We start from the raw sequence: 72089 nt of genomic DNA on the forward strand, positions 1-72089 counted from the left end.
AAAGCTTTTAAAATGTTAACTTTGCTAATCGTAAATGTTATTTTTAAAACAATAAATGCTAACCCTATTGAAATTTAAACTTATTTGATTCTTTTTAATAGTATAGGGACTAAATTGATCTATTTAATAAAAATAGACTAATTTAATCTGATCACAATAATAAAGGGACCTTTTAAGTACATTCCCTTTTTTTCTATTTTCGGAAAATTTAATGCTACAAAAAAGAAATTCAAAAATCGAAAAAATTATAAAAAAGAAAAACAAAGACAAACGAGCAAGATCAGTAACAATAGAGAAATTAATGAAGAAAAATGATCCTAAAACTAAAACAGTAAAAATTTCCTCACTACAGCCACACAGTTTGTATGAAAAATCCGTGAGAAAACCGACAATTCAACATAATTCCAAGCATCCCATGTGGGATTCTTCCATTTTTTTTTCCCACATTAGCTACCTCTCTGTCGTCGTTGTTCTGGTTCTTAGGATCTTTTTTAGTGTAAGAGCCAATTTCCAGTTGAAAAATCAAAACCCAGGTTTCAAATTCCTCTTGGGATTTCTTTTTTGTATTTCGAAACTATGTGGGAATCCGAGACTGAGTCTGTTAGAGGGAGAGAATTCGGGAATGGATTCTTTAGCTCCACCAAACATGGCTTCAACACTGATGGATTTCAGCTTAAGGGCCAGTCCTGGTATATATTGAAAGTATCTTGTTTGTTTCCTGAGAATAAAAAAGAGAAAAAGTTAGAGAAAAGTTAGCTTTTCTGAAATATTTTGATTTTTTTTATGCAGGTACGTTGCCACTGATATTCCAAGTGACCTTCTAATTCAAGTCGGAGATATTAATTTCCACTTGCATAAGGTAGCTTATTGCTCTGTTTACAATATGTTCGATCAAATTACTCCTAAAAGCTTCTTTTTTTTTTCTATTGGTTTAGAATCATGTAACTCACTGTATTTCATTATTTTCTCAAACATGGTGGGAAAGTAGTATCCTCTGCTTTCCCGAAGTGGGAAAATGAACAGGCTTATCTACGATTCAAAAGACCCAGACCTCAAAAGAATTGTTTTCGAAGATCTTCCAGGAGGGTCCGAGGCTTTTGAGCTAGCAGCCAAATTCTGCTATGGACTTGCAGTGGATTTAACAGCAGGGAATATATCTGGTCTCAGATGTGCTGCCGAGTATCTTGAAATGACTGAGGATTTGGAAGAAGGCAATCTCGTATTCAAAACCGAAGCGTTTCTTAGCTATGTAGTGTTATCTTCATGGAGAGACTCCATTGTTGTGCTGAAAAGCTGCGAGAAGCTCTCACCATGGGCTGAGAACCTTCAAATCGCAAGAAGGTGCAGCGAGTCGATAGCTTGGAAGGCTTGTGCCAATCCGAAAGGCATCAAGTGGGCATACACTGGGAAACCAAGTAATGTTTCAAGCCCCAAATGGAATGATTTGAAGGATTCAAGCCCCAGTAGGAACCAGCATGTTCCTCCTGATTGGTGGTTCGAAGATGTTTCGATCCTCAGGATCGATCATTTCGTGCGAGTGATTACTGCAATCAAAGTGAAAGGGATGAGATTTGAGTTGATTGGGGCAGCAATTATGCACTATGCTGCCAAATGGCTTCCATGTTTGATTCAAGATGTTGAGCTCCAAGCAGATGAAATGAGCATAAGCAGCCATAGTAATAGCTGGAAAGGTGGATTCCATATGATCATTCCCGGAACTAAAGATGACAATCTCTCGATTCAAGCCAAGGATCAACGGACCATTGTTGAAAGCCTCATCAGCATCGTACCACCACAAAAAGACAGTGTGTCGTGCGGCTTCCTTCTCCGGCTTTTGCGGGCGGCAAACATGTTGAAAGTGGCACCGGCTTTGGTGACCGAGTTGGAAAAGCGAGTCGGGATGCAATTAGAACAGGCAACATTGGCTGATCTTCTCATTCCTAATTACAACAAAAGTGAGACATCGTACGATGTGGACCTCGTTCAGAGGCTGTTGGAGCATTTCCTTGTCCAGGAACAGACGGACAGTTCGAGTCCGAGTCGACGGTCTTTTTCGGACAAACAGATGTACGAAGGAACACATAGGGGAAATAATCTGAACCCAAAAAGCCGAGTGGCAAGGCTAGTTGATAGTTATCTCACAGAGGTTTCTAGAGATAGAAACCTGTTGATGACAAAATTTCAGGTACTGGCTGAAGCTTTGCCCGAGTCTGCAAGGACCTGTGATGATGGGCTTTATCGAGCAATTGATTCCTATCTTAAGGTAATCTATTTGACATATAGATGTGAGAATATAATCTCAAGAAAAATCTTTAAAAAAAAAGTCTAACTATACGCTTATCAAATAGATACTCATATCATATACTCACACTAGAGTTGGAGTAAAAAAATCGACCCATCCCACCTTGATGCCATCCTATTTCTAGGTGCGTTAATGTGCAATACCAATTAACATGCAGGCCCATCCGACACTTTCGGAGCACGAAAGGAAGCGACTCTGCCGTGTAATGGACTGCCAAAAGCTCTCCGTTGATGCCTGCATCCACGCAGCTCAAAATGAAAGGCTCCCGCTGCGGGTGGTGGTCCAGGTACTCTTCTCGGAGCAAGTGAAAATCAGCAACACGTTGGCCAACGCCATCACGCTCAAAGACCCTGCAGAAACTCGGTACCAGCCATTGATAACCAACCGCAAGACCTTGCTTGAAGGAACGCCGCAATCGTTCCAAGAAGGCTGGGTCACAGCAAAGAAAGACATCAACACGCTCAAGTTTGAGCTGGATGGCGTGAAGTCAAAGCACGTCGAGCTCCAAAAGGAGATGGAGAACTTGCAACGACAATTCGAAAAGATGTCAAAGCCGAAACCGACGTCTGCGTGGAGCAGTGGGTGGAAGAAACTTGGTAAACTTACTAAGATGACAACCGTGGAAAACCATGACATTGGACCTCAGATCTCAACTACAATTGAACATGTTAGAAAACCGCCTAGAAGATGGAGAAATTCAATTTCATGAAATAAAATTTTGAAAATTAAGATGAAAATAAATAAATCAACGGTTGCCATGGAAATAATGAAACGGTGCCTTCACTATTTTTTCTATTCTAAAACGCAATATTGTAAGAGTTGAATCCATGAAAATATTGATTTTTAGTTTAATAAATTGAATTGATAATTATATTTGTTAATTTTCAATTTTAAAAGGTGAACTTGTCATCCAAATTTATTTATTGCCGCCGTTGTTTGATTTGCCAATTTTCTTTTGGGAAGAGCGATAATTTTGCATGTTTTCACCCAAACCTCAAACCATCGTTAATTTGTTCATTATTATCTGTATAGTGTCTCAGATTATATTTTAGTTACTTATGTTTGAAATTTTATATTTTAGTCACTTACATTATCATGTTGTCACTGAGTCGTTAATTACCGTTAACGGTATAACGGTAAACTAACGTGACACATTAAATCATCATTTCAAACAAAAATTTTAGGTTAAATTATCCAATTGGTCCCCATAATTTTTTTGTTTTGAGCAATTTGATTTTTTTCTTTTATGTTCTTTCAACTTTCTTTCTTTTTTCTCTTTTTTTTTTTCCGTTCTTTTTTGTTTCTCCCTCTGTTTTCCTATCTTCTCCACTTCTTTTAACATATCAGAAAGTCGAATTGGCAGAGAAGAAAAAAGCATGGTATGGGTTTATGGGTTTTAGTTAGTTATAAGCAATGATGACTTTTGACTTCTTGCTTCTTTCTTCACTGCCAATTCGACTTCCTAATACGTTAAAAGAAATGAAGAAGGTAAGAAAACAGAGGGAGAAACAGAAGAGAATAGAAAATAAAGAAAACAAAAAGAAAAGGAAAGTTTAAATAACATAAAAGAAAAAAAATTAAATTGCTCAAAACGAAAAAGATATGGGATATGTTGTATAAATTAACCTAAATTTTTTGTTTGAAATGTTGATTTAACGTGTCACGTCAGCTTCCCATTACACCGTTAACTGCAATTAAAGGCTCAGTGACTAAAATGTTATAACACAATAACGTAAGTAACTAAAATGTAACATTTCAAATATAAGTGATTAAAATGTAACTTAAGGTAAACAAAAGTGACCATTGGCGCAGTTTACCCATGTCAAATTATGGTTTTAATTTCAATTTGTATTGAAAGAAGTTTTTAATTTTTAATTTGTTTTTAGTTTTTTATCTTTAATTTATATCTTCTTCTTCATCTTCCTTCCTTCCTTCTTCCATGCCTTTGATTGCTGTACGCCATGAACAGTTCATCCACCAAGCCAATCATCACCTTCTTCTCCATGTCATCCCCTCCACCAAAGCATGTGTAGTTTGTTAACAGTAACTAGTTGAGATTGTTAGTATTTTGAATGCAGTTATTGCAGCCAACAAGGTGTATAAATATACAACCTGTTGTACCTGATAAACCACTCTTTGAAATATACAGTTTTCTAAAGGGCTGAGTAGAGAAACCGAAACCTCACCGTTTAGTTCAGTTGAGACTTTGTTTTATTCAGTTCGGTTTTGAATTGATGTTACCATTCAAATCTCATCATTCAATTTAGGTTCAAAATTTTCAGTTTTATCCAAATCAAACCAAATAAAAAAATATTTAAAGAAATAATCTTAATAAAATAATAAAAGGACCGTTTCAATATTTATATAAATTAATTAATTTAACCAAATTATTATTATGTTATTAAGAAACCAAATTATATAATAACTATAATTATAAACATAATTCTAATTTTTAAAAATAGTTTATAGAATTTCATAATATTTTATTTATAAAAAATTATTATTCACAAGTTTTATACGTTGGACAATTATAAATTTAATCATTTATATTATTATAATGGCACAGTTATAACTAATTAAAGCTAGCAAATAATAATTAAATTAATTAAGAGATGACGTGGTATATCATTATGTATATAAATGATTTATGTATTAATTTTTCTTTTTAACAACTTTGAATATTTATCAATTTAATAATTAAATTTAAAATGTTTCTTTAAAATAGTTTGTGAAAATATTAATTTAACCATTTAATTCACTTTATCAAAAATAATGAAAACTTTTTTAACAAATCTACTATTTTGGTTTTAAACTCAAAAGGCGAATGGAATGATTGGATAGAATTTTTGTAAAAAACTGAAGGGAATACCCCTTATGGTTTTCTCTAAGATTTGTTTTCGTTTTTCTGAATTCATGACTTAATTCTTTGGTTTTGGTTGACCTCGTTTAAAGGTAGGATAAGATTCTAAATGTAATTAAAGTAGAATATGTTGGAAATATTGTACTGTTGACAGTAAATAAATAAAGTAATCATTGTTCCGTGGAAGAATAACTGTCTTAGAAGTGATTTCGCCCTGATCGGTATAATCAGAAATGGACGTCGCTTAAAAGGATTGCTCTTCTTGTAAAAATCAAGAAATAAATTGAAAGAAACTCGGGTACTAGGTTCAATTTTAAGGAAGATTAGAAGGGTCACAAACGGTCTCGGTTAAAACTCAATCCCTTAGATAGAATATCGCACTGATGTAATTTAGTAAAACACCATAATTTTTAGAGAGCAAGAACGAGAGAGAAAAGAGAGAACTGAGTTTTCTTATTTTTCTGTGTTGTGAAAAATGAGTAGAATAGCCTGCTATTTATATTATTTTCAAAATGGGTAAAATGGTAAAATATCAATGTCAATTTCTAGAAATAGTAGAGGATTTTCCTCAACGGAAAATATTCTGCAACAATCATAGGACTTTCCTCAACCGAAAAATATTCTACAACAGAAAATATTTTGAAAAAATATTTCTGATTTTGCATTACCAACATTCCCCCACTAATGCAGAAAAATTAAAAAATTTTGTAAACATGAGAAAAGGTAAAACGTGAAAAGAATAATAATGATATTAACCGCTTAAACACTAGTATCTTGTGGATTTGAACTAGTACGTAGTGAAATGAGTGATTCTTCTTTTTAACAAGTGAACAAATCTTGAACTTGTTAAGATAAGAGTTAACCCATGACATACAACTAATCTCAGGTCCAATTGAGTTTCGCGATAGATCAACAATTTAGCCAATATACCTCGGGATGCTAGTAAGTGCTCTAGAAAAATGGTCCAACGTCTTTCATAGAAGGTGGTTAATCCTTCACACTTATGTAGGTGATTTCATCAAGTCTATCTTAATATAGACCACTCGAACCAAAACTATGAAATCATTAAGAACATTTAATAAGGTCAACCTCTCAGTTTTATAATTCAGTGAATTCATCAAGTCTGTCTCAATAGAACCACCCAAACTTTAAGATATGAATTCATTAAGAGTAAGAAATTCAACCACACACGTTGGTGAATCCATCAAGTTCGTCTCACGAGGACCAGTCAAACTTTGGGCTATGAACTCATTAAGAGCAAGGAGCTCGTCCTTATGCATGTACATTGTGCGCCATAGGGATAAGTAAAGATGTACACTATGAGTCTTTCCATGGTTCCGTTTGACCACATTGAACTTAGAAGACTAAGTTGGGTATCCACCATGAATTCCTCAACCAGTGGGCTTAAGACCCATCCCTCTCAACAAATTAAGAACTATTTTCCTACATAACCTTTTGGTTAATGGATCAGCTAGGTTCTTTTCAGATTTTACGTACTCTATGATGAGTACTCCATTCTTTATTAAGAGTCTCACATATTCATGTCTTATTCATATATGTCTTTTCTTATCATTGTAAGCCTGGTTTTGAGTAACAAAAATGATGGTTTTTGAATCATATAATAAGGACACAGGAGGTGTAGGTTACCCTCATAAAGGAATCTCGGCACGCATATTCCTAAGCCACTCGGCCTTTTGTCCGACTCAATCAAGAGTTATAAACTCTGATTCCATCATGGAGTGAGTAATACACATTTGTTTAGCAGACTTCCAAGAGATAGTTGCTCCATCTAAAATAAAGACATACCCACTTGCAGAGCTAACTTTACCAGTCACCCAGTTTGCATAGCAATATCTCTCTAGGACTACAGGGTATCCAAAAAATTCTAACTTCCAAGTTATTATACTTTAATTTCACTCAAAATTATTTGGGGAAAGTTTAACTTTGATAGCATAGTAACTTACGAACCATGACACTTTCTCCCACTTACTATGCTGATGTCCTTATCAACATGAAGCCACACTTTTAGCAACCTTGTTGCATCAAGTTGACATTTCAGTCTCAAGTCCATCTTCAGTCTTCAAGGCCGAAGGTTATGATCCATTCAATGCACATTAGACATAGACTTGAACTTGGTCTCATCTCAATCGTTGGTGTAGTCTTGTCTATGCCCATTCCTCTACCGAACACTTGGAATCAATGCCACAACATATAGTCTTTAGGTTACAACCTTGAGGAACCCTTAATGGTATGAACCTTTGATGACTAAATATTACCATGTCTTTGATACTTAAAAATGCATCCCTCTAAATGTGGCACCAAGCGCGCTCTTGAGGCCTCAACACTAAAGTTTTCAACATGGGAAATTCAGACACATTGGCCATCCCTAACTTAGCCCCTCTCAATCACCCCATTGGGCGTGGCCATCTTGGCCAACTACAACACATGCAACACTACTGAACTAGGTCGATCTCAATATCAATTTTGGATTTTAATGCTCATTCACGCAAACTCTATCACGCTGTTTCTTTCTCTGCACAATCTCATAAGTTGCCTGAACAAGACATCGCCCACTAGTTCTCTTATTCAAGCTCTCAAACTCAATAATCCTCTAGTCTACTTTGGTTAAAAATTCTATGACGCTTGGACTAACTTCACAAATCTCATGTATTAATAGGTCATAATGGATAAAGACATCATAAACCTTATTCCAAACACAAGGATCCAACGATCCGCTCATGGTCCTCCGATCAACTCAAACTTAAGCTCGCTAGGCCTTCCAAGCCCATCTTGACTGCAATGGCCTACTAGCCAACATAAATGGAGCTTGCAACTGCTCCAATGCTACTTAGGCACACTCTTGCACTACTCAGGTACCTTCAAATTGATTGCTTCAATATCACACTAACATATTTATAAATCCAGTTTTCCCTTCATTGTCTATTTCTTTTTCTCTATTTTAAGATTTGAACCCTAAGACCCTTTAGGATATCACGATACCTATAATTTATAGTTAAGTCTCATAGGCTCAACTCTCAACTTGGAACGGGCAAGCCAGAGTTAAACCACCCGAGATCTGAATCAACAAAGCCAAACCCGCGTTCCAGCACCTTGAAGCCCCCCACTCAGTTTACAAGCTCAGTTTCTAAATTGCCTGTGGGTGCCTTCATTGGTTCCAGCAGTGAGAAATGAAAACTAGTCTCACATTTAAATAGTAGCAAAGAAATCACTTCTAAATTGTTTGAAATATACTACTGCAAACAAAACCGTTAGCATTGACAGGAAAACAGACTAAGTGTTGTGGAAGAACCACTGCCTTAGAAGCGATTTTGCCTTGATTGGTGTAATCAGAAATGGAAGTCGTCCCCCAAGGTTAACACAATACTTCCAAAATCATACACCTGAATAAGGAAGATGAATCTCAAAAGGATTACTCTTCTCGTAAAAGTCAAGAAAAAAATTGGAAGAAACTCGAGTAATCACACTAGGTTCAATTCCTAGGAAAGATTGGAGGGGTTACAGATGGTCCCATTTAAAACCCAATCTGCTAGACAGAATATCGCACTAATGTAATTTAGTGAAACACCTAGAATTTTTAGAAAGCAAGAACGGGAGAGAAAAAAGAGAATTGAGTTTACTTGTTTTTCTGTGTTGTGAAAAATGAGTAGAATAACTGGCTATTTATATTGTTTTCAGAATAGGCAAAATGGTAAAATAACAATATCAGTTTCCAAACATAATATAAAATTTCCCTCAACATAAAATATTCTACAACCGTTTAAGAGAATTTTCTCAAATGAAAAATATTCTATTACAGAAAATATTTTAAAAAATATCTCATTTGCATTCCCGTATATATTTAGCAGATGCCGAAAATAATGAGTAAAAAAATGGAGGTTACAGTAATCATTACTTCATCAAAAGAACGTAAATATATATTCCGTATAAGTAATAATGTATCAAAATCAAAGTAAGAACAAATAATGGGATTTGGAAAACTCCCATACATAAAACAACAACAACAACAACTGATTCTCAAAATCGACAGACAAAGATGGCTCAAAGCCTATAAGATCTTCAGAGAGAAAGTAAACAAGCTATATGCTACGTAAAAGAACACATTTAAAACAAATCCAGTATGTAGCAGCAGATTCTATCTGTCAATATTATACAGTAAAAGAGGATTTAAGGAGAAGGTGGTGGAGAAAAGAAAGGAATAGAGGGAATTGTAGTTGGGATTGTAGGGACTGAAGGCATGCTTGGCAGAGGAGGCAGTGTGGCCCTTGGAACACTTGGCAATGTTGTAGGAAGTGGAGGAAGCGCCCCAGGCCTTGGGAAAGATGGTATGGATGGCTGTGGGAGATTAGGGATAGATGGGAATAGTGGGAGTGTGGTTGTAGGCAATGTTGGCATTGGAGGTAGTTGCTGAAGGTGACGAGCTGCAACCCCAACATCAATGCTTGCAAACGACAAAGCCATGAAGAATCCCAAAGCAAAGCAATTGAAATAACCCATTTTGTCCAGAGATTTTGAAACAAATTATAAGCAGATGAAACAAAGATTTTTTTAATCTTGATAGTTACGGGTGAGGAAGACAAAGCATGGTGTTGGGGTATATATAGGCCTTGGAGCAGTTGGTAATATTTGATGATATATGGTCGGAAAGGAGGAAACTTGGTCAATATTAAAGGTTTTGGTAGGTCATCTTCTCTTGCATATTGGGGTTTAAAACAGGTGAAATGCAGGTGTGGTTGGCATAGAAGCTACCTCATGTAACAATGAAGTCAGCCCACTTAATTAAACAAAAATACTACACCAATCCTCGAGGTTAGCAAAGTTTCTGCTAAGTGGCCTGTTATCTAAGAACACTACTGGAATTGTTTTACTTAACATGTTAGGTACCATACTAGTATTTTCAAAGTTGATTATATCAGTAAACTTGAGTTGTTGGGCGTTAAGCAACAAGTCGAATTACTATTTAAGGGGTGGATTACCTGCTTAAAATTTAAGCTTTATCCAAGAATCTAGATAAAAATATTATAAGTGAAAATAATTTCATTAAAAGAAAAATAGATCCATTTAAAATATGTATCAATTCAAACTTTCAATATCGAAATCTGAGTTAAACTTATTTTCAAGTTTTTAATATGATATTTTTCTTTTCTTTTATATATTATATGATTTATATCAAATTAACCTAAATATATTAGACTATAACATAAATATTAAAAGTTATGTTAAATTGTTTTTGTGTATAAATTTAATAAATATATAGGTGATAGTAAAATATATAATTATGAAATAGTAAATAATTATATTTTAAAATTTAAAAAACATGGACAAATTTAAAAGGTTTGGAACAATCATTTATACATATAAATAAGCTTAGACAAATTTTAATATTTATATTTCGAGCAAAGTTGAATTTGGATAACTATGATCTCTTTTCGATTTCATGACAACTATGGTGAGATCACATCTCAGAGGAATGTGCCTTTTTTATTATTTTTTAATACTATCTAATATCCTTTTTTAGAAAATATGAGTTTTACAAATATAGTTAAAGAGTTTAGCTCAAGTCACATACAATCTTAGGCTCAATTTTGGAACAACCGATGATTAAGGAGGAAAGGTTATTGGAACATAGGAGAATGCTTGTGGCTTAAATACAACAATGCTTTATTATATAAAGCAAAGTTAACAATACAATGGGGAAAATCCACGTATAAGTCAATTAATATTTTATCTTTTGTTTGAAATAAAAAAATATATATTTTAGGAATTTTATTACGAAGTGTATCTCTTCGAGGAACAATTCTTATTTAGAATAATTGTTGTTAAGAACAACTATTGTTCAAAGAATAACTATGTCCAGAATAGCTATGTTCAAAACAAGGCTTTAGTTAGAACAATTTTCATCCAATGTAGTTGTTATTTGAAAACAACTTTTGTTGAGAATAGCTAAAGTTCGGAATAACTCTTGTTTAGAATAATGATGCTTTAAGAATAACAATGATTAGAACAACCATTATTTGGAATAACTTGTATTTTAAACAATTTTGTTTTTCTAGAAGAGTTATTATTCAAAACAAGCTTTACCAAAAAAAAACATCACCATGGAACAACTCTTATTCAGAATAGTCTCTACATTGAGAACAACCATGTTGAGAACAACTTAGGTTTGGAACAAGTCAAAATAATCAATTATTCAAGAACAACTCATCCAAGAACAACTGTCGTCTTGCATTTCAAGAGATGTTCAACGAAAAATTTTTCACATGGTACCACTTCACTGAAGTAGAAGAAGTGGAAATAACCTTGAAATATGGCACGGTTCTTGGGTTCTTCACTCTTAGGATGTTCTTGAAAACTTGGCTTGGTGGATTAAATATGGAGGTAGTTAAGAGTTCTCCTATTAACCTTTTCCTATAATACTGAGTGTTTTTCCCTCTTTTCAAAAACATAGTGGATTCTTCTTCACTATTTACGATCACCAACAAAATCTTTCACTATTCGTTCTTAATCATTAATGAAATTGTTACTGAGAATTAATTACATTATTCATATTAATTATCAGTTTTATAACTCCTATTCTTGAAACACTATAAACATGAGTATTTCACAACAACTGAAAGGACTTTTGGTACTTTTGGCATTTTTAGCATTTTGAACTCTTAAAGGATTCTCTTAGAAATTCTCTTAACTTACTTCTTTGTTAAGCTTGATCGGCAGTCATATTTTCCTTTTTCTACTTTATCGGTCACCACCTACCACTACGATCAGTGCTACCAGATCTACTCCAATCTTCCTCTCCGCCTTCTTCTAGTATTTCTCCTTCACTTGTTTGCAACTCTTCCTCTCTCTATCAAAAGAATCCTCTACACCTATTTATACCCAAATCCTCTTACACCCATTGGACGACATTCCTAAGCCTTCTTGGCTATCTAAACCGACCAAACCCTATTGATCGAAAAGAGGCGGTTTAGCACAAGCGGGGTTGCTCCAGCACCTATAGGTATAGTAAATAGTGCCCCAGGTATGCAATCACCTATATGAGGTGGTTTAAGCCCCATACACTCAATTCACGCATCCAGGTAGGTACCCATCTACCTGGCACATTTGGAAGGCCCATTAGGGGTGACAAGATGTTGTTGGCACCTCGTCTAGTGGCCCTGCAATAGGCTTGCCTAACTGTTACCTTGTCTCGAGCATATTCACACCTAGCTAGTTTGGACGACTGTGCATGTTGTTTAATTGGCCCCTTGGCTTCCAAGAGTAATCCCTTGACTCCGATAACTTGCTTATGCCTTGAGAATGTCCAAAACCTTATTTATCGAAAGGCCCCCAAGCTGCGTGTTCAGTGTTTCCCTTACATGCTTCCTTGTTGAATTGCTCCATTGTTGCTCGATCCAAGCACCTCAATCTCTCAAGCCATGACAAGCTCCTTTAGCTTTAGTGAGTAGGAACTCACTCCAATGTAAAGATGTTTTTACAAATATAGCCCCATTTATTTTTCTTTCTCAATCTTTCCTTTATTTTATTGGATTTAAAGGTAGATAATGATCAGGTAATTTGTTTCCTTAATGTTTTTTATCAAAATAAAACATAGTTTAACTATATTTGTATACAAAGTGAATACCCGAAAATCATCATCTGGATATGATAGCAAATTATATATGTAATAACTATAGAAAGTGAATACATTATAAATTTTGTTATTGTTTTATATAACAATTTAATAAATATATAAATTTTATCATCATAAATATAATTTTAATTCTTATTTAGTATAAAATTATTTTAAATATTTTATTTTTAATGTACCTATGGTTTTAATATTTTAATTATTTTTAGCAAAAACATGATTTAATTTTTAATATAAAATTGTTTTAAGTAATTATTTATTACATTTTATATTAATGTTTTTAAGAGTTATTACCATTGTCACTTCACAGTTACAACAGCATTTGAATCTAAATAAATATATCACCATTGATTGTAATTTCACCGCCATAATAATTAATGTCATCGCCATTGTTGTTTTTAATCTTATCGAAGCTCATCTCATCAATCATTCAAGGCATCAGCTCGAACCTATCCTATGAACACCTAATCCAAATAGATTTGTCAATTAGTTGAGTTTGGTTAGTTTTGGAGTAAGTCAATTAATTAGATGAAGTTTATTCGATTCTAAAACTTTTAGGCCAATTTAGGTTTGGATTGTTTCGGTTTCAAGTCATTTTGGCTTTAGAACATTAGGGTGAAGTAATTAGATAATCTAATGTTCAAGTCATTTCGAATTACTTGTATTGATCATTTAGAGTTTAAATCATTTCAAATTCAAATTTTTTTAAGTTTTGGTTTTTCTAATCCCAAATATTTTTTAGTTCAAATTATTATTTTTTTATGATTAAATTCACATCTTTTGGAATTTGAATTCACATTAGTCAATTAGATTTGTCAATATTAAAATTAATAAGCTTTCCTCCAAGTTAAACCTGTTGTATGGCATTAAGTTACCTACACGCAAGAACCTGGAAGTTAGAACTATCAATTTGAAGTGTTTAACTGTAGTGATCACTGTAATGCCCAATTTTGACCCGGGCCGACTAAAAAAAAATAAAACCAATATAAAAGCAAAAAATATTAAAAGACCATTTACAAATAAAACAATCCAATTACAATGGGCCAAATTCGGGTTTTAAGCCCGATCACTAAAGAAACCCTAGGCATTCAAATTTCTAGCACGAAGGCCATAGCGACTTCCAATGACGTTCTCCCCACGCCTTTATGCGCTGCGCCGTGCCACGTCATCGTACGGCCATTCCTGCAACAAGCGAAAGACAAACAACGCAGCACCAAACAAAAAAAGGACAGATACCAGTTGTAAAAAATTCAGATTTTGATTATTTCTTTTGGATTTTTCGGCAGTATAAAGACCAATTTAAAAAAATCTGTAAAGGAGGAGACCCACGAATATTGTATGAAAGTTTTTTTAAAAAGAAAGGCAATAGAAAGAAACAGATTCAAGAAAGGTGATTGGAAATTTATTTTATTTTGATTTCATCTTTCTTTTTTGCTTCTTCAATGTTAGTTTTAGATTTCTTGTTTGCAAAAGAGAAAATAAAGGGAAATAAAGGAGAAGGTTACCTGGTAACACCTTCAGATCCGCGCGAGGAGGAGCTAAAAAGCCCCTAGGGGTGCAGCTCCGACCACTGTTGAGTGTAATCGCGGCGGAGATGTGGCGTATTGACGGCGGTGAAGGCTAGGGTCAAAACCCTAACAGAGAAAACAAGAAGCAAATTTTTTTTAAAACTAGGCTGCTAATGTTTTTTTTAGAAAATTTTGTTTAAATAATAATATAATATAGCGCCGTTTTGAGCTAGGGTTCCTAGCGCCCAAACGACGCCGTTTAGCGACCATACCCGATGACCCGATCCAACCGCGGCTAGATCCGCGCGTTTTGGTAGGGGGAGGGATAATTGCACTCTCGGTCCTCTCTCTTTTGTTCTGGGTTCAAATCGGTTCTTTTCTTTTTTTTAATTTCACCCTTTAATTTGCTTTTCATTTTATTTTAGTCCATGCCGCAACGTAGCGTTTTGGAGGGTTGGGAATATTTTCGAATTAACCCTCCATGTTATTCGCGTATTGTACATTGGCCCTTATTTTGTTTATTTATGTTTTTCCCGATTAATTTCGTTTTAGTTGTAATTTAATCCTTTTTTGTGTTATTTTTTTAATTAGTTTAATATCTCCATTATTATTATTATTATTATTATTATTATTATTATTATAATTAGTTTTTTTAGTTAATCTTATTATATAGATCCTTTTATTTTATTATATGATATTATTTTATGTTTTTACGTATTATTACTTATTTTCACAAATATTTTACTATATACATTTTATATTATCTTAGTATAACTTATATATATATATATATATATATATTAAAATTCATAAATGTATATATATATATATATATGTTTAGCTCCAAAATTTTCATAATAATATCTTGTGTTTTTCCATACATATATATATTGAATTATTTTATGCACAAATATTCTATTCCTTTCAAATTTGCTATTCTATTTTACTTATTTTTACTTTATTATATATTATGACTATATATACTATTATTTACATTAAGATTTTTACTTATATAAATCAAAGTGTATATATATTAATTTTAACATTTATTCATTTTTTCCTTACAATTCTTCCGTTAAAATTCATTTAAACATTTTATTTGTTTTTAGTTCTATTATCAAATCGTTCCAAATCTTCATATTAATTACTTTTTTGGTATAATCTTGTGTATATTTTAAATCCTAAATTTATTTATTCTCACTTTTATTTTTTACATTTTATCTTCCTTTTAAATTAATAATTTTGAATGTTGATGTTGATATTGGCATAATGCATGATTGAAACTATTGTTATTGTATTTATTGATTTATTGTTCATCACTCATTGATGTATATTACTATTCAAATTTTGAATGATTCATTGTTCATTTAATCACTGCGTTTTTTTTACCGTGTTTCAATAAAAGCATTAGATTCATCTTATTTCGCAATTTGTCAAAATACCCGCTATTCATGATTCTCGAGAGAATTGTGCCCTAACTTACTGGGCTTCAATTTTTCTGATGAATTTAGATAGCCGAGTATCTCTTTTATAATAAAACCTTATGATTTCTAAATAAAGCTTTTCGGGATTTCAAAATGTTGGATTCTAACTTACTGGATATGACATTTTGTTATCTCGAGTTAAGGATTTTAAAATAAAGGCAATATTCGATGTTTAGGAATGTCGAGAAATTGAACCCTAACTTACTGGATTATGATTTCTCGATTGACCCAAATAGCCAAATATCCTTCTCAAAATGCATGAATTTTTAAAATTTAATAAAAGGACAAACCTAATTTCTAAGATTGAACTGTTGCACTCTAACTTACTGAGTTTGACAATTTATCTCTTTGAAATAAGTGAGTCTTATCATCCAATTTATTTTATTAAAATTTTCTTTTCAAAGGATCGTATTTTAAAACCTTTTCAAATTCTCGACACTAAGGCATTAAACAATTGATTCGGTACCAATTTTGGGCGTCACGAGGGTGCTAACCCTTCCTCGTGCGTAACCGACTCCCGAACCTATTTTCTCAAAATTCGTAAACCTAAAATCGTTTTCACGATGATCCGATCACACCTCATTAAAAGATCGGTGGCGACTCCCATTTTATTTTCGAAGTCGATCCCCGTTTTTTTCAAACATGAAAAAGGTTTCGACAGCTTGGCAACTTCGCTGGGGATAAAGAGAGTCAAGCCGTAAAATTGATTGTTTTTTGTCTTATTGACAAAAATTAAAAATTTGATTTGAAAAATTATGATCCTCTCTTTGCATGTGTTTGTATGATTACTGTAAATTAAGTTTTATACCTTGGCATCATATTGCATAAAGACTGTTAGTCTTTCCCTTTTAAGTGTGAGTGAGAAGCTACTCATTCGTGAGGTTTTCACCTCCGTGCAGGATAGTGGATCACTTTCGAAATACATCCGTACCTATGTCTTCGTGAGATCTTCATCTCCGTGTAGCCATAGGGAAATGTATTCCCCTAAACCGAACTCGGTCTGTATGAGCCTATAATGGGTGAGGATCGAGGAATCTGTTGGTTTGGGTACCTTGACTTTAGAGCCAAACCGCATGTAGAAGACCTTAGGAACCCATCCTAGGTAAAGCCGCTCCAAATCCCTATTATTTACCCGACTAGGTACTTTTTTTTCCTTGTTTGCTTCTATTTTGTACTAACCCCTCTTGTTGTGTTTTGATTATGATTGCATTGTATTTGCATCTTAGGGAAGAGATATTGATCCAAGTCTGATTACTAAATTAGAAAGCTTTTCATGGAATACGGATTCCTTGATAAAGTGGAAAATAGTACGACTGCCCGAATATATTCCAAAAAACACAGGAATGGTGATGAAAGAGTTCGTGACTTTACTTCGTGGCCCGAGGATTCAAGATGATTGTCTAAGAGCCTTCAATGTTCCAATTCTCTTAAAGAAGCTGTTTAGTATTACGAGGATAGGCAAACAATGGATCGTGATTAGAATCAAGAAAAAGGGAGCTAGTAGTGGCAACTATTGGAAATTTACGGGAACATGCGGATGAAGGAAAAGATTGATGTTGTCTCTTGGAATATAAGAGCGAGGCCGTATATATATCCGCTTTATGTAAAGAAATTTACCTTCTAGTAAAGTTTTCTAAATGTAATTTAATCAGAATCAACGTCTCTTTAGGCATGCATTTCATGCATCTGCATTATATAACATCATATGCATTAAAATCCATTGAAAGGGTCTAATTGAGTAAATTTATTTCAGTTAATTTGGAACACCAACACCCTTACGCTATCCAAGCAAAGGTTAGAGAAATGGAACAAAGGTTGGAAAAATTAGAGCGAATGCAGATGCAGATGAAGGAGCAATTGACCAAATTTCAACAGGAAATGAGAGATCAGATGCTAGAATTACAGAGAACTATGATGAGCCAGTTCGACCGATTGCTAGCTGGAGAGTTAAAAGAAGTGAAAGACTTGATGATCCACTTTGGGGTTCATATGGAAGATCTTGCATACTCCCCAGATTATATTCCGATAAGTGTCAAGGTCCAACTAGATGGGCGTCCACAAGGGGCACTCTCTACTATCAGATCCCAACATTATCAGACTGGTACATCAACACCGGTGAATTGCTTGACAGGCCTAGGATCCAATTTGAGGAACAATTTTCCTGTTGCTTTTGTTAAACAAGCAGAAATAAAACAATCAAGGGTGGAGTACCTAGATACTACAAAGGCCCCGAGGAAGAAGGGGAATAAATGGGATAATGCAGGCAGGTATAACAAGGGCCACTCAAAACTAGTCACTGCGGGCCGACCAAAGACAGAAACCACCAGCTATCAAAGCCTTTTAAAGCAAGAATCTTACACGAAGACAAACACTGAGAAGCTCCAGTTCACACCAATTCCGATGTCGTATAAGGAGCTGTATCAAAGCTTATTCGATGCACAAGTTGTTGCACCTTTCTACTCAAAACCCCCACAACCTCCGTACCCTAAATGGTATGATACAAGCGCGATATGTGATTATCATGCGGGAATTACGGGGCACTCAGTAGAGAATTGCATTGCCTTCAAAAAGCTAGTTGAAAGACTCATCAATATAGGCGTTTTCAAATTTGATGATTCATCCAGTGCAGAAAATCTGCTACCCAATCACATTGATGATGAGGTGAATACAATGTATGAAGAAGTATTAGGAAGCTATATGAAGACACAAAGGAAAAGGGACCTTGTTAGATATCCGCCCTTATAAATCTTGAGTTTTCTAAGCAATTGGACTGCGGAAGAAGTCCCTGTAGTTTTTAGAACTTATTTAGATTAATGTTCAGAACATTTTGTTATTTTTAGCCTAAAAATGATAGAAATTCCTTTGTGAAATAGGCTCATGTCTGAACGTCATTATTCTAATAAAATACATTTTTGCATTCATTTTTTAGCCAATATTCTTTTATTCTTTTCGAATAATTATTCTTTCATTATTTTTTATTTTCTTTCACATCATTCTTTCATTCATAATTATATTGTACAAATAATTATTCATAAATTCACACATTCTTTTGTATATTCTTTTGCACTTACTATGGGTCCCTAGATATCAATGACATGAATGACAGTATTGCAGACTTTGGATCTCCTTTTGAGCGAGGCATGTGTTTAGAGGGATCTCATGACTTTGAAAATGACATAGATCGTAGCTTATCTCCGGACTTGTTGAGGATGGTAGAACAAGAGGATGGACAGATCCTACCTCACAAGGAATTATTAGAAATTGTGAGCTTGGTGAAGATTAGAATTGACTTGACCGTAAAGACGAAGAAAGACCTTGTTGAGTTATCTCTAGATTTCAAAGATGTCTTTATATGATCATACCAGGATATGCCCGGGTTAACCGCTGATAATGAAATCTGCACAACAGCACGATGTAAGAAATTTGCAGTATGAACGATGTAATTTTTTACCGGGGCAATGGCTTTCTCGTTGACTCAACATAGCTTTGCCCATTTGAAGTCAAGTTCTCATCTCTTCAGGTTTTGTTGGATTTTATCCTGATTGAAAAGGAATATCCAAATTTTTTCATCATAGCTAAGTTTCGCCCCAAAAGGCTCTACGAGAGAAATTTGGTATTAAAGAAGATTTTTCGCATGCAATATGAAAGTGGAAGATCTTATGTGGGAGACTTTATTGAAAAAGCATTTGTTCTGATCAAAAGGGATAACAAGGACTTGCCTAATCCCAAGAGTTCAGATCCAATTTAAAAAAAAGAGCAAAAAGAAAAAAAAACAACAAAATCAAGAACAAAAAGAAAAAAGAAAAAAATCAAAGTCAAAATAAAAATATGAAAATGATAAAAGGAAAAAGAAAAATAAAAGGAAAGGCCAATGCGAAAACCCGCAAAGGGCGCTTTGTGACCAAATGTGGTTTTGAGTCGAAAAACCGAAAAGGGCGACTCAAATTTTGAGCAAAATGGGGCATGGACATCATTGAGATCATTAATTACTTCATCAAATGGATAGAGGCTGCTTCATGCGGCAATGTCATCATATGCCGATATAGAATTCCAAAGAAGATGATGTTGAAAAATACATTGAACTAGAATGATAACACGATGGCTGAGGTCTGTAATCAATTCAAGACCAGACACCACGGTTCATCACAGTATCACCCAAAATGAGTTAGAGAAAATAACTAAGACTTACGAGGGCTGGCATGTGAAGTTACCATTTACCCTTCTTATTTTTCGAACGTTTATCGGGACTTCAATTGGGGCAACACTCTGGTTTACAAGACAAAAGTAGTTATACCTATTGAAGTAGAAATCCCTTCTATCTGGGTATTAGTTGGATGAAGTAGAATGAATTCAATCTGATCAAAAGGAAAAAGGCTAAAAGCTTTCATCATGGACATATGTACCAGAAGCGAATGATGTGAGCCTATAATAAAAAGGTTCGTCCCAGAGAATTTCATGAGGGGGACCTGGTGTTGAAAAAGATCCTTCCTCTACAAAAGGATTTTAGAGAGAAATGGATGCCAAATTGGGAAGATCCTTATGTCGTAAAGAAGGCCTTTTCAGGAGGAGCTTTGATTTTGGGCGAAATGGATGGTAAAAGCCTGACTAATCCGGTAAACTCAGACTCAGTCAAGAAATACTTTGCCTAAAAAGGAGGAAAGACCAAGGTGAAAACCCGCCAAGGGCGCTTTGAGTCAAAAAAAATGGAGAGGCCAAGGTGAAAACCCGAAAAGGGCACTTTGAGACCAAAGGGGATTTGAGTTGAAAACCCAAAAAGGGCGGCTTAAATATTGATCAGAATGGGGCATGAGGTGATCAGAGCAATTCAAATTTTGGTCAGATTGGGGCATGTGGTGATTTTGCTATACTTGAATCAAAAGGAAAGGGTAGGCGACATCTTGGGGCATCGACAAAGCACTGTAGATCTCCTAAACACATGTCAAACTCAGAATGGTCTTCAGAAAGTTTGTACAGAGAAGTTCAAGTTGCGATATCTGGGGCACCAAATTTTTATATTGAATTTGTTGTTCTTGGAATACTTCATTCTTTTCCAAGATACACATTCCCAATCAATTTCTTTGTTATTCTTCTTTACTATTTTTGGTAATTTATTCCTATCGAGCTATGCTCAGAACCAAATTTATTTTTATCCATTGTTATGACCTTCTTGCGAGCATGTTGCATTGGAACAATGATTAATGGACTAATAAAACCATAGATATTATCTCTCTGAAGTGGAGCGGATTAAAACCATAGATATTATCTCTCTGAAGTTGCAGTAGAGTAGATCGCGTCCAGTCTTATCTCAATGAATTGTAGTGGAGCAGACCAAATGTAGCAAATTTTGTTCTCTTGAGAAGTTATGAGTTACAAATCCTATCTCCCTGATGTTGTAGTGGAGTGGATCGAAGCACCAATCCCTATGCCTTTGAAGATGCAGTAGGATGGAATGAGGCTACTTAAAGAAGAAGAGCACCAAGATCCAACACGATCGGACAAAATTGGCCATTTAAAGTCTTTACTCTGTTCCCGTTACACGACAACGAGCAAAGAGGGGCAGCTGTAATCCCAATTTTGACCCGGGCCGACTAAAAAAAATAAAACCAATATAAAAGCAAAAAATATTAAAAGACCATTTACAAATAAAACAATCCAATTACAATGGGCCAAATTCGGGTTTTAAGCCCGATCACTAAAAGAAACCCTAGGCATTCAACCCTAGCACGAGCGCCGCAACAGCTTCCAGCGCCGTTCTCCCCACGCCTCCATGCGCTACGCCGTGCCACGTCATTGTACGGCCATTCCTGCAACAAACGAAAGACGAACAACGCAGCACTAAACAAAAAAAGGACAGATAACAGTTGTAAAAATTCAGATTTTGATTATTTCTTTTGGATTTTTCGGCAGTATAAAGACCGATTTAAAAAAATCTGTAAAGGAGGAGACCCACTAATATTGTATGAAAGTTTTTTAAAAAGGAAGGCAATAGAAAGAAACAGTTTCAAGAAAGGTGATTGGAAATTTATTTTATTTTGATTTCTTCTTTCTTTTCTGCTTCTTCAATATTAGTTTTAGATTCTTGTTTGCAAAAGAGAAAATAAAGGGAAATAAAGGAGAAGGTTACCTGGTAACGCCTTCAGATCCATGCGAGGAGGAGCTAAAAAGCCCCTAGGGGTACAGCTCCGACCACTGTTGAGTGTAATCGCGGCGGAGATGTGGCGTACTGATGGCGGTGAAGGCTAGGGTCAAAACCTAACAGAGAAAACAAGCAATTTTTTTTTTAAACTAGGCTGCTAATGTTTTTTTTAGAAAATTTTGTTTAAATAATAATATAATACGGCGCCGTTTTGAGCTAGCGTTCCTAGCGCCCAAACGACACCGTTTAGCGACCATACCCGATGACCCGATCCAACCGCGGCTAGATCTGCGCGTTTTGGTAGGGGGAGGGATAATTGCGCTCCCGGTCCTCTCTCTTTTGTTCTGGGTTCAAATCGGTTCTTTTCTTTCTTTTTTTTAAATTTCGTCCTTTAATTTGCTTTTCATTTTATTTTAGTCCATGCCGCAACGTAGCGTTTTGGAGGGCTGGGAATATTTTCGAATTAACCCTCCATGTTATTCGTGCATTGTACATTGGCCCTTATTTTGTTTATTTATGTTTTTCCCGATTAATTTCGTTTTAGTTGTAATTTAATCCTTTTTTGTGCTATTTGTTTCTTTTTAATTAGTTTAATATCTCCATTATTATTATTATTATTATTATTATTATTATTATTATTATTATTATTATTATTATTATTATTATTATTAGTTTTTTTACTTAATCCTATTATATAGATCCTTTTATTTTATTATATAATATTATTTTATGTTTTTACGTATTATTACTTATTTTCACAAATATTTTACTATATACATTTTATATTATCTTAGTATAACTTTTATATATATATATATATATATATATATATATATATATTTTTTTTTTTAAAATTCATATATGTATATATATACGTTTAGCTCCAAAATTTTTCATAATAATATCTTGTGTTTTTCCATACATATATATATTGAATTATTTTATGCACAAATATTCTATTCCTTTCAAATTTGCTATTCTATTTTACTTATTTTAACTTTATTATATATTATGACTATATATATACTATTATTTACATTAAGATTTTTACTTATATAAATCAAAGTGTATATATATTAATTTTAAGATTTATTCATTCTTTCCTTACAATTCTTCCGTTAAAATTCATTTAAAGATTTTATTTGTTTTTAGTTCTATTATCAAATCGTTCCAAATCTTCATATTAATTACTTTTTGGTATAATCTTGTGTATATTTTTAAATCTTAAATTTATTTATTCTCACTTTTATTTTTACATTTTATCTTCCTTTTAAATTAATAATTTTGAATGTTGATGTTAATATTGGCATAATGCATGATTGAAACTATTGTTATTGTATTTATTGATTTATTTATTGTTCATCACTCATTGATGTATATTACTATTCAAATTTTGAATGATTCATTGTTCATTTAATCACTGCGTTTTTTTTACCGTGTTTCAATAAAAGCATTAGATTCATCTTATTTCGCAATTTGTCAAAATACCCGCTATTCACGATTCTCGAGAGAATTGTGCCCTAACTTACTGGGCTTCAATTTTTCTGATGAATTTAGATAGCCGAGTATCTCTTTTATAATAAAACCTTATGATTTCTAAATAAAGCTTTTCGGGATTTCAAAATGTTGGATTCTAACTTACTGGATATGACATTTTGTTATCTAGAGTTAAGGATTTTAAAATAAAGGCAATATTCGATATTTAAGAATGTCGAGAAATTGAACCCTAACTTATTGGATTATGATTTCTCGATTGACCCAAATAGCCAAATATCCTTCTCAAAATGCATGAATTTTTAAAATTTAATAAAAGGACAAACCTAATTTCTAAGATTGAACTGTTGCACTCTAACTTACTGAGTTTGACAATTTATCTCTTTGAAATAAGTGAGTCTTATCATCCAATTCATTTTATTAAAATTTTCTTTTCAAAGGATCATATTTTAAAACATTTTCAAATTCTCGACACTAAGGCATTAAACAATTGATTTGGTACCATTTTTGGGCGTCACGAGGGTGCTAACCCTTCCTCGTGCGTAACCGACTCCCAAACCTATTTTCTCAAAATTCATAGACCTAAAATCGTTTTCACGATGATCCGATCACACCTCATTAAAAGATCGGTGGCAACTCCCATTTTATTTTTGAAGTCGGTCCCCGTTTTTTAAATTTAAAAATGGTTTCGACAATCACTATGGCTTAGCATTGCAGAAAACTATACAAACAAAACTATATAACACCAAGGATTCCAATATCTTTGATCCACAATACAATAAGTGATTTACACCCTATCACTCCCCAAGTATAGAGATCTCACCTTTGTACCTAAAGACAAGCGCACTCACTTCCCTGAGAATTTAGGCAGTAAACTCTCAATGTTTACAATAATAGTTTGCACTCTCTTATAAAATATTTCCTCAATGAACAAATTAGAATGCTCTTAATACGCTCTCATATAAAACCTATAAAAACCTCCAAACATATATCAATTTTGGCTACTTAACATAGAATCTAAGTGAATACAAAATAACTCTCTAACCTCCTTAACCTGACCCAGAAGTTACTGTTGGATTTTGAAGCTTACATTGGCCACTGAAATGACTCAGTAAAAAAATGATCAGTTTCTCAGAGAATTCCCTTTTAAAATAATTTGCCTATTTTATTTCGGAAAAATTGTAGTGGGCTTCTCGTAGTTTTATTATTCTATTTTGTTTATTAAAAAAATATTATACATGCTTACAATCACCAATTTGTAGGTTCGTCCAATTATTTAACTTAACCAGTTTTAACGATATTGCATGCAAAATACCAAAATAACCCAAAATATAGAACCCATACCACAATCTGTATAAAAATTAGTGATAAAAATTATAATATTAAACTGAAAAATCTAGACGAGACCTCTGAACTCCGAGTCTGGGTCCTAACCTCTCAGGTTACCTATAAGATAATAAACTAAGAGAATGAGCGATAAAACTCAGTGTGAGTCTTAATAATGAGAAATTAGTGTACCAAATATCACAAAAGCATGCAAGTAAACAGAGATAACAGTCCTAACTGTGTCACAAAACACAGTGTTTCAGAATGTTTAGAATCACAAAGTATTCATAATTTATGAACATGTCCCTAAATGTTGGTGTTATTTCCTACCTGTCCATTCGCTACACACCATAGAACTCATCCATTCGTACACACCATAATAATGAGAGTCGTAGCTCATTATGGATAAACCACCAGTAACAGTAACTATTTATAGATAAACTTCCAGTAATTTACGATTAAACTGCTACTAAAAATTTGTGGACGAACTGCCAGAACTCCAAACAATACTCTAGTGTTGCGGCTATACCGCTAGAACTCCAATATTTACGGATAAACCACCAAGACTCCCATATTTACTGATAAACCACTAGAACTGCTCTGTCACCAATCTTTCCAACCCTATGCAACAGAATGGCATAACATGCATCACGAAATCATGTACAATACAGAATAGTGGCATGTATTAACATGCGATCAGTAACTTGGTAACAGTGGCATGCTTTACATGCAATCAGTAAATACATAACAGTAAACATGCTCTCATGCATTCAATAAAACAAGTAATAATTATATAGTATCATACATTAGTAGTTTATACTTATTCAATCGTAGTAGACAACCCTTAGGCACATTTAGACAATCATAGAAGTAAGCACAAGTCACATTCGGCTATTACCAATAGGGGCACATATGCATTTAATTTACACATTCAAGGCTCACGACATTTGGTTAATCTCAACTTGGTAACATACACAATCGGTTAAGTCTTATAACATTCACCACGTAATCGGCCACCCACATCACTTACCTAACATTCAGCCATAACCCAAGAAGACATACAAATTCGACCAACTTGCAAAAACACATGCATACATTTCAGCCAACTTACAAAACACATACAACACATTCGACCATGGTATAAGGGTTACACACACACACACTGATCACAAATGTTTAAGACACACACCTCAATGCACGTCTATAAAGCACTATCAATTGTTCGAAGCACCACTACGATTCGGATCTTGGTCGGTTCCTTCCAGATCTAAAACTTGGATACAGAGTACACAAAAAAATATAAGAGTCAATCAAATACCACTATAAGATTCGACCAACACAAGAAAAAAGAAATGTGATACGAAATTGGATCTGATTTTAATATCAACTTACTCTTCCACCAGATTTTAAATCTGATATGACAATTGATCAAAGAATTCAAATGTTCATCGAAAAAGTAGAAAGAAAATGGAGAAAAAAGAGATGAGCAAAGAGCAAAAAAATTTCCACAGTAATGGTGAAAAGAATAGGCGACACAACAAAAGTAAAACTAGGATTTAGGGGATAACAAAATAAAGAAAAGAGAAGAAAATTGAAGAAGATGAGAGAAAAAAGGAGGAGGGGTGGTAACAGGAATGAGCAGATGATGAAGAAAAGAGAGGCTGAACAGGAAAAATATATATATACTAGGGTTTTATTAGACTTATGGACGACACACTCTAGGGTTTGGGAAGCAAAAATAGGCTGAAAATAAAGATATGTGAGGGGAGGGAATCAAAATCAGGTCTCAAGGATAATTTTACTAGCACTTAATCATTAGACTAGTAACTCATTTTATCCTAACAAACACACATAAGATAACCCTAAAAAATCGGGGTGTGACAACTCTCCTCCCCTTAAAAAATTTCTTCCTCGTAATTTCCTGCTGATATACCAGTCATTTAGCCACAAAGTCTGTTACCCTCTTTTCAACTCAGATCACCACTTTTTCGCTACACAACTTTGATTCTAGTGCAATTCTAGGAAAAACTTCACCCTAAACTTCTAATGGACATATCTTAAAGAACTAATTATAGAAACATTACTAACAGATTCCTCCACCCCAATTTCCTAGTTTTAACAGAAAAAATATTAACATCAAACGATTGAGCAAAACCAATATTAATCAATGCAAAATAAAAATTTTGAATGGATGCTAGCTATATAAACTAATGTTGTCTATCTAGCATCAGTTCTGGTCAGACCCCTCAGAGATAATTGTCTAGCTCTCTGATTCTGAACTTATACCTGACCAGGAGGATGACGTGGACAATCCTTTATTTGATACTCGACAAACCCACATCTGAAACATACACCCATATTTTTATAACACTCACCCGGATGTCGCTTATCACAATATCTACAAACCTTAATCCTCACTGATCCAATAGAACCTCCAGCATTAGCTCCTGCATTAATTTGTTGTGGCTTCCATTCTCTAGCCCTCCCATGCTGAACTTATTATTTTCCCTTAGTCTTCTCAACCAAGGCCTCAAACACTCTTTCCTAATGAGGGGCCACTTAGATTTTCAAGTCATATATGAGTCTATCTTCAAATCGCAAGTTTTTGTCCTACTTAGTTGTCATCATATCCTCAACATAACAGCTCAATCTAAAAAACTCAGCCTCATATTCAACTACTAACATGTCTCCTTGCTTAAGTTATATAAATTCCAACCGATGGGCCTCGACATACGAAGTACCTACATATTTCTTTTGAAAGGCCTCCTGATAGTAGGTCTAAGTTATACGCTCAACCTATGTACCTCTAACCACAGATTGCCACCAACTATAGGTTTCGTCCCTCAGCAAGGGCATAGTACCCTTAAGCTTCTGTTCTTGAGTGTAATCCATATCCTCCAAAATCCTTTCAGTGGTCTCTATCCAATATTCTACCACTATAGGAGTTGTTCTAGCAACACCAGTAAATAACTTGGCCCTATTAGATCGAAGCCTCTTAGTAACGAGCCCACAATTTTTAGTCCCAATCTAAGCTCTAGCGACCATTTGTAAAACCCTTAACAGGGTCACAGCCTCATCCCCAGTCTCTTGATTTTCGCCTTCAGTGGTAGGTGCATCAACAGTGTCGTTCATCTCTAGGTTGGACATACGTCTTAGAGATTCTCAGAAACCTTCTTTTTAAATCATTTGCCTATTTTATTTCGAAAAAACTGTAGTTGACTTCTCTTAGTTTTATTATTCTTTTTTTATTATTAAAAAATACATTCTTACATGCTTATAATCACCAATTTGTAGGTTCGTCCAATTATTTAACTTAACCAGTTTTAACGATATTGCATGCAAAATACCAAAATAACGTAGAATATCGAACACGTACCACAATTTGTATAAAAATTATTACAATCCAGAATAGTGATAAAATTTATAGTATTAAATTGAAAAATCTAGATGAGACCTTCGAATGTCGATTTCGGGTCTTAAACTCTCTGGTTACTTATAAGATAGTAAACTAAGGGAATAAGCTAGAAAACTTAGTACGAGTCTTAATCATAAGAAATCAGTGTACCAAAGATCACAAAAGCATGCAAGTAAATAGAGATAACAGTCCTAACAATGTCACAGATCACAGTGTTTCAGTATATACAGAATCATAGAGTGTTCATAATGTATAAACTTGTCCCTGAATGCCAGTGTAGTTTCCTACCCATCCATCTACTACACACCATGAGTTCTCTAGAACTCATCCATCCATACACACCGTAACAGTAAGAGTCGTAACTCATTGTGGATAAACCACCTGTAACAGTAAATATTTACAGATAAACTTCCAGTAATTTGCGTTTAAATTGCCACTAAAAAATTACGGACGAACCGCTAGAACTCGAAAAAAAATATTCTAGTGTTGCGGTTATATCATTAGAACTCCAATGTTTGCTGATAAATCTTCAAGACTCCCATATTTACGGATAAACCACTAGAACTCCTCTATCACCAATCTTCCCAACCCCATACAACAGAATGGCATAACATGCATGATAGAATCAGGTATAGTAAAGAATAGTGGAATGTATTAACGTGTGATCAGTAACGCGGTAACAGTGGCATGCTTTACATACAATTAGTAAATACAAAATAGTAGACATGCTCTTATGCATTCAGTAAAACAAGTAATAACAATATGATACCCTAAATCAATAGTTTATACTTATTTAATCATAGCAGGTAACCCTTAGGCACATTCGAATAATCATAGAAGTAAGCACAAGTCACATTTGGTTGTTAGGGATAGGGGCACATATGTGTTTAATTTACACAGTCAAGGCTCACGACATTCGATTTCCACAATTTAGGGTTCATGGCATTTGGTTAATCTTAACTTGGTAACATACACAATCGATTAAGTCTTATAACATTCACCATACAATCAGCTACCCACATACACTTACCTGACATTCAGCCATAGCACAAGAAGATATACATATTCAACCAACTTGCAAAACAGATACAACATATTCGACCATGGTATAAGGGTTACACACACACTCTAATCACAAATGTTTAGGGCACACACCTCAATGCATGTCCATAAAGCACTATCAATTGTCCAAAGCACCACTACAATTCGAATCTAGGTCAGTTCCTTCTAAATCAGAAACTTAGATAGAAATACACACAGAACAAAAAGATAAGATTCAGTCAAATACCACTATAAGATTCGACCAACGTAAGGAAAAAGAAATGAGATACGAGATTGGATCTGATTTTAATATCAACTTACTCTTCCACCGGATTTTTGATTTGAGAAGACAATTGATCAAAGAATTCAAATGTCCATCGACAAAAAGGCCAAATCAGCTTCGGCCAAAATGAAACTTGTTATTTCAAAAATAGTAATAATGAATGAAGATAAGGGAAAAAATGATGCGGCAATGGTAAGAAAAAGTCAGCAGAGATTTGACCACAAATGGAGTGAAGTAGAAGAAAGAAAATGGAGAGAAAAGAGATGAGTTGAATGCAAAAAAAAATCGATAGCAATGGTGAAAAGAAGGGGTGGCACAACAGAAGTAAAACTAGGGTTTAGGGGACAGAAGAGTAGAGAAAAGAGGAGAAAATTGAAGAAGATGGGAGAAAGATGGAAGAGGGGGCGACAATAGGAATGAACAAATGAGGAAGAATAAAAAGGCTGAATAAGAAAAAGAAACTATATACTAGGGTTTTATTAGGCTTATGGACGACATAATCTAGGGTTTGGGAAATTAAATTAAGCTGAAAATAAAGATATGCAATGGGAGGGAAACGAACTCAGATCTCAAGGATAATTTTACGAACACTTAACTATTAGGCTAGTAACTCATTTTATGCTAACAAGCACACATAAGACAACATTAAAAAAATCGAGGCGTAACAAAGTCCTTAAAAATAGTTATTACCATATCAACATTCAACGCACAATTAATCGAATATTTGGTCTCCAAAATCAACAATGTAATCTCGATCGAATCTCCACATTCTAAGGACTTAATTGATTCACTTGAATCCAATTCAATCTTCAAAATTCAATGATTGATTTCCAAAGGTAAACCACAATATCTTCAATATAATAGCACATTAACAAATCCAAATATATTTTTCATTAAATTGCCAATCCAAATAATGCAAGTAATTAAACTATCTCAGTAGTAGTTTGCAGTGAGCACTACCGAGTGCCATTTAGCATCAATCGACTTATCTTGCCTCCACAACATGTATAATATATATAAGTATGAGTTTGGAAAAATTTTTGAATTGACAAGAATACCCTTTATTTTCTACCATATTACTAAATTGATTTTTAAAAATATTTATAATTTAATTTAGAATTATTAGTTATAACTTTATTTATTAAGGAGAAGTTGTGATAATTTTATTCACTCTAAAATAGAATCATAACTTGAATAAAAGTCTAAGCATGCTCATTGGAAATAACTAATAAATTAAGGTTAAAATATTAAATTTAAAAATCCAAATTATTTTTAGTTTTTACAAGTAATTTTTTTATTTTCATATTTATTAGTGTAATAAAATAAAGTTATAACTTGAATAGAAGTCTAAGTATATAAAAAAAGATTATTTTTATCATTTAATTCTTTTTTAGTGAAAATAAAGTAGAACATTATAAAAAACTAGAAAGGCACTAGAGGAAAGGTTTCAAATAACTGTAAACCCTTCTCCCTACCAAAAGCTAGCTTGGTGATGCTATCAACTTCCATGTTTTCGTCTCTAGGAACATGTTCGATTGACCAAACTTCCACATTTTGCAAAAGTTGCAAGATACATCTGAGTAGCATAGAATTTGATCCATTCGATAAAGACTCCTTAGTAGTTCCAATGACTTCCATATCATTTGTTTGCACCAAAATTCTATCATGTTGTCTACCTTGTGCCAGTGTCACACCATCGAGAGTGCCCCACAGGTCAACTTCAAAAATCGAACATTTCCCCAATCTTCGATTGTAGCCAAATATCCAATCTCCAATTATGATTTCTCAATACGCTACCTGCCGCAGCACAACCTGTGTTAGTTTTAACAGCTCCATCAGATCTTATGTAGATCCACCTTTCTATTTCCTCTATCTCCGCTTTTGATGTAAGTGTCACAGCAATGTCTCCCTTACAAGCTATAATATATTGATTAGCCCAACTGTGCAAAACTTTGACAATCTCCTCTGCACTCCACGATACCCTATTAAAGGTGCTAATATTCCTGTTTTTCCAAATTTTCCAAGCAACTAGGCCAAAAAAACACGACCAATCGACATTCTTCCAAGCTATGTTTAGACAATTTTCCAAATTAGACTCAATCCATTCTTGCAAATTACCTGTAAAGAAAATGGTTAGTTTATGGGGGGATGATTCGGCTCCATACGTTCAAATCTGTGTCGCAATCCTTTATAACATGTAACACGTCCTCTACTTCATGTCCACAAATTAGACACCTGGAGTCACTACCCACACCACGCCTTAGTCATTCTACTTGAGTAAGTAACCTCTGTTTTAAAGCCAGCCAAAGAAAAACCTGCACTCTTTGAGGTCCCTTAACCTTTCATGACAAATTCCAAGCTTCCTCCCTAGGATTCCACGAACTCTCCCTAATCTTACAATAAACACTCTTGATAGAGAAGCACCTAGAAGAGGTTCCCAACCAATAAAGTATGTTAGGCCCTGCTGCAGGATGTAGGGGAAGAATTCTCGTAATGTGCCCAATTAAATCTTCAAAAATCCAAACTCGAAAAAGTTCTATGTTCCTTCTTTTGTAATCATCTCCCTTAAACAACAATCTGTGGCGTTATTGGCACTTGCTGGGATAAGGTTAATTAGTGGGCCAACCTCCGAAATCCAACTATCCCTCTAACACTTAATGGAGTTGTCGTCTCCAACTGACCAGAAAATATTTTCTCTAAGTCGTGGTTATACCTTAAATAAAGCTCTCTAAAAAAAAGAGCAACTACCTACAAAGCCTTCAATCTCGACAGAATGTTAAACCCCAACTTTAGTAGAAAGATGGTGTTATGATCTTTTAGCTATCGAAACGTAAGCCCTTTTACAAGTTTTGGGTTGACAAATTGAGTTCCAACTGACAAGGGTTATTTTTTTATTCCCTACAGTGGACCCCCAAATGAATTGTCAATTTTATCACAAATATCTTGCGTTATTCTTAATGACTACATGAAGTAACTAGGTATTGTGAGAAGGACCGACTGAGCTAAGGTAACTTTGCCAGCTAGAGACAATTGCCTAACATCCTACCTTTGTAACCTAGACTTAACTTTTTCCACCACGAACTTCAAAGAACTATTGATTACATTTTCGTGAAAGAGAGGAACTCCCAAGTATGAACCCAAATTATGCACCTTGCGGAACCCAAGCATGTCGCACAGACTCCTTGCCAAAACATCATCCATACCTTTGGAAAAGAAAATGTTCATCTTGTGAGCATTCACTCAGTGCACAGAAAAGCTACAAAAAGTATCCAACAGGTCCTTAATTAATCTGGCCTAGTGTTCATCTACTTTTCCAAAGATAACAAGATCGTCAGCAAATAACAAATGAGAAAGTGGCAGAACTGAAATGGATAGGTGAATAGGAGACCAGATACCAAAACTTATAGATGAATTAATGCTCTAACCCAACCATTTCAAGTAGAGAACAAAAAGATGGGGTGATAGAGGACATCATTATCGAATGCCCCTTACAAGACTGAATTTTTGAGTCGGCACCCCGTTCTAAAGGATCTGCATAGTAGAATTTGTGATGGCAGAGATAATAACATTCCTGGGGAAATATGAAATGGATGCGGCTTGAAGGGAGGCGTCAATAAATTTCCAACTAACCTTATCATAAGCTTTCTCCAAATCAATCTTAATAGCCATCCAATTTTTATGTTTGCTTCACATTGAATGGATAACTTCTTGAGCCACTATGATGTTGTCTGTGATTCATTCCAGCAATAAAGCCAGCCTATTCAAATTATATAATCATAAGAAAAACCACCTTAAATCTATTCACAATCATCTTGATTACCAATTTGTAAAGAACCAAACAAAGGCTTATAAGACGAGACTGAGAAAAATTTTCTAGATTACGAAGCTTAGGAAGCAGTATAAGCAAAGTATTATTAAGCTCTCTATCAATGACCTGTCCATCAAAAGGTTTTCTTACCCAGTCATAGGTAGCGCTACCAATTAACTCTCATTGGCTCTGAAAAAGAGAGCGTGATAACCATTACTATTAGGTGCTTTCAATGTAGTCATATCAAACATGGCGGCCTTTATCTCTTCATTCGAAATTACTTTTCTTAAGAGCACCTCATCATTCTGATCAAGTTTAGGGAATGAACTGATGGGTATAGTTATCGTGGGAATCGGTACCTCACTATACAGTTTCTTAAAAAAGCAAACTGCTTCAGATTAGAGCCTCTCATCCTTGAAAATCCAATCACTCTCTTCATTCTTCAAAGCAGAATTTTTATTACGATTTCTCTTTTGAATCGTGCGCGAGTGGAAGAATTTAGTGTTTCGATTCCCAAATTACAACCAATCACATCTAGCTTTTTGTTTTCGAAGAAGCTTTCCATGATGAAGAGCACACTCCAATTCCTCTTGTATCTAGTTTTCCATACTGCTTAAATGCTCAGAATGAAGTTTCTCTAAGGCTTTTTGAACATTAGACAATCTATGCATCAAATTCCTCTTGCATAACCCAATAAAGCCATACATAGAACAATTCCAATCTTTAATGTCATTAGTGAATAAATTTAAAGATTAAACCATATTACCTTTAAAACACCACTTCTCTTTGAAAAATACCGAAAATTTAGGGTGCTCAACCCAACCTGCAAGGAATCGAAAAGGCCGGCCTTGAGGCAAGGTAGCATCCAACATAAGAGAAAGCAATAGAGGTCTATGATTTAACTTAATTCTTGGCAGGTGAGTGACAAAATAGTTTGAGAATGCTCGCAACCAAACGTTGTCTCCAATTTCCCTTCGAGTCTTTCAAAAAGACCTCTTTGATTTCAAGTAAATAGGGGCCCTTGAACCCCAAATCCTACAAATTAGACATCCCAAGAAAATCATTAAAAAGAGTACAACCTTTCCCAACTGTACGCCCTCCTTTATTCTCATTAGATGAAAGCAAAGCATTAAAATCGTCGATAGTCATCTAAAGGGTGTTGCCTATCGGGATAACAAATAAAAAGTCTTCCCAAAGCTTCCTTCTCTTTTTGTTTATTCAAGCTTCCATACACAATAGCAATATGAATAGGCAAAACAAAATCAGTCTTAAGAACATGAATGCAAATGAATTGGGGTTACTACAGAGAATTTCAACAGAAATCGAGTCTTTCCAACCAACCCAAATGCCTCTAGAGAATCCAATAACCTCCACCCTGTGAGAAAATTGAAAACCCAAGCTTGATATAATTTTATCGGCTTTGAAACCGCTTACCCTCGTCTCCAACAAACTCACAATATCAAGATTATGCTCTCTATTGTATTCACGGAATATTTTAGGAAATTTCGGATTAACACAATTCTGGCAATTCTAAGAAAAAACTGTCAAATTCATAAATAAAATAGATAAAAGAAGAAACTAGCTTAGAGCCCCTAAGCTCTAGATTTTGCATTCCTTTCGAAGCATCTAATCTTTTGTTATTTTCCGTATCAAGGTGGGTAATAATTAACTCAACCAAGGAGCTTATATATTCAGACAACAGAACACAAGTGGAACCAGCTAATTTAAAATTATATATGCGGTTACAAATGATTCGATTAAGCTTTCTACCGCTACGATTTGTTTCACCTTTGTCGCTTAAACCCCATGATTTGGAAATAAGCTTTTCATTTTTAACCCCACCATCTTTTACGTCCCCCATTAATTGACCTTCTTGGAAGTATGATATTCCTTGAAAAATACGGCCGAATGCTTCCCATGATCTGAAACATTCTTATCTAAAACCACCACCACTCCTTTCAATTCTTCAGAGGTGGGATTGAAGTGAGTAATCGTCATGTTGAGGTTACTTGATACATTAGAAAACTTTGGAGGATCACTAACATGTTTGATTGGGGGGGCTTATGAATTGATTCTAGCCCAATTAGGTGGGCCAACGACCGAACATTAGTTTGGTTGACTGTAATATCTATTATAGTCCGAGTGGAATAGGGTGTTATTCCGGGAAAAGCCAGCATAGTTATTCCCTTTCTTCAGCACTGAATCATGAGGAGTAAATTTTTTCCCTATTTTCATTTTTTGCCCCTAACGTTTCTGAAACAGCCTCCTCCCCCCTCAACTTGACAGCCTCTCTCACCCACCTTCCTCAGTCGATACCATCAAATCTGCTGTTTTGTTTTTCTAAATCCAAAATTAAGGTCTTCGAATTGTTCTCCCATTAAGCTATTTTGTCGCTGAAGAAGATGTTACGTTGGTTTCTTGTTTGGTCGACTTGTACAATGTTGGAACCTATAACACATATACGAGATTCAAGGCTGGCTACTTAAATGATTTGGAAAGAATGCTAGAAAAAGTTTTACCTCATGCTATGTTGAAGGCTAAGCCTAATTTTGAATTGAGGATTAGGACATTCAAAAGGAATTGAGCAATCGTTTACGACATGCTTAGTGGAAAAGACAATAGCGTCTTTGGTTGGGACGAGGATAGACAGATGGTTGTTATTGAAGATGTTATGTGGAACTCATATATAAGTGTAAGAATTATTTCTTATCTTTGTTGAAATAATTTTTTTGAAAACGGGATCGACTTGGATTTTGAAAAATAAAACGAGTATGGGAGTCGCCACCAATCTTTCTTTGATGAGGTGTGATCGGTCCACCTTGAAAAATGGCCGTTTTTAATAAACAATTTGATTTTATCAAAACAACAGTTTTGGTCTACGAAAATCAGAAAACGGGTTCGGGAGTCGGTTACGTACGAGGAAGGATTAGCACCCTCGTAACGCCCAAAAATTGGTATCCAGTTGATTAATTAGTGTCTTAGTGTCGAAGATCAAAATTTTTTTAGACAAATACATATTTTTCTCATTAATCAAGAAAGAGAATTACGTCCCGTAAGTTAGGATGCAATGCCCAAAATTCTCGATACAAGAATGAATGCCGAAAAAAATTATTTAAAAAAAAGATATTCAATTATCTCGAGTTTTAGAAAAGACCATGTTCCGTAAGTTAGAACACAATCTTTTATTAATTCCCGAAATTATTTTAAAAATGTTTGAAAAGATTCGTGTACTTGGATTTATCGAGAAAATCGAAACCCCGTAAGTTAGGGTACGACTTTTCGGAATCTCAAAATATAAAATGCTATTCATTTAAAACAAATTTTGATATATCGAGTAAAATGAAATACAATGTCAAAAAAAATGCGAAAATGGATTATATCGTTGGCATGCAAGACAAGCAACAATATACGATGACCAACACGAATAGCAGAGTGCGAGTAAAAAAACAAATTAAAGAGAAACGGTAAACAAACGAGTTGAATTAAAATGCTTTTGAAATTAAATGGGCATAAAGGCAGACATTACACGAAACAATGGAACAATAAAATATATCCATATGTATATACACAAAATTATAAAAATAAGAAGAATGTGTGCATATATATTATGAAATATAAAATAAATGTAAGAATGTATATATACATATGTAAATTAAAATATGTACCTATGTGTATATATATATATAAGAATCATGAAATATAAAAGAATAGATAAAAGCGTGTGTATATGTATAAATATTTATGACAATCAAAGAAAATATTTGTATATACGTATATTATAAAAATGTATGCATGTATTTATATTTTGAAATTATAAAATATGTAAAAAAACATATAAAGATGAAAAACCGGAAAATGTATGCACGTATATATGTATATATATTTATAAAATAAAAATAAAAATGTATAAGTATGACATATATAAGTAAATTATGAAAGTATGTATATGTATGTATTAAAATACGTGTATATATATATATAAGTACATATATGTATATAAAAATGCAAAATATGCAAAAAAAGTATATTCATAATAATTTAAAAATGTATGTGTATATAATATAGAGAACGTATGTATATTTGTATTTTAAAAATATAACATGCAAAAGATAAATATGTATGTATATATATATTATTGAAATCTGAATTTAAAAACATAAATACGTGGCAATATTAATAATAAAAACAACAACAACAACAACAATAATAATAATAATAAGAGTACATAAATGATACAAGGACTAGTTTAAAAACATAAATACGTGGCAATGTTAATAATAAAAATAATAATAAGAGTACCTAAATGACAGAAGGACTAGTTTGAAATCCAGGTAGAAATTTAAGAGCCAATTTGGAATAAACACAAATATGCGAACCCCATTGAACATGCACAGAACAGAGAAGGATCAAAAGGGAAATTAATCCCTGCCCCTTAAAACGCTGCGTTCCAATAAGGATCGAAGTGCGACATGCAAGAAATTATGTGGCCTTATTGAAAAAATCACAGGGGAACCACATTGCACAACAGAGAAAACACGGGGGGACCATTCGTGCAAATATCCCCCCAAAATGAAAACACGCGGATCCTGAGAAAGCGAGTCGGGTCGCATGCAGGTGGCCCCATACGGCGTTGTTTTGGCACCGAGGGCACTAACCCAAAACAGCGTCGTCCTCATTTAATACTAAAATCAAAATTTTCCTTTAAAAAACATTTCTATTTAATTTTCTTTAAAAAACAGAGGGGAGGGGGAAAATTCTCTGCTAAGGTTTTGACCCTAGCACCTCCACGCCGCCGGCGTCATGCCCACCGTGAAGCCACCACGAGTGGCGCTCGACACCAGGTAAAGCGCCTTTTCTTTTATTATTATTATTTTTTTTTTAAAAAAAAGGTATGAAACAAAGATGAAAAAAAAAACAATAGAAGAAAAACTCGAAGTGAAAAGAAAAGAACAAACCCCCCTTCAAACTGTTCTCTGATTCTTTTTAATAGTTTTTGGTATCATATCCGTCCCCTTTTACAAATTTCATTTGGCTTTATATAGCCGAATCCTTACAGAGAAAGAAAGAAAAAATAATAATAATATTTTCTTTTACAATTTTGCTATGTTTTCGATTATTCTCACTGTTCGCGGTTCGTGGTTCACTGTAGGGAGAATGCGTTGGGCCTTGGGCGACGTCTTGTGACGTCTTGGGGAGCTATTCTTGGCCTTGATTCTTCTTGTTGTTGAGGAAGGGAAGCTAGGGTTTCTTTTTGTTTTTTTTGGTTCTAGGCTGATATGGGTTTGGGTAAAATTGGATATTGGGCCTTAGTTATTTGGGTTAATTTTGGACTGGTGTAATGAGTATTTGGGTTAAGTTAGTGGTTTTTGGGTTGGTCTTATTTTGAGTGGGCCGGGCAAAATGGGCTATTACAGTCTTTATTATCTTATTTTGACCAAACTTATATCTAATGTGGATTCCTTTTATTATGACCAACTTATTTCCATATATGCAAAAGATCGAGCCATTGAGAAAGATGCTCAAACAGTTGTTGATATTGTTGAAGAAATAGATGCTGAGGATGTAGCTACTGCAAATAATCTTGAAGAACAAAACAATTATCGTGGATGTGAAGATGATGTTTTCTTGGATGAGATGGATGTCTCGGCTACACAATCACAACCGTTGAAGCCAAACCAAGATGGTTCTACATATTCAAAAAAGCAAAAAAAGATTTCTGATGGAAGTGAATAAATTTCTACTTCAATTACTGATGATGCCATGTTATTGGGGGAAAACATACGGGTTGTTGGCCTTGAATTAAGTAGGAGCATTGCCTCCGAGAAAGTGATTCAAGAAAGTGCTCAAAAATTATATCTCGCCTTATGCGAAGTAGAAGGATTAACTGAGGATGATCGTTATCGTGCGTTGAGCAAAATTCCTGACCATCCAACGCAAATGCTCATTTTTTTTCAGTCTACCTTTAGTGCAATTGGAATGGGTGAGAAAATTTCTTTCTGACCATTAAAAATCATGATTGTGTTGGTGATGTTTTGGTAACTTTTTGTATATGTAATATTTGGATGGCAAGAAGCAATTAGTAGAATGCCACAAACTGCTGTAACTTTTTGGTGTTGTAAAATTTAACATACAGATTATAATATATAAACTAATGACATCATGTAACTTTTTGCTAATGTATGAATATTATGTTTGGATGTAAAATATAATTCTCGAGCTATTTATTAATTCTAATATTTTTCTTTTAGTTTAGAAGATAATTAAATTATTTGTTTCGCTAATGATATTTTAGTACATTAAATACGCATTGTAGTTTAAAATTATAAAGTAAGTTATTTATTAATTCATATTTTAATAATAATTATATTAAGAATGTTATTAAATTATATATTATTTTATTAAATTGTATTTAATAAAATTATGTTAAAATATGATTAAATTATTATTTATTATTAAATTATATTTAATAATATTCTTATTAAAATTTAATAACAATAACAACAATCATCTACCTAAAAAAAAATTCTGTTAAGGGTACTTTGATCATTTAAATATTTTCCTTTATACTATTAAAACATCTATTCCATTCATCCAAACATAATAATATTATTATAGCTCTATTTCATTCTATTCAACCAAACAACTGAATTACTAAGTACAGCTCTATTCCATTACAATCGTATTCCATCCCTCTAACGTGTTGTAAGGGAATTTTACAAATGTTTGTTATCACCCAAATCAGCTACTGCCAGTTCCGTTGCATCAAGCTGCAATTTTGGCCCAAGTAAATTACCTACAGAATTTTCCTTTGGGTTTTTTTATCGATTGCAACCCAGCAGAGGAAAAGAAAGGTCCAGCCGTAATTTTAAATGGCCCACTACTTTTGTTCTGCCTCTGGGCCAACGCCTTAGCTACCTGCCCAACAGACCTCAAGCCCAAATCTGTTCCATCATTTGAATCCAGCACATGTCCGTTAACCCCTGTAGACCGAACCTCCCCCAACTTGGGCTTACGGCTTGCACCATTTGTGAGTGGACAAGGGCCTTCACCAACCTTGTTTTTGCACGAGTGTTCCTTACTTTTTTCAACGACCACTGCATACCTGGAGCCCACATCTAAAATTCGAATGCCCCATATTAACACCTATACCATTCTCTAGACTTTCATTATTTTCCACGAAATTGGCGCAGACAGATTTTCCTTTCCTTTTGAATTTCCACCTTTAACCACCGAAATCATCTCAACCCTATCATCTGTCCTCAATTCCTGATTTTCCAATCCCTTCAATGCCGAAAATATTGATCCCAAAATTTCCTTTTCTGTGTCACCCTCCCTCTGATTTTGCAGATTCCTCAGTCCTCGCTTGAATTTTCGCTCCACCACCATCCAAGGTCCGAATGCCAGTCCCTCACCATCAGTCGTCGATTCCGTTACCTCCGAAAAACCACTTATTTTCCTGGTCTCATTTCCTTTACCAGTCGCCGGTGAAGCACACAACTTCTTCAGATGGCCATATTTACCACAGGAAAAGCAAATGGTAGGTAGAGCCTCGTATTCGACCCGTTGTAGTTCTCCATTTACCAGCACTTGAGAAACCAAGGGTTTGTCAAGATCAACAAACACAGCCATTCTCGCAAACCGACCCCTGGTTTTTCTATCCGTATTGAAGTCGAGTTTGACCACTTTTCCCACCAACTCTCCAATTACTTCTAAAATTCTTCTTTTATACATGAATCCTGGGAGCCCCGATAGCCTGATTCACGCCAACACCATACTCGGGTAAGGTTTCTTGGGATTAAAAGATTTTTTCCATGGGCGAACAGTAAGGTATTGGCCATAAATGGTCCATGGTTCTTGCGTAAGGGCTGTGTTGTAATCCTCGACACACTGAAGTTTAGCCAGAAAGTATCCGTTCACATTATCCATCAGATGGAACGGTTTTGATGGGCGCCATAAACTGTTGGTCCAATTGTACAAGGCGTCATAACCAATATTACGGCCCAACAACTTCAGAACCACCATAGTTTCCATATCCTTGAACAAGATCTGTTGGATACAATCTGAAAATTCTATAGCCGGAATACTATTGAAAATAGTTTTTTTAACATCGCCTTCTAGGAATTCAAAATCTTCAGTGCATTCGGCTTCAGAAGATGGAGACCCTTTTTCTTGATCTGACACCCCTTTCCCTAACAACATCTGTTTCCAGGAAACCTTTGGTTGCGGGTCCAAATCCGTTACCATCTCAACATCCGTATCACCATTCTTCTCTTTGAATCTTACCTTTTTCGTTTCTCGGTCATCAGTCGACCGGGATTCAGTGACCGGAGCAGTTTCCAGAGAAGAAGCCATCTTGACCGATATCATTTTCAATATATATTATCAAACATCATCAATATTGTTTTTATCCTTTTATTACCACTTAATTAGTGTAAGAGTTTTATACAATTTAAAATCTAAGTTTAAATCTATAAATAACATTTATTAGTAGCATTTAAGAAAAATTATTAGTATAAAGAAAGAAAATGGTTAGCATTAATAAGTTCAAAGGATCTCAAAAGAAATATTCAAATGACATATTAATGGCACTGGAGAGCACCAGAAATATATGTAAGATTATTTTATCACCTAATTATCTTAGATTTTTGGGTGTTTCTATTCTTACATTAGTCAGCTGGTGACCAAAAGAAATAATTGAATAATTGGGTGATCATTTTGTAACTTTTCATAGTTAGATGATCTAAAAGAAATGTACTATTAGTTAAGTGGCTACTAGTATAGTTTGTCCTATAATTAATTGTGCATGCAATATATAAATATAAGATGATGTTATATGGATAATTGTATTAATAGTTTACAAGAATTGAATCAAATCAAAATTTTATGCATAAAATTGCATAAAGTCAAAGCTCTTATATAATATTGCACATTAAACCAAAATTTATGTGTAGTGTTGAAATTTATCACATACAATAATTCTTACTTTGTCAAAACAACATAAATGTATAGGGTAAACTACATAGATTATAAAAAAAATTCTCATTTTAGGCATCCAAAATATTACAATTTAAGCACCCACGTTACATGCTTCATTCATTTTGGTCACTCTCATTAAAAGTTCTAACAAAAATCTAACATGACATTTTTTTTGACAAGTGGATCAATCATTGGATGCCACATGGTACAATTTACCATTGCATACCACTTTAAACTTGAAAGGACTAAAATATAATTTCCCCAATACTGATTATTAACCAAATGAATAAATTAGTATTGAGTAAATTATATTTTAGTCCATTCAAGTTTAAAGTGGTATGCAATGGTAAATTGTGACATGTAGACATCTAATGATTGATCCGCGTGTCAAAAGAAAATGTCATGTAAGATTTTTGTTAGAGTTGTTAACGAGATTGATCAAAATGAATAAATTATTTAATGTGAATGTTTAAATTGCAAACATTTTTAGTTTTAGTGTTTAAAATGAAACTTTTTTAATATTTGAGTGGCTATCTATCTAAATTACCCGAATATATATCCCATATAAGTGATAGCGTATCAAAGTACAACAAATTACAAACTAAAAGAAAGTACAAGAAATAATGGGATTTGGGAAACTCCCATTCATACAGACAAATATATGTGGTGGAAAAAAAGAACATACAATACTCAAAATCAAGAGACAAAGACGACTAAAAACACATTCAAACAAATCCAGTATGCGGCAGATAAACCAAAGGGTATTTCAAGGAGTAGAAGGAGAAGGTGGTGGAGAAAGGAAAGGAATAGAGGGGATTGCAGTTGGGATTGAGGGCATGCTTGGCAGAGGAGGCAGTGTGGCCCTTGGTACACTTGGCAATGTGGGCAACCCTGGCATTGTAGGAAGTGGAGGAAGCGCCCCAGGCCTTGGCAATGCTGGTATGGATGGCTGTGGGAGATTAGGGATAGATGGAAGTGGGGGAAGTGTGGTTGTAGGCAAAGTTGGCATTGGAGGCAATTGAGGCAGCTGCAGAAGGTGACGAGCTGCTAACCCAACATCAGTGCTTGCAAATGACAAAGCCATCACGAATGCTAAAGCAAAGCAATTGAAAGATGCCATTTTTCTAGAGATGTGAGTCCAATTAAGCAGACGAAAGAAAGCTCTTGTTTTGATAGTTGTGGAGTGAGGGAGAGAAAGCATGGTGTTGGGGTTTATATAGGTCATGGATCAGTGGAGTTGGTAATGTTTGATCATGTATGGTTGGAATGGAGAAAACATAGTCGATATTAAAGGATTTGGTAGGTCAACTTCCCATGGGTATTGGAGTTTAAAACAGGTGAAATGCTGTTGTGGTTGGCATAGAAGCTTCATCCAGCCACTTAATTAAACAGTATACTTAAACAATCCTCCAGGTTAGCAAAGTTATTGCTAGTTGGCCAGATATCTAACAGAATTAGGATTTGTTTACTTAACATGTCAGGTATGATACTAGTATTTCCAATGCTCAGTTGAGTGGGCTTTAACATATACCTTCATATAGATTTATTAATTTTGACTTGAAGTTGAAATGATTCAATCAAGTATTTTGAAATGACAAATAAATAACTCAAAATGACCTAAATTTGAAGTAACTAAGATATGAAATAATCAAAACCCATAATGACTCAGCCAAAAAACTCGAGCCTCAAACCCAAATTAAATTAAATCAAAATCATAATTTATTATATACAATTGCACAAAATTAACATAATTTAAGTGTCATAGTGCACATAAAATTAAAATTTATGTTTGACATTATAAATTGAGGCAATATTCATGCGTAAAATTTTGAGATTTATTCCTTAATTAAAGTAATATGTCAAATAGAATACTTGAACAATCCTCCATGTTGGCAAAGTTTATGTACATTAGAAGCGAACTAAATAATTAGAATAAATCTAAAGTATGGCTTGCATATAATTTATTCACAATCTGACTTAAACTTTGGTCTTCAAGATTTCATGGTCTCAATTTATGTCTTAAAATTTTAACATCATTTTAGGTTTGTTAAAAAGTCAAAAGTTTAGAAAATTAAAATTGTTGCTTGAGGCGTGAATATACCTATTCCTAAGGATATTCGCGGATTTACTACCTCTCAGAATTTAGTTGGTATCATGTGCAAAGAAATAAATGGCAAAATTTACCCATTTAAATGGAATTGAGCTATTAAGCTCAAGCTTCTCTTATTTTGAGTCTTACAAGTTTATAGTAAACCAAATCTATATAAACATCATTTAATAGGTGTATGTAAAATATGTGTAATGTGTAATTCTTTAAAATACATGAAAACTTCCAATATGGTTTAGGTCATTTTCGGATTTGTCTTATTTTAGGTTCAAATCATTTGAATTTGAGGCTAAGTTTTTCATGTCTAATCATTATTGATCTGAATCATTTTAAATTTTGATCATTTTAAGTTCGAGTTATTTTGTGATCAAATCATTTCAAGTTTAGATAAATTAGAGTCAATTCGAATTTGATTTAATTACGTAGTTAATTTTTTATAATAAATTAAGTTGAATGAAATTTGGATTGAAATTTATTTAGTGTGATTTTGTGCTTAAGTCGAAATTTAAATATCTATCTCTGAAATAAATATGTTAAGACAATTTTATTTTAAAACAATAATACCACAGAGTTGATTTGAGAGATAAACATGTTAATTTTTAATCTCAACCCAAAAATAAAATATACCCTTAAGCCGTTCCATCCCAAAATTTTACATAATTCTTTTATGTCATATTAAATATATGTAACGTCTTATAAAATTGTCAATAAATTATGCCTAGCGACAATGTTATTCAAATCTAATTTCATTGTTAATACCTATTTCTATTTTTCTTCTACTGTCTTCAATTTTAAATATAAAGGGATTGAAATTTTAAGAATTGAGATTTCTTTTCTTTGTATTTGTGGACGTTTGATTTTTATTTGATTTTATTTTCCTTGAAATTGATAGATATCTTTTCAGATTTATCAATATTTTTAAAATTATTTAAGATATGTATATAAATATATTACAAATATAAAATGAATGAAACTAAATACATTTCAAATATAAAATATTCATTAATAAACTTAACAAATAAAATTTATCATTCAAATAAATTCAAAATTAATAATAAAATCCATCCTTCAATATGAAAAATTAAGGATTTAGCTCATTTACTTAATAAAAGAAGCGGAAGGTGAATTATTTTTTTGATAATCGGGTGAATGATTTTTTCTTAATTATATTTTGAATGTGAAAGTATATTCCATTTTTTTAAAAACTTTACATTCGGATGTAGCATTTTTAATTAGTCACGTTTCAATTAAGTTCTTAGCATAATAGTAAATAATTAAAAGTTTTATATTTTTAATATTATTCATGCATAGGACAGTGCACTATGTTCTGGTAGGTGTGACTGGAATTGATCGGAATGAGTTGGTGCAACTGGTACTAACTGGAATTTTCACCAGTGTAGAAAAAGGGTGTTGGGTGTTTTGCAATGTTATTGAAATCAGACCAAACAGACCGAGAACCAATGAACCCGAGAACTAGAGTAAACTGCAGTTAAATTGCAAATCGTTAGCCAATTAAGTTGTATTTTCACATTTCTAGACCGGAAAAATAGAAATTTCACTTCAAATCCCTTGAGCTTTTGTTACACTTTATCTCAGCATTCAATGAAATATAACACAACATAAAAAATAACTACCATTTCTTTTCTTACTTTTTCTACTAAAATAATTTTTTTTCTGGTAAAAACCTAAGATGGACTTATAACATTCAATCAAGGTGGGTTTTAGGGTTTAGGGTTTTTAATAATTAATATTATTTTATATTATTGAATAGTAAATTAATTGTATTGGTGGTTGAACCTATTAGATCGAGAATTAATGATTTGATTGATTTGATTATCGATTTAATTTTAAAAATATTAATATTTTGGTATAAAATTAAAACAGTGCACACAAATTAGTATAATCGAAACCGACCACCCTAATTTAGTACATAATTTGACATTCATATAAAATATTATCTCGGAAATATATTGAAAGAGGGAAAGTAATCGTATGTAAATGGATAACTTGGAAGAGATAATGAAGCAGGAATCATTATATCAGCAGTGTCATCTTCTCGATGTATGGCTGCTCACTGTCTTGACTGCATTTATCATTTGATTCTTTTCTTAATTAGCCAAACTCATGTTAAAAATGGTATAACAGTAATTAATTATTTCATGGACAGAACATCAATATATAAACACCCCATATATAATAAGCAACAACGTATCAAAGTACACCAAATAATGGGAATTGGAGAACTCCCATTTATACAAACAAATATAAGTAGGCAAAATCAATACTCATAATAAAGACACAAAGATGACTAAAAACCTTATTAAACCAGATCCAGTATGCAGCAGATAAAAAAAGGGGGTATTTCGAGGAGTAGAACGAGAACGTGGTGGAGAAAAGAAAGGAATAGGGGGAATTGCAGTTGGGATTGTAGGGACTTAAGGAATGCTTGGTAGAGGGGGCAGTCCTCTTGGCAATGTGGTAGGAAGTGGAGGAAGCGCCCCAGGGTTTGGGAGATTAGGGAAAGATGGCAATGGTGGAGAAGAGAAAGGAATAGGGGGAATTGTAGTTGGGATTATGGGGACTGAGGGGATGTTTGGCAGAAGGGGCAGTCCTGTTGGCAATGTGGTAGGAAGTGGAGGAAGCGCCCCAGGCCATGGGAATGATGGTCGGGATGGCGTTGGGAGATTAGGGAAAGATGACAAACTTTGCGTTTGAGGCTGCTGTAGAAGGTGACGAGTTGCTACCCCAACATCAATGCTTGCAAATGACAAAGCCATCAATAATGCTAAAGCAAAGCAATTGAAAAAGGCCATTTTTGTTCAGAGATTTCGAAACAAATGAAGCAAATGAAACAAAGTTCTTTATCTGAATAGTTGTTAGTGAGGAAAACAAAGCATGGTATTGAGGTTTATATAGGCATTGGACCAGTGAATAAAAATCCCCTGCCCCTAAACAATGCCCCATTCATGCCCCCAAAACAAAATAGCGCCACGTGTTTTTTTTATTTTTTGTAGTTTATTTTTTAAATAAAAATTTATAATGATTATTAATTTTTAACTTATTATCAACGTTTTTGTTTTATTTTTAATTTCTATTAATTTTACCTATTTTTTAGTTAACAAATTTATAATGACTTAGAGTTAATTTAACAGAGTTTTTTTTATAATCGTTCTTATAATAAAATTTTACAAGGTGGGAACAAGTCCCACAATGACAAAATGATCCTTAAATTTTGGGTGGTGGCATGCCTTTAGTCAAAGGATCAGCTAACATCTGCTCAGTGTTAATGTGCTTAATTACAACTTGCTTTTCTTTAACATGTTCCCCTATTCCTAGATACTTAATGTCGATATGTTTACTTTGACTTTCACTTTTGTCGTTCTTAGCCATAAAGACAGCAGTTGAATTGCCACAATATACCATAAATGGCCTAGAAATCGAATTCACAAGTCTAAGCCCAAAAATGAAACTCTTCAACTATACTCTATGTGATGTAGCCTCAAAACATGAAATGAACTCAGCCTCTATAGTGGAAGTAGCAGTTAATGTCTACTTGACGCTCTTCCAAGATATCCTCTGTTGGAAAATAATTATTGAGTGATGAATGATAATTGTATCTCTTGGTTTAATATTGCATTTTTCCATACAGTTGTATCTTTTGAAAAAAATGTATCTCTTGGTTTAATATTGAATTTTTTCATTCATTGTCTCTATTCACTCATGTCTATTGATTTTTCAACAAATCTTTTCATTCATTTTCTCTTCTCTATATAAAGCCAAGTTAGGAGATTTCAAAAACATATAATCAAAACTATCAATATAAAAAAGTTCTTCTAAATTCATTTCTCCTGGTAATAGAGAAAGGCAAGATTGTGTTCAATTAATCACTGTTGTTGTGCTACTACTGTGATCGTTTGTTGTTGTATCCTGGGTTACAGACGCCCAACATTACTCAAAGCACTGAGGAGAGGACGAATTTGTCTTAAGGAAATTGTTTATACAGGCCTTGACAAAATTCTTCTTCTAAATTTTAACTTTGTCTGATTACAAGTATTCTGTTGTGTTACTACTACTGCATTGTATTGCATTATCATTGTTATTGACATATTAATACTACATATGATATCAAAATTTTTTACATTCTTAGGACATATTAATTGTTGTAGTTTTAATCTAAGGCGTACAGATTGCCATCATAACTTATTTAAGATTGGTTTATACTTCTGTTTCAGATTTTAATTTATTTAAAGATTCTGGTTTTTTATTCCGATTACAGAAATGTCTCATACATGAAACAACTCATCCAATTCAAAGGTTGAGGCGATTGTCACTGCTCAGGCTCAGGCTCAGGCTACAAGCCAAACGTTACCTGTGACTATGAGTCATAATGAAAAGACTGCGAAATTAACTGGAGAGAATTTTAAAACATGGCAACAGAAAATGTTGTTCTATTTGACCATGTTGAATATGGCAAAAATTCTGAAGGATGACAGTCTTATTTTTAGAGAGGATGAGGATTATGCTATTACCGTCTTCAACATTTTCGAAGCATGGAACAACTTTGATTTCCTATGCCGTAACTACATTTTAAAGAATTTATCTGATGAACTTTATGAAGTATACAGTATTAAGAAAACCGCTAAGGAATTATGGGAATCGCTGGACCATATATACAAAATTGAATATGCTAGTGCTTAGAAATTCTTAGTTTTCAAGTTTTTAAACTTTGTAATGGTTGATTCTAAAGTTGTTGTAAATTAGGTGCAGGAATTCCAACTAATCATTCATGGTATTTTGGCAGAAGGGATGGAGATAAGTGAACCTTTCAGGTGGCAACCATTATTGAAAAACTTCCCCTTGTATGGAATGACTTTAAGAACTATCTTAAGCATAAAAGAAAGGAAATGATGGTGGAAGATCTGATTGTTAGACTTCTAATTGAAGATGATAATCGAGGTGCGACTAAAAGGCTAAACAAAGCAACCAATCCTAACCTTGCCAAGGTAAACGTAGTAGAAGTCAATAAGGACTCAAAGAAAAGAAAACATTTTCAGACTAGGTCTAAATTAGGACCAAAATGCAGTGTTTTCAAGAAGCCAAAATTACAAGGAAAATGCTTTAATTGCAATAAGATGGAACACAAGTCATCCGACTGTAGGCTTCCAAAGAGGGTCAGAATAAACGAGGCCAACGCTGTGGAAAATATTTCTAAGGAAGTATTTGATCTTGACCTCTGCGCTGTAATTTCTAAAGTCAACTTGGTTGATTCAAATCCAAGAGAATGGTGGCTTGATACTGGTGCCACATGTCATATTTGTTGTAACAAGGACTCATTTGTTGAGTTGGTTCCTTGTGAGAAAGGGGAGAAACTCTATATGGGCAATGCTGCAACTTCCAAGATTAAAGGTAAAGGTACTGTGATTTTGAAGTTGGCTTCTGGCAAAAAGTTGAAACTTCAAAATGTGTTGTATGTGCCTGACATACGCAAGAATCTTATCTCTGGGACCCTTCTAAGTATACATGGCTTTAGGATGATATTTGAATCCTAGAAGTTAGTTTTGTCAAAAGGGGGAACATTTGTGGGAAGGGGATATGTATTAAATGATATGTGGAAACTCAATGCTACCTCTGTAAAAGCTAATACTATGAATAAGAATAATGCTTCTTCTTCTATTTATATGCTTGAGTCATTTGATTTATGGCATGGTCAGCTTGGGCATCTTAATTATAATACTTTATGTAGATTAATTAACTTAGAGCACTTTCCTTCATTTCACATTAATTATAATCATAAATGTGAAACGTGTGTTGAGGCAAAACTAACAAGGTCTTCATTTCAATCTGTTGAAAGACATACTGAATCACTTGATCTAATACATAGTGATATTTGTGACTTAGAAGTTTATTCAAACTAGAGGAGGGAAATGTATATTTGCTTAAAAGAAAAGATGAAGCTATAGAGAAATTTGTTCTCTATAAGCAAGAAGTTGAAACCCAACTTAATAAAATAATTAAGAGGGTGAGAAGTGGCCGTAGTGGTGAATATGTTGAACCATTTGGTAAATTTTGTGCAGAACATGGTATTATTCATGAAGTGACACCACCATACTCTCTCTTATCCAATGGAGTAGCAGATCGTAAAAATCGAACCCTAAAGGAAATGATGAACGTAATGCTAGGAAGTTCTGGGTTGTCACAAAACATGTGGGGGAAAGCTTTTTATCAGCGAATTACCTTTTAAATAATGTGCCTTGTAAGAAAAAGAACAAAACACCATATGAATTATGGAAGGGCAAGAAACTTTGCTACAACTACTTGAAAGTGTAGGGGTGTCTTGCAAAAGTAATGGTTCCTTTGCCGAAGTAAATGAAAATATGTCCTAAAATGGAAGATTATATTTTCATTGGTTATACACACCACCACAATGCATATCAGTTACTTGTACATGAATCAAAGAATCCTAAAATTTACAAGAATAAGATATTGGAATCTAAAAATACCTCATTCTTTGACAATATATTCCCTTGTAAAAACTAGGGAAGATGGGTCAAGTTTAACAAAACGAACTTCAGAAACTATTGATAGTTAAGACTTTCAACAAGAAGTTGAAGTCAAGGTAGAACCAGGCATAAGTAAAAAGGAAAGGGTGGAAAAGTCCTTGGGATCAGATTTTCTAACCTATATGCTAGAAACTGAACCTCAAACTTATAGTGAAGCTATATGCTCATCTGAAAACATTTTTTGGGAAGATGCTATCAATAGTGAAATTGATTCTGTCATGAAAAATCATACGTGGGAATTAATAGATCTACCTCAGGGAATTAAACCACTAAATTCTAAATGGGTTTTCAAATGAAAAATGAAAGCATATGGAACAATTGATAAGTACAAGGCCAAATTGGTTATAAAAGGTTATAGACAAAAGGAAGGCATTGATTACTTTGATACATTTTCTCTTGTATCAAGAATAACTTCTATAAGGGTGATATTTGATATTGCCGCTTTGCGGAATCTAGAAGTTCATCAAATGGATGTTAAGAAAACTTTTCTAAATGGAGATCTTGATGAGGAGATTTACATAGAACAAACTAAGGGTCTTGTAGCTCTAGGACAAGAAAGAAAAGTCTGTAGATTGGTAAAATCTTTGTATGGACTTAAGCAAGCACCAAAGCAGTGGCATGAAAAGTTTGACAGTGTTATGATATCAAATGGATTTAAAATTAATGAGTGTGACAAATGTGTATGTCAAAACCACTGTTGATGGATATGTAATTCTATGTTTATATGTTGATGACATACTCATTGTTGGAAGTAACAATAAAATGGTAAAGCGTACCAAAAACTTGTTAAATTCAAGATTTGATATAAAAGATATGGGACTTGCTGACGTGATATTGGGTACCCAAATCAAAAGGTCATCTGAAGGGTCTCGTATTGACTCAATCACACTACATAGACAAGATTCTTGATAAATTTGGCAAAGATGATTTTGGTGTTGCCAGACTCCGATAGATATAAATCAACATCTATCCGAAAACAAAGGTGAAAGTATTGACCAAGTAGAATATGCAAGAGTCAAAGACAGTCTAATGAACCTTATAAGTTGCACTAGACTTAATATTGCTTTCACTGTAAGCAACTTAAGTAGATTCACAAGCAATCCAGGGGAGAACCACTGGAAAGTGATTGTGAAGGTACTGATATGTCTCAGATATACTTAGAACTACAGATTACATTATTCCAGAGATCCTGCTGTGTTAGAAGGATTCTCTGGTGCTAGTTGGATATCTAATATTCAAGATGCCAAAGGCACAAGTGGTTATATTTTCACATTGGAAGGAGGAGCTGTGTCATGGAAATCCTTAAGGCAAACGATTATAATAAGATCCATAATTGAATTTGAGTTTGTAGCTCTAGACAAATCTAGAAAAGAGGCAGAATGACTATGAAACTTTTTAGAGGATATTCCTAAATGGCCAAGGCTTGTGCCCACAATATGCATATATTGTGATAACCAAGCAACAATTGGTAGAGCACAGAATGTAATGTATAATGGTAAGTCGAGACACATGCGTCATCGACACAATACCATTAGACAATTAATCTCAACTAGAGTTATCTCTATTGATTTTGTAAGATCAAAAGATAACACTGCTGATTTGTTAACCAAAGAGGTAAACTGAGATCAAGTTGATAAAACATCGAAAGGAATGAGACTAAAGCCTATGAATATTTAAGGCGCTATGTGAAGGAAAACCTAACCTAGTTGACTGGAGATCCCAAGATCTAAGTTCAATAGGAAAACCTACTTGCATAGACCTTGTGAGGTCACTGTGGGGGTTCTTATCTTGAGTTCATTCCTATGATGAAAACAATGATTAAAATGTGGAAAAGGTTAACCAATGCTTTTAATGACCATTGTTTGTTTCAGTGAAACATACAACATAAGTCACCTATGTGAGAGTGAAGTGAATTCGCTTCAAGGAGACTATTGGGGCATAATTCTCTAAGCTCTTGTAGAACCAAGAGGATGTTCACGGCTATATGAACATACCCATGAGAACCAAAAATCTTGCCAGGGAGGTATTTGTGTGAGGAACATTATCGTTTACACAAACGGTAAAACAGTTCAAGGACATCGCGTCTACTGGTTAGCTGGTAAAGTAAATATACTTTCACAAGGGAAGGTTCAAAGGTTGATGCCTACCTATCCTATGCAAATATCGAATGTAGAATCTATTACCTCTTTGAGTCTTGTTGATCCATCAACTTCATTTATGTGGGGGATTGTTGGAAAATAATTATTGAGTGATGAATGAAAATTATTGAGTGATAAATGATAATTGTATCTCTTGGTTTCTTATTGCATTTTCCATATAGTTGTATCATTTGAAAAAATGTATCTCTTGGTTTAATATTGAATTTTTTCATTAATTGTCTCTATTCACTCGTGTATATTAATTTTTCAACAAATCTCTTCATTCATTTCCTCTCCTCTATATAAAGCCAAGTTAGGAGATTTCAAAAACATATCATCAAAACTATCAATATTAAAATTTCCTTCTAAATTCATTTCTCCTGGTAATAGGGAAAGACAAGATTGTGTTCGATTGATCACTATTGTTGGGCTACTATTGTGATCGTTTGTTGTTGCATCCTGGGAGACATACATCCAACGTTACTCAAAGCACTGAGGAGAGGATGAATTTGTCTTAAGAAAACTATTTATACAGGCCTCGACAAATTTCTTCTTCTAATTTTTAACTTTGTCCGATTACAGGTATTCTGTTGTGTTACTGCTACTGCATTGTATTGCATTATCATTGTTATTGACATATTAATACTACATATGATATGAAATTTTCTTACATAGCTCCGCCAGCAAACATAAATATATAACCTGATGTTGATTTACGTGAATCAACACAACTAGAAAACTCTAAATTGGAGTAGGCAATCACCTTCAAATTGCCTTATTGTTGGTACGTAAGTATGTAGTCCTTTGTCCCTTTAAAACATCTCAAAATTTTTTTTGTAGCTCTCTAGTGGCCAATACCTGGATTACTTTGATATCTTCCTGTCGAGACTATAGAGTAGAATATTAAAAAAAATGGCTTGATTTTCCATTGATTAAGAAGGAATATATATACACAAATTGGGCAACATATATAGGAACTATTCTAAATTTAGGGGATTGCAACTAATTACAATATAGAGAACATCTTTTGGAATTAATTCTCTAATATGCCCCCTTAAGATATAGCTTCGGAGGAGACACCAATCTTGGCCTTTAATTCTTGGAAGTGTTTTTGTGCAAGCGGTTTGGTAAGAGCATCAACAAGTTGATCTTTTTAAGATTCTATAGAGAAAAGGATGGAGCAAGGTTTCTGGTTCCATTCTGAACAAGAGCATTAAAGTCATCAGTCATAGCTTGTGTCTGAGATCTTTTAAGGCTTGGTTAACAGTATGAGGCTCAACGTTTGATCATTGAGGAAGGATAGCAGTGAGAGTCATATTGGTTAGGGGTTTGTGGATGTTGTTTTTTGCTCTAGTGGTCACGGGATAAGTATTTTTGATGGGTGGGTTGAGTTGTGGTTGAAGTAGAGTTAGTTTTAGAATTGTGTAGTTCAAGCTATAAACTTTTAATTAAACTATGTCCAAGTAAGAGAGATTTGAGGACTGGGGTGAGTAATCGATTGGTAAGGGGGGTTGGGAAACCGTTTGGGCATGTAGTGATGAATGTTGACATGAGGAATCCTTTTGTGGAGATGTATTGAGTGAGCTACGTGAAATGGGGAGAATTTGGATTAAGGGAAGCCATTTGGAAATAATCTCTGGAGTGTTACAAGATAGATGTGACTGGTGAGTAGTAAAGGGAAAGGAGTTTTCAAGAAATTTGACATGATGAGAAATATATGTTTTAAAAGTGGGCAGGTTAAGACAGATATAGACACTTTGTGTGGAAGAGTAACCAAGAAAAACACAAGGTATGGAACGAGAGTTAAGTTTATGTTGAGAATAAGGATGAAGCCACAGATAACATAAGCAGTCGAACACCCAAAGTTTAGTGTAGTTGGGTAGAGACCCAAAGATTTTTTCAAAATGAGATAAAATATGTAGTGTGAGTGTGGGTATACGGTTGATGAGTGACCTGTAGCCAAATGTAGTAGTTAATTCAGTTATTTTTGCACTTAAGGATCTTGTTTCTTAGGCAATTTAGTATTTCATATTATGTTTTCAGTATTGAGTACTTAGGATTAAATATTAGTAAAATAAGTGTTTTAGACACATTTTGTGAATGTTGTGACCTATTAGGCTGACACGGGCCTTAGGTAGTGGTAATATGTTAAATTGAGTGTGTAGGATTGATCTATTGTAATTTGGTGTAGTAGATTAAACTAGTTTTAATACTTAAGGAGCTTAAATATGAAAAGTTTCATTATGTTTTAGTTAGTTTTCTTATTGTAGTTTGAATTCAATAAAAAGTGTAAAATGAGTCTTTTTATGACCTTTGGGGTCGAATGAGACCTAAAGGTGAGCTAACGTACTTAGTGAGTGTGTAGGACACCATTAAAAGGAATAGGAACTTAAGGGAAATTCAATGTCGCAACATAGAGAGCAGAATACAAGAATTACAAGACTGCCTTTGGTGTCACAACATAGCCATAGGATGTCACGACACGCCCCTGAATCTAAACTTGAACTAGAGTACACTGCCTTCAATGTCACGGCACAGGCACTGAGTGTCACAACACCGACTTTGCATGAGAAGAATTAAGAGCGAGGGGCATTTTAGTCCGCACAATGAAAATTAACACAAAAACGTCAGCCAACCTAGGATTAATGATGATGACAGATCCTAACTCTATAAATAGGCTCAGTTAACACTTGTTTAGGGACAATTTTTACAGTTTAGAATTATCTTTGTAATTTTAGTTTTAGTTTTCTTTTCTTTTGGCTTTAGATTTCTTTTTATTTATTTACGTTCGTGTTCTTCAGATAACTTGATTTGTAGACCCAATCAAACTATTGTGGATTTTTACGCTTTCATCAGTCAAATACAATCAGGATTCTCTTAACCTTTATTCTTGGTTTATTCTTTATACATATCTTATTTATCAAGTTTATTGTGTTTATGGATTCCATGAGGAACTAATCCTCTTATGGGACGTTAGTTAGTGGAGGTGTGATTAACTAATTACTATGTAGGGTTCTTTTAGCGGATTAGTTTTTTAGGAGAGGAAGAAATTAAACCATAGGCTTGACGACTCTAAGAAGTCAGTTAGGTGGGAATTAACTCAAAATTGGTATGGCCTATCTGTGAACACCTTAGCCCCGAATCGGTCTAGACTGTGAAGTCGAGAGATAAGTAGTCTTTCCCAACTCATTTGTTTAGTGGAAGATCGAGAGATCCTGTTAGGGTAATGACTAGTTGATTGAATAGAAACCTAAAATAGGAATTAGTTAAGATCACTGAAATGAGCTAATTACCCATGCATAGATTTGATTAAGTTTAGGTTTCAGTTATTTGAAGTTCACTTTATTTATGCCATTTTTATTTATTTATTTTTAAAAACCTTAAAATCTCTTCTTTATGTTTTCTCGCAATATAATTTATGTAAAGTACTAATTAATTCTATTTGTGTTTAGGTTAACTTTAATTTAGTACTCGTCTCCCTTGGGTACGATCCTTAGAGTACTCACCTACTTTGTTGTAAAAAATCTATTACAACCTGACTCGTATACTTATGGACCCCACCTCAATATTATATCTTTAGTTGCAATATTCACACTCTAGACGTTAGTACATCCAGAGGCGATCAAGTTGGCGTCGTTGTTAGGGAGGCAAAACTACTAGATTAATTTTAATTTTTGTGTTTTTATAGAATAATTAAGAAATTTATAAATTATATATACAATTTTTTCACTTTATTTTCTGTAGCGCCCTATTCCTAACCCTTAAGGAGGATCTAGGAATAGCGTGTTATAGCCTTAAAGTCTTTTCCTTACAGAAATGTATTTGGCGGAACCTTAGGTTTTACAAAAATAGTTAGGTATATGCTATAGCAGTAATATATAAAACATTTAAGCTTAAGGACCCAAACACTTTTAAAACATAAAACTTCATTGTAAATATTTAAAGAAAGAGAACAGTTTGGCGAACACAAATTTTAGTTACAAAATATTGTTCTTCAAATTTCAAGCATTGACACCACCCTCATTTGTCATATGCATAATACAAAATCACTAGAAGCCTCACACAAAATGTATCCTCTGGCATAGTCCTTGAAGGTTCCTTTTATTTCTTCGGTGGTCATGAGAAGGGAAGATAAACGGATTAAGTTCATAGAACTTAGTGAGTTATAGAGTGACCATTAGGATATCTATACGTCACAGAGATAGAAGGACTCTTTCCAACTCAGTGGATCATACAGTTCACCCATTGGTGAATTCACCACACAAATTGACTTCATGTAGCTCGCCTATTGGTGAATACTGAACTTACACAAACTTTAATAGAATAGGACTCATTTTGGTGCATACATTGCGTCCATGTATTCATGCAGACAACCTCCATCGTGCTAGCCAAAAACCCTAATATATGTTTAGAGATCGTATCGTTTGTTCATTGCTTTTTCCTCTGTTATGCTTTGCCAATTTGGTTTGCATTACACTCTCCCTACTAGAGGCTACATAACATCATTCATGTATTTCGATCTGTCGGTTCAATGCTTTTTGCAATGAAGGTAATACCATGAATTCATTTCTTTTGTTTTGGCCATATGGTTCCTTTTTCAGAGTAAGGTGGGTAATGACTCAGAACGAAGTAAGGCCCTTTCATTTCTTGCATAGACATGCAAAGCCAGACTTTTCACCAGACATGTAAACTTACCTTGAACGAGGCATGTACAACACACACATTGGGTATGAAGGAACTCGCCAGAAGGTGTAGTAGAGACTAAACAATAGGTCCCTTGCCCTTTTCTTGAGAGCCTTTAGGAGTTTCTTGAGCTATAACATAAATAGTTAACTTATTAGACCATGTTTTCTGAAGAACTAAACAAACTTTCAAGAACACTTAATTAAGAAACCCGAATCTAAAAGTTTCCTTCCTTTAATCTTTAGTCTGTCTGTAATGTATGAAACCCTAGGATCTTATAAATAATAACAAAAATAGCTATATTTTCATCATTATTTACCAGGTTTTACGATGCTTAAGTTAGTTGATTACAATGAGTTCTAATCCTTCAAACAGGCCTTGGCTCTAACGCTTTCCCGAAAAATGCAGAGAAAATTTTGAAAGGAAGTATGAATTGCCAGAGAAAGTATAGAAATTGCTTAGGAAGCTAAGGTTGGCTTATATAGGTGCACAAGAAAAGGAAAACTTAGTGGACAAGCTTATTTCCCTCCGCTAACTTTCTTTTGGTACCTGTGACTAATAGTTTTCTCTTTCATCTTAAATGCATGTCCTTTCATTTTCAGAAACTTTGTCCAATCCTGACTAGTGCTCATTAGGCCACCTAAATAGTTTAAGCAAATAATAAAATAACAATATATTTATCGTTCCTACTAGATTAGGGATTTAACAATAGGACTTACTATTTTCATCTAGTCGCTGGGGCAATGAATACTTTATCGAAGAGTCTAGCAAACCTCAACGCTCTCCTTAATCAGGGCTTTGTCCAAGGGCGTATTCGTAGACCTTAAGTACCTAATAAATTTGTAATCATTTTCTTACTCGGGGGCCACATTATAAGCATAAGTTCAATTAACATGACTCAGGTACTACACTTCGTCGGGCGAGATGTTACAACTCTCCCCCGCTTAGGAAATTTCGTACTCGAAATTCATACCTGAAAACAATTATAGATATTGTTCTTTCATTATGCTCTCCCTTTCCCAAGTGACTTCCTTAGTTTTATGATTCCTCCATAGTACCTTTACTAAGGGAATTCTCTTATTCCTCAGCATTTTAATTTCCTTGGATAAAATACGGATTGGCTCTTCCTCATAAGATAGGTTTGGTTCAATCTCAAGCTATTCAATTTGTACCATGTGCTCAGGGTTGGATCTATTCCTTTGCAACACTAACACGTGGAAGGCGTTATGAATCTTAGATAGTTTAGGAGGCAAAGATAATTTATATGCCACTGGATCACATCTTTCCAGAATTTCATAAGGTCCCACAAATCTTGGGCTTAGCTTTCCTTTTTGGCCAAATCATATAATCCTTTTCCAAGGGGATACCTTTTTATAATATTGATTGTTTTTCCCTCTTTTCAGAAACATAGTGAATTCTTCTTCACTATTTACTATCTCTAACAAAACCTTTCACTATTCATTCTGCAATGCCCTAAAATTTTGAGAATTTAATTGTGAGAATCTGCAGTAATTAATTTCTATATCTGTGGCTCTGTGTTCTGCTATCGTGTTTAAGGTCTGGAGTTGGAGCCGCATCGTTAAAAGTTTTATTATTTTTAAAACAACCCCTATCCATGCGTTACAAGTTAAGTGCAATTCTGTGTGAATCTATGTCAGGAATGAGCCTGTTGGTTCACTGGTTAAGCATCTGTATTCTATATGGTCCCGAGTTCGAATCCCATCATATGCATTAGGAAATATTTTTCTTGTTGTCGGAAAACTTGCTGGTGGTTAAGACAATATGTTTCAAATGTTCTTTTTCTTTTTCTTTTCCTCTTACGATTTTCTTCCTTCCCTTTTATTTTCTTTTTCCTCTTCTTTTGCTTTTGTTTTTTTATATATCGTTAGAGCTCTGTTGATGATAGTTAGACTCTCATTCTGATTTGTTGTACGAGTTAGGTAAGTACATCTTTTGTGATATCAATTGTAGTAATTCGTTAAGAGTTCTAAGAACGACGGTGTCATATTATTGGTTGTTTGCGTTAAAGAATGATTTCGCATTGTTAAACGATATTGGTTCCTTATTTTAGGAATAGGTGTTGGAAGTAGTGAATCTTGGCAGGATAATTTGAGTAGTCACAAGTAATCTTTCGGTAGGTGACAATTTTGTTGAAGGTTTTGTGTCGACATAAGTTTTTGTGTTTAATTATGCTTCATTGGCGTTAAGGTCGGTTGATTAAACGATTGGATGGTTGTTTTAGGTTTCAGGGACTCTCTATATTCGTATTACTTCAAAATCTCTTCAGGTGCGTATTGAAAACCTTAAATTCTGTGATTTTCGGACGCCAAAAAATGTGGCAGTCAATGCCACACGGCTAGCTACATGGGCGTGTGCCAGGCCATGTGGGTGGCCGTGTAACTCACTGTTCATTGATTTGGAGCCATACAAGTAAGGCACATGGGAATGTGTCAAGGCCGTATGTGGCATGTTAGTGTAGGGTTCACACGGGCAAGGACACGAACGTGTGTCTAAGCCGTGTAACTCTCTATTTGTGACTTAGGGCCACACAGCCAGGGACACGGACCCGTGTCCAGGCCGTGTAACTTACTGTTTATGTTTTAGAACCACATGGGCAGAGGACATGGGCACGTGCCCAGGCCGTGTGAGTCACACGGTCAAGGACATGGGCGTGTTTCTAGGCCGTGTGGCATATAAATATGGTCTGAATCTTGTTTTTGAGGCCATGAGTGTTGCCCAACACTAATATTGACCTCCCCAATGTGTGAATGATCTAAATTTTTTTGTCTGAGAACTTTTTGATGCTCTATAACTGACATATGAATAACATAATTGTGTATGTACTATGATAGTTATTTTTGATATTGAACTGTTCTATCTAATCGTGAAATAATTTAGAAAGACTGGACACATATTGTGTATATTTGTACTTTGCATTTGCATGGGTTAGGATATTGTGTAGAAGGAAGTAATATGCTCTGAATTAGTGGTTAAGCCACAATGCGTATAATTTTGAATTTGGCGATTTGTCGTATTTTGATCTAGCAGGTAAGCTGCGCCTCTGTAAACGTGTCAGACATACACTCTATGGTGTGTAGTGTTGGTTGGGCATTGAACACCCTTAATGGTGTGTTAGGATGGCTAAAGACGGTGTGTAGAGGATGGGGTTAGTAATATTTGCATCCGAATCTGAGCTGTTCTGTATGTGAAATTGAAATTGCTTCTGCATATGCAACTGATCTGTTCTGAATCTGAATTGAAATTTTTTTCTATTACTAAAACGAATCTTGGGATTCGAGAACTATTTGATAAATTGTTCTAATTGAATGAACGTCTTTTATGAACTGAGTTCACAACTCATTTTTTTTTATTGGATTTCAAGTGGTTTTCAGACTTGAATGGGTCGGCACCGCGAGAGTTCGGTCAAGCTTTTATCTTTTCTTTAAATACTACTATTAGGGGTTTTGGTATTCTATGATATTATGATGTTTGAGAAGATTCTATACTTAGTTAATCGTGGTGTTTATATTTTGTGCTGAATGGTTATTTTGACTACGTTATAAATGCGGTATGTTTAATGTTGATGATGTAACCCTCTGGACTTGGTTTGGACGTCTAGGCCGATTTTAGGGTGTTACACATTCTTAATAATTAATACAATTGTAACTAAGAATTAATTACATTATTCTTACTAATTATTAGTTTTGTAACTCCTATTCTTGAAACATTATAAATAGGAGTCTTTCATAATAGGTGAAAGGACTTTTAGTACTTTTGGCATTTTCATCATTTTGAACTCTCAAAGTGTTCTCTTTGAAATTCTCTTAACTTACTTCTTTGTTAAGCGCGATCGGCAGCCATATTTCCTTTTTCCACTTTACTGACTATCACCTACTGCTGCTATTAGTGCAATCGGATCTTCTCCAGTCTTTCTTTTTGCCTTCTTTTAGTATATCTCTTTCACTTGTTTGCAGTGCTTCCTCTCTCTATCAAAAGAATCCTCTACACCTATTTATACCAAAATCTTCTAACACCTATTGGACCACATTCCTAATCATCATTGGTTATCTACACTGGCCAAACCCCATTAGTCGAAAAGAGGTTGTTTAACATGAATAGGGGTGCTCTAACACCCATAGGTGTAGTGCCCCAGGTATGCTGTGAGGTGGTTAAATCCCCACACACTCAATTCAGGCATCCAGGTAGGTAATCATCTACCTGGCGTATCTAAAAGACCCATTAGGGATGACAAGATGTTGTCGGCACCTCGTCTAGTGGCCACGCAACTGGCTTGCCTGTCTGTTACCTTGTCTTGAGCATATTCACACCTACCTAGTTCAGATGACCGTGAATGTTGTTTAATTAGGCCCTTGGCTTCCAAGAGTAATTCCTTGACTCTGGTAACTTGCATGCTCCTTGAGAATGTCCAAAACTTATTTATCAAAAGATTCCCGAGCTGCGGGTTTAGTGTTTCTTTGACAATCTTCCTTGTCCAATTGCTCCCTTGTAGATCATTCCAAACACCTCAATCTCTTAGGCCATGACAAGCTCCTTTAGCTTTAGTGAGTAAGAACTCACTCCAGTGTGAAGATGTTTTTACAAATATAGCCCCACTTGTTTTTCTTTTTCAATCTTTCCTTTATTTTATTGGATTTAAAGGTAGATAATGATCAGGTAATTTGTTTCCCTAATGCTTTTATCAAAACAAAATATAGTTTAACTATTTTTGAATACAAAGTGAACACACGAACCTATCCTATGAACACCTAATCCAAATAGATTTGTCAATTGGTTGAGTTTGGTTAGTTTTGGTGTGAGTCAATTAATTAGATCGAGTTTATTTGGTTCTAAAGCTTTTAGGCCAATTCAGGTTTGGATATAAGCTTGCCTCCAAGTTAAACTTGTTGTATGGCATTAAGTTACCTACATGCAAGAATCTGGAAGTTAGACCTATCAATTTGAGGTGGTAGTTGTTTTTTTATAAGGATGAAAATATATGTTGCCATTCTAAGTTACTTGTTAGTTGAAGTACAAAATTGTAAATGGAAGTGTGTTATTGTAGCGATTAGTATGGTTTAACACTGCGAAAAACTGTGCAAACAAAACTATATAACACCAAGGATTCCACTATCTTTGATTGAAAATATAACAAGTGATTCACACTCTATCACTCCTCAAGTATAGAGATCTCACCTTTCTAGCTAAAGACTAGAGCACTTACCTCTAAATTCTCAGCAAACACTCAAGAATGTTTACAATAACAGTTTGCACTCTCTCATAAAACAATTCCTCAATGAACATATTAAAATGCTCTCAATAAGCTCTTATAAAAAACCAATACAAGCCTTCAAATATATATAAATTTTGGCTACCTAACATAGAATCTAAGTGAGTATAAAGTAACTCCGTAACCTCCTTAACCCAACCCAGAAGTTATTGTTGGATTCTGAAGGCCATATTGGCCACTGAAATGACGCAATAAAAAAAATGACCAGATTCTCAGAAACTTCCTTTTTAAATCATTTGCCTATTTTATTTCAAAAAAATTGTAGTGGGCTTATCTTATTTTTATTATTCTTTTTTTTATTTATTAAAAAAACATTTTTACATGCTTATAATCACCAATGTGTAGGTTCGTCCAATTATCTAACTTAACTAGTTTTAATGATATTGCATGCAAAATACCAAAATAACCCAGAATATCAAACGCATACCAAATTCTATATAAAAATTATTACAGTCCCAAATAGTGATAAAAATTATAATATTAAACTGAAAAAATGAGACGAGACCTCCGAATGCCGAGTTCAGGTCCTAACCTGTCAGGTAACCTATAAGATAGTTATAGGGTTTGGGAAGCAAAAATAAGCTGAAAATAAAGATATGAGAGGGGAGGGAATCGAAATCTAATCTCAAGGATAATTTCACTAACACTTAATCATTCGACTAGTAGCTCATTTTCATTTTATGCTAACAAACACACATAAGATAACATTATAAAATCGGGGCGTGACGACTCTCCCCTCCTTAGAAGAAATTTGTCCTCAAAATTTCCTGCTGATATACTAGTCACTTAGCCACAAAGTCTGTTATCCTTCTTTTCAACCCAAACCAACACTTTTTCACTGCACAACTTTGATTCCAACGTAATTCTAGGCAAAACTTCACCCTAAACTTCTACGAACATCTCTTAAAGAACTAATTACAGAAACATCACTAATAGATTCCTCCACCCCAAATTCCCAGTTTTAACAGAAACATTATTAACATCAAACAATTGAGTAAAACCAATATTAATCAATACAAAGTACAAATTTTGAATGGATCATAAAATTACCTGCATTGATATTGGATACGTCTCGGTCCTCTCAATGCCTAGCTCCATAAATCAGTGTCGGCTATCTAGCTCGATTTTGATCGGACCCCTCAAAAATAACTTTCTAGCTTTCTGATTTTGAATCTGATTCTAAGCTTGCATCTGACCAGGAGGATGACGTGGACAATCTTTTATTTGATGCTCGACAGACTCACATCTGAAACATACACCAATCTTTTTGTAACACTCACCTAGATGTCGCTTATCACAATATCTAAAAACCTGAATCCTTATTAATCTAATAGAACCTCCAGTATTAGCTCCTACATTAAATTGTTGTGGTTTCCCTTCTCTAGACTATATCAAGGGTCGTAAATATAAGCCAGTAGGTCATGAATCCCTCTCATGTTGAACTCTATTCTTTTCCCTTTCCTCACTTTCCCAGTGCTTAGTCTTCTCAATAATCTTGGTTTTCTCAACCGAGGCCTCAAACACTCTTTCCTGATGCAGGGCCACTTGGATTTTCAAGTCATATCTCAGCCGATCTTCAAACTGTAGGTTCTTGTCCTTCTCAGTCATCAGCATACCCAGAGCATAACAGCTCAATCTAAAAAACTTAGCCTTATATTTGGCTATTGACATGTCTTATTGCTTAAGTTCTTTAAATTCAAACCGACGGGCCTTGACATATGAAGTATCCACATATTTCTTTTGAAAGGCCTACTAAAAGTAGGTACAAGTTATATGATGAGCCTGTATACCTCTAACCAGTGATTACCACCAACGATAGGCTTCGACCCTTAGAAAGGGCACAGTACCTTTAACCTTCTATTTTGGAGTGCAGTCCATATCCTCTAGAATCTTTTTAGTGGTCTCTATCCAATATTCTACCACTATAGGGCTTGTTCAAGAAGACCCCTAAATAATTCGGCCTTATTAGATCGTAGCCTCTCAGTAATAAGCCCACTGTTTCCAGTCCTAGTCTGGGCTTTTTTCCAGCAACCCTTTGTAAAACGCTTAACATGGCTTGGGTCACAGCCTCATCCCAAGACTCTTGATTTTCACCTTCAGCGATAAGCGCATCAACGGTGTTGTTTGTCTTTAGGTCAGGCATACATCCTAAAGAAGAAAATGACTCAACTTTAGCCACTTGACATCGCCCTTCACGGGTTCGCATACCACGAGCTCGTGTACCACTATATTCATAGCTGATTATACGGTCTTAAGTTTTATCTACAGTTTGAGAAAGATACAAACTCTAATTAATTCTTGAAAGTTTTCAGTTCTAATGTTTACATTTTTAAGCAACACAATCCTTAGTGTTTGTATATAATTTCACGCGTACTATGAGGTCCGACATTCATTTTTTAAAATAACACTGTCTTTTTTCCAAATATTATGGCATGTTTTTTTCCAGAATACCACTTTTCAAAATCATGCAAGCAAACTCATTTAAAACCTCAGGCTGAGTTTATGAACCAAGCTTTGATACCACCAAATATAACCTCCCTAACCCGACCCGAAAGTTATTGCCAAATCCTAAAGGCCACATTGGCCACTGAAATGGCTCAATAAAAAAATCAGATTCTAAGAAACTTCCATTTTAAATCATTTACCTATTTTATTTCGAAAAAACTATAGTGAACTTCTCTTAGTTTTATTTTTCTCCTTTTTATTAAAAAAATTCTTACATGCTTATAATCACAAATTTGTAGGTTCGTGCAATTATTTAACTTAACCATTTTTAACGATATTGCATGCAAAATACAAAAATAACCCATAATATCGAACCCATACCACAATCTGTTTAAAAATTATTACAGTCCCGAATAGTGATAAAAATTATAATATTAAACTGAGAAACTGATACAAGACCTTCGAATGTAGAGTCCAAGTCCTAACCTCTTAGGTTACCTATAAGATAGTAAACTAAGGGAATAAGCTATAAAGCTAAGTGTGAGTTTTAATCATAAGAAATCAGTGTACCATAGATCCCAAAAGCATGCAAGTAAACAGAGAGAATATCTTAACAGTGTCATAGATCATAGTGTTTCAGAATATACAGAATCACAGAGTTTTCATCATTTATGAACATGTCCCTGAATGTCAATGTAGTTTCCAACCCATCAATCAGCTCATTTTGTATAAACCACTAGTAACAGTAAATATTTACAAATAAACTACCAGTAATTTACGGTTAAACCACTAGTAAAAAGTTAGTAGACAGACCGCTAGAACTTCAAACAATACTCTAGTGTTGCGGCTATATCGCTAGAACTCTAATATTTGTGGATAAACCACTAGAACTCCCATATTTATGGATAAACCACCGGAACTACTCTGTCACCAATCTTCCCAATCCCATGCAACAGGATGGCATAACATGCATGAAAGAATCGGATACAATACAAAATAGTGGCATGTATTAACCTGCTATCAGTAACTCAGTAACAGTGGCATACTTTACATGCGATCAGTAAATACAAAGCAATAGGCATGCTCTCATGCATTCAGTAAAACAAGTAATAAAAATACGATATCCTAGATTAGCAGTTTATACTTATTCAATCGTAGCAGACAACCCTTAGGCACAATCGGGCAATCATAGAAGTAAGCACAAGTCACATTCAGCTGTTAGGGATAAGGGCACATATGTATTTAATTTACATAGTCAAGGCTCGTGACATTTGATTTCCACAATTTAGGGTTCATGGCATTTGGTTAATCTTAACTTGGTGATGCAGTCGTTGAAAGCACCAAAAATATCCTATCCCTAATAAATAATGAAAAAGAATAGTAAAAGGGAAGTAGGGTCAAATCCTCAGGGACTGGACTTGCAAAATATCTTGTTCCGTAAAATCCCAGGCAGAGTCTTGCCCAAGACAACTTGCGTGCCTGAAAAAAATAAAATAAAAAAATAACAGAATTAAATGTTTGGATTTGAAAACGAAAAATAAAATAAAAACAAATTTAAGAATATTGAATCGAAAATTAGAGAAATTAAAAATAGAATTGAGAGAAAGAAAATTCTTATGGGAGATTCCAGCCTCCAATTGTCTCGTTCCACCTTGGGTTCAATCCTCAGCTTTTAGATGATCCTTCCCAAACCGAATAAGCCAGTTATAGTGGAAGAGGACGCCTACGACCACCAGCTCCAAGGATTTAGACTTACGATGTGGTGGAACCTGACTCTAGCCAAGAATCGCTTCTGTGGGATCGTCTTATGCTAGATCAACGCTTCTCAATGGCAAATCCCACGCCATTTTGTCTCTTGGGCTCGCCAACCTCTGACGCAGTAAGCTAACGAACCGACTGTGCAACCTTCCCAAAACATACAAAGCGGCCGCCTTTGCATACGTTGAAAAGCTTACTTCTTAAGGGACATGGACGAAAGCGTCAACCCCGTAGTGCAGAGAAACGATGAATACTCAGCGAGGAGGCTAATTATGAATTCTAAGCCTCATGAACTCTTTTGGAGATTTTTGACAACCTTCGGCTAGATGAGTTTAGTGGCTCATGGTTGTGGTACAAAAGAAAATAAATAAAAAAATAAAGATTTTATTAAAAATAAATATGAGAAGAACAAAAGGCTAAACTTTTGGGGAGAGAGTGTTTTCAGAAAAATATCTGGGATCCCCTTTTGAGTCACTTCACCCCCTATTTATAGTGCTAGGGGGGATAGTCTAATCCTGCTTAAATTCCTAAAAGATAAATACATTTAATTGAAGATAAATAAAGATAAAATAAAATCCTAAAAATAATCCTTAATAATTATCTCAATATTAATTATCCTAATATAATTAAAATAGAGTTTAATAGAATAAAATCTCTTCTTTTTGCATTTCAACCCTTGTGTCCTCCATGCTTGCACTTTTGGCACCAACTTTTCCTTGTGTCACACATTGGCCCATTTTATCTCTAAATTCACGCTTTTGGCCCTTAATTTTGCTTTTGCCTCAAATTTAGTCCCTATGAGATAAAAGATCATAAATAGCTCAAATTAGCAGGATCATACTCAGAATAAATACATAATTAATACATAAAAATACGTTATTCTAGAGTGTTATCACTTGGTAACATACACAATCGGTTAAGTCTTATAATATTCACCATACAATCGGCCACCCACATACACTTACTTGACATTCAGCCATAGCACAAGAAGACATACATATTCGAACAACTTGCAAAACATATGCATACATATTCAACCAACTTACAAAACAAATACACACATTCGACCATGGTATAAGGGTTACACACACACACACACACTCCAATCACAAATTTTTAGGACACATACCTCAATACACGTCCACAAAGCACTGTCAATTGTTCGAAGCACCACTACGATTCGGATCTGAAACTTGGATATGAAATACACACAAAACAAAAAAAATAAGATTTGGTGAAATACCATAATAAGATTTGACCAACACAAGGAAAAAGAAATCAAATACGAGATTGGATTTGATTTTAATATCAACTTACTCTTCCACCAAATTGTAGATCTGAGATGACAATTGATCAAAGAATTCAAATGTCCACCAACAAAAACATTAAATAAGCTTCGACCAAATGCAAATTGTGATTTCGACAACAATAATAATGAAAGAATATGAGGGAAAAAATGATGCGACAATGGTGAGAAAAAATCAACAGAGATTTGACCACAAATAGGGCAAAGTAGAAGAAAAAATAGAGAGAAAAGAGATGAACTGAGTGCAACAAAAATTCGATAGCAATGGTGAAAAGAAGAGGTGACTCAAATAAAAGTAAAACTCGGGTTTAGGGATAGAAGAACAGAGAAAAAAAAAGATAAAATTAAATATGGGAGAAATAGGGAAGAGGGGTGGCAACAAGAATGAGCAAATAAGGAAGAAAAGAAAGGCTAAACAGGAAAAAGAAAATATATACTAGGGTTTTAATAGGCTTATGCACGACACACTCTAGGGTTTGGGAAGCAAAATTAAGCTGAAAATAAAGATACGTGAGGGGAGGGAATCGAACTCAAGTCTTAAGGATAATTTCACTAACACTTAACTATTAGGCCAATAACTCATTTTATGCTAACAAACACACATAAGATAAAATTAAAAAATCAGGGCGTGACAAACTCCTTAAAAATAGTTATTACCATATCAACATTCAAAGCACAATTAATCAAAGATATTCTCTCCAAAATCAACAATGCAATTTCGATCAAATCTCCACATTCTAAGTGTTGAAGTTGACTCCTATTTCAGTCAAATTTGAGAAATAATATTTCAGTTAAACTCTGTTTATTTGTTTCAATCAAACTCTGATTAGTCTAGATTATTTTATTATTATTTGACCTATGAATTTAGCTTCACTACACCAAAACAGGCTTTTAGCGGCGCTTTTAGTGGCGCTTGGATAAAAAACGCCACTAAAAATCGAGCATTAGCGGCGCTTTACAGAAAACGTAGCTAAAGATTGAGCATTAGCGGGGCTAAAAAAAAGAATTAGCGACGTTTTTGAGAAAATGCCACAAAAAACCTAAGCCCAATGACATCGTTTTTTGACCTTTCGGGGCTTTAGCGGCGTTTTTGGAGAAGCGCCGCTAATGCTCTGGGCTTTAGCGGCGTTTTTGGAGAAGCGCCGCTAATGCTCAGGGCTTTAGCGGCGTTTTTGGAAAAGCGCCGCAAAAACATTTTATCTGTCTAATTACTATTTAAATTGTTTATTTATATTAATTAAAATTTAATTTATTTTTAATTGAATGTTTGTTAAAAATGGAAAAATTAAAATATTATTATTTAAAATAATTTTAAAATTTTTTGGATACATGACTGATTGATTTTTAATTTATATATTAAATAATTTCATATATAATTGTAAAAGATACGATAGTATTAATTTTAAAATATTTAATTAATTATCATTATAGTTTAGGGTTTAATATATATGGTTTAGGGTATATGGTTAATTTAGGATTTAAGGCCGGTTTAGGAGTTACAATTTTAATGTTTATATATTATGGAATTAGGGATTATGGATTAGAGGTTCTGGTTTAAGGGTTGTGATTTAGGGGTTAGGGTTAGAGATTAAGAGTTACAGATTTAAGGTTTATGGATTCAGTGTCAGGTTAGGATATAAGCTTTAGATTAATTAGTGTGGTTTAATTTATATTAAATAAGGTTTAGGGTTAGGGGTAGGGATTCGAGTTATGGTTTATGGTTTAGATTAATTAGTGTTTTTTAATTTATATATTAAATAAGGTTTAGGGGTTAGTAGTTAGGGGTTAGGGGTTTATAGTTAGGGGTTAGAGCTTAGAGGTTAAGAGTTAGTGATTTAGGGTTTAGAGATTCGGGGCTGGGTTAAGGTTTTGTTTAGATTAATTAGTATTTTTTAATTTATATATTAATTAAGTTCTTATATAACTGTCAAAGAGGGGTTAGGGGTTTTAGGGTTTATGTTTTATGATTTAGGGCTTAAGAGATAGGGGTTAAGGGTTTAGGGTTTAGATTAATCGATGTTTTTTAATTTATATATTAAATAATTTCTTATATAATTATAAAAGATAATATTAATTTTAATATATTAAAATTAGGATTATAGTTTAAATTATTTAAGAGATAATAGATCAATTTTATATATATTAAATGGTTTAGGATTTAAGGTTTACTTTAGATTTGTTAAATGATGAAATTTTATACAATTAATTAATGTTTTTATATTTAAAATATTTAATCTAAATTTAGATTAAATGGTTTAAACCATTTGATATATTTAAATATTAGATTTAAAAAATTGATAAATAAATAAATTCATGTAACAGATTGATCATATGGATAGGTAAGTATATATTTTGGATAGAACCAATTTATAACAAATAAAAATGAAATACAAAAACTAAAATCATTCCACATTGAACATGTAGCAAAATAGCTATATTTTAGTTAGCAAAATAAAAGATTTTTAGTAGAGCAAAACAACGTCGTTTTGTTCAAAATAAAATAATTTTTTTGTAGCGTTTTTATGTTAAACGCCGCAAAAAGTAAGCAGCCGCAAAAATCATTTTACTTTGAGAAATCGCGCCACTTTACAAAAAATTTTCCCCCGTGAAATCCCTAATCTTCCCATGGCCGACAATGTTTTAAACTTCTTTTGATACCCGTTCCCTTTTCATTCACCAAGTCCTTTCTCCTATTACCCTTTCCCCTCTCCCTTTCTCTCTTTCCTCTTCACCTGACCCTATCAAAGGAACCCAGCTTTCCATCTCGCTACCAGATGACGATGTTTTAAACTCCTTCTTCATCGTTTTCTCTACTTCCCCTTCTTCTTCTACTCTCCAATGGCTAACCGAAAAATACGAGTCCCCACCCATTCCACCAAACATGTTTATCTTGTCTTTCAGAACAAAAGAAACAACACCACCAGTCTAAGCCTAAACAGATCCGAGCTTTCTATTTTGGCTAAACCAATACTATAGCTTGTTCTATACTGTTGGTGGGTCTGTTTGTTTCCAAAGATAACTTCACTGCATTTTCTTTGCTTTTTCCCAATGGATGTTTTCTACCTTCTTTCTTTTGGAGGTTAGTTAGCTTTTTTTCTAGGTTTTTATTTCTATTTGGAGTTCTTTTCTTTTGGGGTTCTTTTCTGGGTTTAAATTTGAAACTTAGATTGCTTTTCTGGATCTGCTACTTCTTTTATTTCTTATTCCATTATTCAGGCATATATGTTTGATTATGTGTTAAGGCATGATAGATTGAGACCTGATATATGTATATGTATGTATTATTCACCTCATTACCTTTGCAAGGATTAAAGATTGTTGAAATTGATATTGTAAATATAAATTCTCTAAGTGGGAATTTGTAATAAAATAGGTAGAAAGAACACCTGGCCAAGGTATTAAAGAATGATTTCTTACAAGTTATTAATAACCTGGAAAGATAGGTGATAAACTGTGTGGTTTAGGACAACTTGCTGTCTGAAACTTGAAAGTTTTCGCCTTTTTTGTTGTTTAAAATATACTTTTGA

The 72089-nt window shown here is 34.1% G+C and overlaps 3 protein-coding genes across 3 annotated transcripts; 1 reads left to right on the forward strand and 2 right to left on the reverse strand.

Annotated features, from left to right (window-relative positions):
- Window positions 1-316: 316 nt before the first annotated feature.
- LOC105783836 (root phototropism protein 3) lies at window positions 317-3170 on the forward strand. Its single transcript, XM_012609513.2, has 4 exons — window positions 317-689; window positions 790-859; window positions 989-2263; window positions 2460-3170. Exons 1-4 carry the CDS (start codon window positions 577-579, stop codon window positions 3009-3011), a joined length of 2010 nt encoding a protein of 669 aa, XP_012464967.2. The 5' UTR covers window positions 317-576; the 3' UTR covers window positions 3012-3170.
- Window positions 3171-9347: 6177 nt separating this feature from the next.
- LOC105782002 (protein PELPK1) lies at window positions 9348-9677 on the reverse strand. Its single transcript, XM_012606508.2, has one exon. The coding sequence runs from the start codon at window positions 9675-9677 to the stop codon at window positions 9348-9350; it is 330 nt and encodes a 109-aa protein (XP_012461962.1).
- Window positions 9678-43044: 33367 nt separating this feature from the next.
- Window positions 43045-43398, reverse strand: LOC105784084 (protein PELPK1). Its single transcript, XM_012609875.2, has one exon. It carries the CDS (start codon window positions 43396-43398, stop codon window positions 43045-43047), a length of 354 nt encoding a protein of 117 aa, XP_012465329.1.
- Window positions 43399-72089: the final 28691 nt, after the last annotated feature.

Source organism: Gossypium raimondii, chromosome 13, assembly GCF_025698545.1.
Source record: "Gossypium raimondii isolate GPD5lz chromosome 13, ASM2569854v1, whole genome shotgun sequence".
Taxonomy (NCBI): domain Eukaryota; kingdom Viridiplantae; phylum Streptophyta; class Magnoliopsida; order Malvales; family Malvaceae; genus Gossypium; species Gossypium raimondii.

Bases quoted from the DNA above. Each gene is read 5' to 3' on its own strand.
- LOC105784084 (XM_012609875.2), bottom strand. From the start codon at position 43,398: ATGGCATCTTTCAATTGCTTTGCTTTAGCATTCGTGATGGCTTTGTCA.
- LOC105783836 (XM_012609513.2), top strand. From the start codon at position 577: ATGTGGGAATCCGAGACTGAGTCTGTTAGAGGGAGAGAATTCGGGAAT. The intron at 860-988 runs GTAGCTTATTGC...GTGGGAAAGTAG, and splicing joins TTAATTTCCACTTGCATAAG to TATCCTCTGCTTTCCCGAAG. The intron at 2,264-2,459 runs GTAATCTATTTG...ATTAACATGCAG, and splicing joins CAATTGATTCCTATCTTAAG to GCCCATCCGACACTTTCGGA.
- LOC105782002 (XM_012606508.2), bottom strand. From the start codon at position 9,677: ATGGGTTATTTCAATTGCTTTGCTTTGGGATTCTTCATGGCTTTGTCG.